The sequence below is a fragment of the Eublepharis macularius genome, chromosome 10 (assembly GCF_028583425.1).
Source record: "Eublepharis macularius isolate TG4126 chromosome 10, MPM_Emac_v1.0, whole genome shotgun sequence".
Lineage (NCBI taxonomy): Eukaryota > Metazoa > Chordata > Lepidosauria > Squamata > Eublepharidae > Eublepharis > Eublepharis macularius.
The window spans coordinates 57,903,315-57,975,403 of record NC_072799.1 but is presented as its reverse complement, the minus strand read 5'-3'; the positions used below and the strand labels follow the sequence as shown (position 1 = coordinate 57,975,403).

At 43.3% G+C, this 72,089-nt stretch overlaps 2 protein-coding genes across 5 annotated transcripts; one reads left to right on the top strand and one right to left on the bottom strand.

Moving 5' to 3' along the window:
- Positions 1–13,214: 13,214 nt before the first annotated feature.
- Positions 13,215–64,719, bottom strand: ARFIP1 (ADP ribosylation factor interacting protein 1). Of its 4 annotated transcripts, XM_054990006.1 has the most exons (11): positions 64,608–64,719; positions 59,841–59,890; positions 56,428–56,507; positions 51,435–51,536; positions 43,008–43,116; positions 39,544–39,639; positions 36,935–37,047; positions 29,914–30,135; positions 29,225–29,382; positions 28,015–28,189; positions 13,215–14,626 (listed from the first exon to the last, which is right to left on the bottom strand). In XM_054990006.1, exons 2-11 carry the CDS (start codon positions 59,875–59,877, stop codon positions 14,471–14,473), a joined length of 1,248 nt encoding a protein of 415 aa, XP_054845981.1. In that variant the 5' UTR covers positions 59,878–59,890; positions 64,608–64,719; the 3' UTR covers positions 13,215–14,470. The 4 variants fall into 4 exon arrangements, with proteins under 4 accessions (XP_054845981.1, XP_054845983.1, XP_054845982.1 ...); XM_054990008.1 differs by lacking the exon at positions 39,544–39,639; XM_054990007.1 differs by lacking the exon at positions 59,841–59,890.
- Positions 64,720–69,157: 4,438 nt separating this feature from the next.
- On the top strand, positions 69,158–70,696 carry TIGD4 (tigger transposable element derived 4). The gene is made up of 2 exons (XM_054989642.1): positions 69,158–69,617; positions 69,657–70,696. Exons 1-2 carry the CDS (start codon positions 69,158–69,160, stop codon positions 70,694–70,696), a joined length of 1,500 nt encoding a protein of 499 aa, XP_054845617.1.
- The last annotated feature ends 1,393 nt before the right edge of the window (positions 70,697–72,089 follow it).

Genomic DNA, 72,089 nt, shown 5'->3' with positions numbered 1-72,089 from the left:
ATCACAATACCACAAAATACATGTGTGTGTTATGTACCTACCTGTCATTTGTGTAAGTGAATTTTGTATTTGGCTGTGAATAACTGAATGGGGAGATTTGAATAAGGAGCAGCCTATAATGAATTATGATCTAAATTATCACTTTGTCACATCCATTTAGGTTCTTTTTAATACTGTGGCAGTGTAGCCTAATGCTAGCCCTTCTTGCATTTCATATATCAGTAATAGATTTTAGTCTCCGCTGTGTAACACTTTATATTTGTCTTTGCTGAGCCCTTTTCTGAATGAAATGCCCTCCCCTAAGAACATCATTTAATCTAGTCATGCAAGTTTAGGTCACCTTCATTCTACTCCTTCCTGGTACAATGTACAGGACAACTCTTATTTAAGCCCCCCACCCACCCTTGCAGCTGCTGCAAGTAACTGCCAACCTTGAAGCAATTATTTTGCTTGCTGTAGCTGGAAGGAAGCAAGTAACAACCAGGTGGCTTACCTTGTTGTGGGATAACTTCAGCATACAGCAAAGTAACAGCACAGTAAAAGGCTATTCGATGGAGGAGGAGAGAGAGGTCAAACTGCCACCCCTCCACAAGCCTACTGTGGTGAGAAACCACCATCTGCTGTTCCTTAGGAAAGGTCCCCCTCACAGTTTAAAAAAATTACTAGTTTAAAAATATTTAGAATATATAAAAGTTGAAACAAGCCCAAAGCAGCACTTAAAGAATCAATCCTGCGCTCTGCACAGACCAAAGTCCTCTGTGTGGGTAGACAAGGCGGGGATTTCAATTACTGCTTGAGATAGAAGTAAGACAAAAACACGCTATACCTGATTCAAACTGGGAAGGGAACAGCTGTTGTTGCAAACAAACTACACATCCCTAGAGTTTCAAAAATGTGTAGACAGCCAATCCCAGCTATCAGTTTATGGTGTTTTGGTGCACATTGGACACACCATAAGCTGTCCCCCACCCACATACATGTTTTCCCATTCATTTATATTCTTCGTCATATAAGTGATATAACTATTGCAAGTATAGAAGCCTTGTTCACATCAAAATGTGTATGGGATTTTGTACTTGGACAAGTATTTAATAATTACACTATCAGTTAAAATACTAAAAGTTACCAGGAAAGAAAGAAAAAAAAAGAAAACAAGACAGTGTTTGAATTATGGGGGGAGGGTAGACAAGGGCTCTTGATTAAATCCATAAATCTCACTCCTAGAATGGACTTAGAAGGGCATAATAATAATAGCACACTTTGTAAACTCTGAGTGGGCAATAAGTTGTTCAGAAGGGAGGTTTTCATATAAAGCAGTTTCATATGTTCACAAGTTTCATCAGTTGCTTCCTGGTCAAGAATCTGGGATGTGTGATGGCAATGTAAGTCAGTGGTGGCAGCATTGGCATCTATTACACCTAAAATATATTGGGTTGGATCCTGTGACTCCGTGTCAATAAGGGCAGACCATTGCATCCTGAGATGCTCAGAAGGATGGATATATAATATAAACGTTTAATCAAATAAAACATTTTCCTCCAGCAGAAGGTTGCTTGAACCACAGGAAGGCTTTACCATGAGTGGAATGAAATCGTCAGATCCAATTCATTGTCTTTAATAAGATGACCCATTTACATCACATTGTTTGCTCTCGGTATTCCAATATAGACCCTCCTTTTGTTAACCAGTGTTGTTGGACTCACAAAAATATTAAATAAGGTTTTTTTGTTAAACAATCAAAGTGCTTTTAAGTGGAAAAGAGTAGCCACTATAAATAAATTGGAATATTTTGTGCTGTTCATAAAAATGAACAATTTACTTGATGCTTCAAAATAATATTTCAAACTAATACCACGATGCACATATATTTTCTTTGTAGTGTCTTGGGTACCCACTGTTCAATGGCTTTACTCTCTTACAGGTTGGGTTACTGTAATGTGCTCTATGGGTATTTGAAGACAATCCAGAAACTTTACAAGGTACAACTGTGTGGTTTCCAGGCTCTATTCAAGCTGTTCTTACCTTTAAAACCATTTTTAACTCAGGATGGCTGCCTCTTCAAATAGGTCTGCTCAGCAGGCCCTGCTGAGTGTTCCCTTCAGCAGTCAGCTGTGGATTTCCTCTGCATTAATTCATGCTTTGCCAGCTGAAATATTGATTTCATAGAACACGTTGCCAGAAGAAATCCAGAATGCACCGATTTTGGAGGTCCTGCAAAAGTAATTTTCTACAGCGTTTTCTCTGATCTGGTGTAATTAACTTGTTACTAGTTTAATGTGGGACTCTGTTTAATATTTGGTGGTTGTGCTTTTAAATTTATCACTAACATATTGCACTCTGCCTTGAACTTTCAGATAAGGTAGTGTATGAAGTTTTAAACAAATATTTTACTGTATGCTTTTTTAAAAAATGTAAAACATGTTAACTTATACTAGTCATAAATGCCGATACATCATAAATGGCAATAGTCTCTCTAGTATTCCAGATGAATGGAAGATGATGAGTGGCTGGCATGAAATAAACGGGCACCAGTTAAGTCAAGTTTCTGTATTGTTGATGTTACCTCCAGGGGAAAGTGATACACATGCATCTTTATCCTCTAGGGTTTTATCATTGCTCCTCCATTACAGGGTTTTGAAAATACTTCATTCCTTTCTGCTGTGGTCAAGCACTTATGTATTAATTCCATTAACTGGAAATTTAAATACATGGTTTTGAGTATGGAGCTGAAGGATGAAATACATGGGTGTGGTTTTGTAGATATGGTGAGAGTAAGGGGTTAAAAAGAAGCCTTTTAAGAACTGCTGTTCATTTTTGCAGCCATGTTGTTTTTTACTCAACCCAATGCTTGTTCTTTGTATCTCATCAGAAAACATTTTGCGTGTTGTGTAATACATTTTACTGAATAAATTGTATGGCTTAAGAAGCACTAAACGCTGGACTAGTTACTGCATACCTTGGCTCAAGAAAGATGCTAAACCCTAGCAATTTCCAACAAATGTGGGAGAATTTGGGGATTAGCACATGCTTACTGCCACTGTAGAAACTAAGACTGGACTGGTAACAGCTCAGAACCAACTATTTGGAGACAGGCGGTCAATAGCTACAACAGGACCCCAACATTTCCTCTGCCCTTTCACACCACCCAACTGAAATATCATAGAACAACAAATCACAGGTAGTTATTTGTCCGCTAATTAAAAAACCATCCCTAACCAAAAATGATGTGGCCAGTTATCGCCCAGTCTTATATTTGCCCTTTCTGGGCAAAGTGATTGAGAGAGCAGTAGCAGACCAACTCCAGATCCTCTTGGATAACTCTAGTGCTCTGGACCCTTTCTAGTCTGGATTCAGACCAGGGCATGGGACAGAGACAGCACTAGTAGCGTTAGTGGATGATCTCCATCTGAATATAGACAAAAGCCATGCCTCCTTCTTGCCCCTACTGAATCTAGCTTTAGCCTTTGACACAGTAGACCATGCCATCCTGTTGAGGCATTTAGAAACAGAAGTGGGCATCAAAGGATGTGCCCTTGACTACTTTAAATCATTTCTCATAGAACAGACTCAAAGGGTTGCCATTGGAGATTAGCTATCTCCAGAATGGGAACTATCTTGTGGGGTTCCGTAGAGCGCAATCTTATTGCCCATATTATTCAATCTCTACATAAATTCTCTAGGAGAACTCAGTCACAGCTATGAAGTTGGATGTTATCAATATGCAGATGACACCCAACTCTATATCTCACTATCCAGGTCTCCACAGGGTGCAGTAGAAACCTTAGATCACTGCCTGACAGCTGTTGTCATGGCCCAGTCTGAGAGTGAGGTCTCCTCTGGAGGAGAGGAGCCTCGTGTAGCCAGCCAGGACTCCTCAGGAGAAGAGGAGCCCTGTGTAGCCAGCCCTAGCCCTGATTCAGCAGAAGCCAGCAATCAGGAGCAACAGCTGCTGGCTGATCAGAGCTTGCAGCCAGCAGCTGAGACACCAGCACCCTCTAGCCCCTACACCACAGGGGAAGCTCAGCCAGGGACTTCTACAGGTGCAGCGCAGCCAAGAGCCTCCACCCCCCCAGGTTCACCCACGCCCAAGGAACGCCGCAGGCAGCGCCAGAGACTGGAACTGCAGGAGAGACGGCGCAGTGCTCGCCTCTTGAGCCAACGCCAGCTGCTGGAGAGTGATGATGAGTAGTGTCAGGATGGAGCCCCAGCAGCTGGCTGAAAACCACGCCTGGCTATAAGAGCCAGTCTGGAGGAACTGCCAGGCGTGGAAGCAACGTGTCTATTGCCTGCAACCACTCCGTGTTCTGTGAACCTTGCCCGTGCCTGTGCCTGCTTTTGGACCTGACACTACCGGTAAATGACCTTGGATTGTACCTGACCTTGCTCTTGGACTCTGGACTCACTCCTGGCGTTATCTCGTGCTCTGACCACCGGTTTGACCTGGCTTTTGCTCTTGGAACTCCCCTCAGACTCTGCCATTAAGGTTTGGACTTGAACCACCCTGCTTGGGCTGGCCCAGCCCGTGACAGATTGCTTCCACCCAAACTTCCCGGCATGGATGAGGCAACGCCCACCCCGGGGAGCCTGGTACTGCTGCAGGCCCAGGTACTGCAACTAACTCAAGCACTGGTGACTCTGCAGCAGCAGATTGCTGCACCTGCTGCACCTCTGCCTGTAAAGTGCCCAGTGAAGCCTCCTGACAGCTTTGAGGGTGATGTGGAGGAATTCCCAGCATTTCTTGCCCAATGCCAGCTATATATTGAACTCCGGGCCAGAGACTTCCCCACGGATAAAGTCAAAGTCTGCTTCATCCTCAGTCTGTTAAAGGGGCAGGCAGCAAGATGGGCCACACCCTTGTTACTGGCCAAATCCCCTCTGCTAGGGGATTTTCCAAGCTTTGTGGCTCATATCACTGCTGCCTTTGCTAACCCCCTGAAAGCCATCAAAGCTAACCAGAGGATCCGTGCCCTCACCCAGGGGGATGGGACTGTAGCCCAATATACCACCGAATTTCAGTTACTGGCACAGGACTTGGACTGGAATGAAGCGGCCCTGGTCGACCAGTACCTGGAAGGGCTGTCTGATGAAGTGTTGGATGAAGTGGCCCGATCCGAACGACCAGGAGGACTGCAAGCGCTCATTCTTCTATGTCTCCGCATAGATGGACGGCTGGAGAGCCGGAGACAAGCGCGTGCGCTAAGGCATCCACCTCCACCCCGGTCCTTGCCTGAAAAGCCGGCTGAGCCCACGCCAGTGGGGGTACCTTGTAACCGCTTGCCCCCAGAGGAAAAGGAGAGGCGCCGAAACCACAACCTCTGCTGGTATTGTGGTGGGGTGGGCCATTATGCTGATGGCTGCCCTGCCAAAAGAAGGACCCTAGCCATAAGCCTGGAGTCGGCGCACCCTAAACCACTTGTGGGAACAGCCAGTGCCTCCAGTGACCCCCCAGAACCATTCCTTGTGCCAGTCAAGTTGTGCCTGCCTGATGGACGTTGGCTATTCGTGTATGCCATGATAGACTCGGGGGCCTCCCGCTGCTTCATGGACGCCAAGTTCGCTGCACAACACCAGATTCCCTTGCGGGCAAAGAAGAATCCCACTGTTGTTGAGGCCATCGATGGGCGGCCCCTGCGTTCTGGGCCAGTGGTTGAGGAAACCCAGGACCTCCTGTTGCAGATCCAGCGGCACCAGGAGCGGCTCTGTTTTGATGTGGTGGGCATTCCCCAGTTTCCGCTGGTCTTGGGACTTTCCTGGCTCTGCCGCCATGATCCGATTGTTCGGTGGGGCCAGTTAGACCTTCGTTTCCGGGAACCATGCCCACATGAAAATCCGTGCCCAAGGCCTATGGTGGCCGCTGCACCGGAGGTTTCGGCACTGCCAGAGGAATACGTGGATCTGAGAGATGTGTTCGAGGAAAAAGGAGCAGACCAACTCCCCCCTCATCGGCCGTATGACTGCACCATTGACTTGATTCCCGGCGCCCCTCTGCCGGTGGGACGCCTGTACTCGTTGTCTGAGCCAGAGTTGGCAGCACTCCGGGACTTTCTCACCACCAACCTGCGGCGAGGGTTCATCCGCCCCTCTACCTCACCTACCTCTGCCCCAGTCCTCTTTGTTAAAAAGAAAAACGGGGAACTCCGGCTGTGTAATGATTACCGGGCCCTGAACAAAATCTCCATCCGAGACCGGTATCCGCTGCCCCTGATCCCTGACCTCTTGGAGCAAGTCAAAGGAGCCCAGATCTACACCAAGCTGGATCTCAGGGGAGCCTACAACCTAGTGCGCATCCGGGTAGGTGATGAATGGAAAACCGCCTTCAGTACCAGATATGGGCAATACGAGTATCTGGTAATGCCCTTTGGCCTGACTAATGCACCAGCTGTGTTCCAGAGACTGATGAACGACATCTTTCGAGATATCCTGGACCAGTTCGTCATCGTTTATCTGGATGACATATTAATTTATTCACGTGACGCGTCGCAACATACTCGGCATGTGCGCACAGTGCTGCAAAGACTCCGGCAGCATGGCCTGTTCGCCAAATTGGAAAAGTGTGCATTCCACCGGCCTACTGTGGAATTCCTTGGCCATGTATTATCACCCCACGGAATCCGAATGGACCCAGCTAAAGTCGAGGCTGTACAGACTTGGCAAGCCCCCCGTTCTCGGAAGGATGTACAGCGGTTTCTGGGGTTTGCCAATTACTACCGGCAATTCATCCCCCAGTTTGCATCCATAGCCGTCCCTCTCACTCGACTTCTCCGGCCTCGAGAACCTTTCCGTTGGACACCGGAAGCCAGCGAGGCATTCCTGACCCTAAAGACTCGCTTCACCACGCAACCAGTCCTGCGATACCCGGATCCCCAGCTACCCTTTCTAGTCGAAGCAGATGCCTCCAGCACCGCCATCGGAGCAGTGCTCTCCCAACGGGCAACCCCCTCCAGCACTCCACAGCCTTGCGCTTACTACTCTCGCCAGCTGACCCCCGCCGAAAGGAACTACACCATCTGGGAGCGGGAGCTGCTGGCAATAAAGGCAGCCTTCGAGGTTTGGCGGCATCATCTGGAGGGGGCTCGGTACCCAGTCCAAGTGCTCACTGACCACCGGAACCTTGAACACCTCCAAACTGCCCGCCGTCTCAACCAGAGACAGATTCGCTGGTCGTTGTTCTTCTCCCATTTTGATTTCAGGATCACCTACGTTCCCAGCTCCCAGAATAAGAAGGCCGATAAGACAGGCCGGGAAGGCTCTGTCCCGGAAGCCGGAGTACAACACATCCCCCGACCTGGAACCACCTCCAATGACCATCCTGGCTCCAGAAACTTTCGCCGCCACACAACCCCCTCCGGGGCTGGTGGAGGAGATACAGACTCAACAGTTACTGGACCCAGTTGCCCAGAAATATCTCCAGAACGTCCGGGGGTCTCCCCAGCCCCAGGCAGATGAGTTTGCAGAGGAAGAGGGGCTACTGACCCACCGAGGCCGGATTTATGTACCCCCAGGCGCATTACGAACAAAGGTACTGCAGCTGGTCCACGATTCTAGACCTGCCGGGCACTTCGGCCGCCACAAGACAACTCACCTCTTGACCCGTGACTTCTGGTGGCCCCGGGTGCAATCGGATGTGGCCCGGTATGTGGCAGCCTGTGAAACATGTAGACGGGCCAAAGACGTCCCCGGCAAACCTTCTGGTCTCTTGCATCCACTCCCCACACCCACTGGCCCATGGAGGACTATTTCCATGGATTTCATTACAGACCTGCCCTGCTCCAAAGGCCACACCTGCATCCTAGTGGTGGTGGACTTGTTCACAAAGATGGCTCATTTCATTCCCTGTTCTGGACCCCCCACTGCTCAGGAAACAGCGCACCTGTACCTTCAGCACGTCTTTCGACTCCACGGACGTCCAGATCATATAATTTCTGATCGGGGAGTTCAATTCACCTCTCGGTTCTGGCGGGCCCTGCACTCCCTCCTTGGCACCCAAGTTCACCTATCCTCAGCACACCACCCCCAATCTGACGGGCAGACAGAGCGCACCAATGCGACCCTGGAGCAGTATCTGAGATGCTACACAAACCATCAACAGGATGACTGGCTAGCTCTACTGCCTTTGGCCAAGTTTGCATATAATAATGCAGTGCATTCCTCCACCCAGCAGACCCCCTTCATGGCAAACTATGGTCACCACCCTCGTTTCTTCCCTACCGCAGCAACCTTGTCGGGAATCCCAGCCACTGATGATCACCTCCAAGAACTCCAATCCATGCATGAGCTGTTACGGGAGCAACTCCAGCTTGCCAAGGAAAGCTACAAGGAGGCTGCGGATCGGAAACGGCAACCTGGTGTTCCCCTGTCCGTGGGCGATCAGGTCTGGTTATCCACCCGCCATATCCGCAGCCAACGGCCCTCCAAAAAGCTGGATGCCCGGTTCCTCGGACCCTTCGTAATCACAGACCAGGTGAATCCTGTGGCCTATCGCCTGCAACTACCACCAACCCTCCCAATCCATCCTGTGTTTCACCGGTCCCTTCTAGTCCCAGCTTCACCGCCAGACCCGCACCATCCCGGGCCACCACCCCCTCCGCCTCCAATTACCATCGAGGGGCACGAAGAATATGAGGTTGCCCAGATTCTAGACTCCCGTCGCCGGCGGGGGCAAGTACAGTACTTGGTGGACTGGAAGGGGTATGGGCCGGAGGACTGCTCTTGGGAGCCTGCTGTGAACATCCATGCCCCCCGCCTGGTCCGACAATTCCATCAGGCCTATCCGCAGAAACCGGGGCTGCCTGGACCACAGAGGAGGGGGGGCCTTGGGAGGGGGGATGGTGTCATGGCCCAGTCTGAGAGTGAGGTCTCCTCTGGAGGAGAGGAGCCTCGTGTAGCCAGCCAGGACTCCTCAGGAGAAGAGGAGCCCTGTGTAGCCAGCCCTAGCCCTGATTCAGCAGAAGCCAGCAATCAGGAGCAACAGCTGCTGGCTGATCAGAGCTTGCAGCCAGCAGCTGAGACACCAGCACCCTCTAGCCCCTACACCACAGGGGAAGCTCAGCCAGGGACTTCTACAGGTGCAGCGCAGCCAAGAGCCTCCACCCCCCCAGGTTCACCCACGCCCAAGGAACGCCGCAGGCAGCGCCAGAGACTGGAACTGCAGGAGAGACGGCGCAGTGCTCACCTCTTGAGCCAACGCCAGCTGCTGGAGAGTGATGATGAGTAGTGTCAGGATGGAGCCCCAGCAGCTGGCTGAAAACCACGCCTGGCTATAAGAGCCAGTCTGGAGGAACTGCCGGGCGTGGAAGCAACGTGTCTATTGCCTGCAACCACTCCGTGTTCTGTGAACCTTGCCCGTGCCTGTGCCTGCTTTTGGACCTGACACTACCGGTAAATGACCTTGGATTGTACCTGACCTTGCTCTTGGACTCTGGACTCACTCCTGGCGTTATCTCGTGCTCTGACCACCGGTTTGACCTGGCTTTTGCTCTTGGAACTCCCCTCAGACTCTGCCATTAAGGTTTGGACTTGAACCACCCTGCTTGGGCTGGCCCAGCCCGTGACAGCTGTGGTGAAATGACTGAAAAATAACAAATTCAATCCAGATAAGACTGAAGTGATGCTTGTTGGGAAAGCAGAGATCTTGAATCACATTGTACTCCCCACTTTTGATGGAGTTCATCTGACCCTTACAGATTTGGTTAAGAGACATGGGGTTATACTGGATCCAGTACTACTACTAGAAAAACAAGTCATGGCAGCAGCAAAAAAAGAGATGTTTTCTACAACCTCACTTTAGCCTGGAAGATGGCTTACCTCACCTCAGCACGACCGAGCTAGCCACCTGGATCCATGCTATGGTGACATCAAAACTTGAATATTGTAATGCTCTATACTTAGGTCTCTCATCTAAGTTAACTAGGAGGCTCCAATTGGTGCAAAATGCTGCAGCTTGACTGTTATCAGGAGCAAGCAGGAGCATGAACATCACCCCCATTCCGTGGCCCCTCCATTGGCTACCTATCAGTTACTGTGCTCAGTTCAAGGTATTGGTTATCACATACAAAGCTCTTCATGGCCTTGATCCAGCATACCTGTCAGGGCTTGCAGCGGCCACCACTGGGCAGGGCGCTGCACGGTCTGCTCCTGACGTCAAAGGGGGGGGCCAGGGATTCTGCAGGACCCTGCTCTGTGGAAGGAGGGAGCAGTATACGTCACCCAGACTCCCTCTCAATCCACTCGCTGGCCTGCTCAACCTGTGCCACTCACCCGCTTTCGTCTCTGCCGTCTCTGCCATCTCCATCTCCATCTCCTCCATCCACTCTCCTCCTTGCTTTTGCTCTCGCACTGCTCTGCTTCCACTCCACACCATCATTCCTTACTCACACCCAACCACCCCAGAACTCTTCCCAGCCAGCTTTTATAGGGCCTTCTCTCAGCACCCCGCCCTCCTTGCAGGTCCTGCCTGCCAGGCCGCACCCCTCCTTGGCCTCCCAGCATTGGCCTGGGCTGTCTCAAGCTGCTGCAGCTGGGGTAGCTGGCTGGGCTGCCTGGATCAGCAATAGCTGCGTTATGTTGGCTGGCTGCCAGGCCTCTCTGGCTGAGCTGATTTCTGAAGGTAGGCCCAGCTGTGGCCCCTTGGCTGGCTGCCCAGCTCTTCCCACAGAATGCCTTCAGCAGCTCCACCTGGAGGGGCTTGGTTGTGAGCATCTCCTGAGCCAGGCTGCTGTCTTCAAGCTGAGGTGGAGGCTGGGGTGTGGCTCTGAGCTGCTGTGGCTACTTCTCCTCCCTGCCAGGTAAGGGCTCTGTTTGGGCTGCTGCTGGGTCCCTATTCCCCCTGCCTTGGCCCTTTTCCTCTGGCCTGCTTAGTCCCCCCTCTTCCCCCTGGAGGGTGGGACTGGCTGGTCTCTCCCTGCTCCCGCCAGCCCTCTGAGGCTTTGGCCTTTCGCTCCTTCCCCCTGGATTAGGCAGGTTCTGGACCTGGTTGCTGGCTGGGGCAGCAGGGCCGCTGCCTCCCGGTTGCCTCCCACTGCTCCCTCCTGGCAAGTCTCGGGGGCTGGGACTCAGACCCTGGACAATACCTATGGGACCACCTCCTTTCCTATGTTCCTCCACAGCAGCTTCAGTCATCTGAACAGGGTCTTCTGCAGGTGCCAGCCTGCACATGGGCGAAACCAACAGCAGCCCGTAGATGGACTTTCTCTGTAGTGGCCCCTACCCTGTGGAATTGCCTGCCTGAGGAGGTCAGGAGAGCCCTCATTCTCCTGGATTTCTGCAAATGATGCAAAACCGAATTATTCAAAAAGGCTTTTTACTCAGATAGGAGGGCTGTCTTGTAGGGAGGGGGGTCTCAGATGCTTCTCTAATGAATTAGGGACTTCACCACTATGTTGCCTTACATACTATCTGTTGCTTTAAATATGTATTCCTATATACTACCTGTGCTTCATGCTGTCAGTTCTAGAATTATGTTCTGTTCCAGCATTCCTTCCATTCTGTATTGGATCCTTGCTAATGCTATGTCTTTGTAAATTTGTATTTATTTACCCTATGCATTGTTTATGGAAATGTCCTTGATAATGATTGTACTAATCTCACACTATGTAATCTGCCTTGAGTCTCAGTGAGAAAGACATAAATAATAAATAGGACCCAAAGTGGTTTCTATCACTCTCCTCTCTCTTCCATTGCATCCTCACAATCACCCAAGCGAGGTAAGGTTAGGCTGAGAATGTATGACTGGCTCAAGGTAACCAAGCAAGCTTCCATGGCAGAGTGGGATTTGTGTCCGGGTTTTCCAGATTCCAGTCTGATGCCCTATCCTCTACACCACACTGGCTCTGGCACGGGCTTCTTCAAACCAATTCAGGCTCACACATCAACATTACCAAACTATATAGAACAGAGACAATGATTTAATTCAAACCAACGTCACCATTCTAATTCCCCCCCCCCCCTGCTCCTTTAGGAAAATGTTACCAGTTTCTCATGCCTGGCACATTTGGACTTTGTGATTCCACTATAACTAAAAAAAATCCTTATACAAAAATTCTATCATATGGTTTGGATCCAGTTTTAATGTAAAGCCTCCTCTCCTCCCAGACAGCATGTGCATCAACAAGGGAGGAGAAAGGAGCAACAACCAAGCCCCCTTCCTTCTCATGTCTGGAGCAATGTCTCTCTTTCAAAAACAATTTGAATTCTTTTTAATTTCTGTAAACTGCTTTTAGGAGCCTTTATTGTGCTGAAAAACAGGATAAAAACACAAATAGCCAGAGGGAGCAACTGCACGGCTGTCAGAGGGTGCCCCAATGCAGCCCCCCCCCTCCAGCATGGGGGTCAGGGCAGCCACTTTGTTTGCCATATAGCAAAGACTGCTAGTGATTCCAAGAAACTGCAAGGTCACAGTTGAGGTCTTAAGAAGAAATCGATTTCTATTTATATCCTGGTTAAGTAGGGGGCAAATACAGCGTAATTGTCACTAATCAGTAATACAAAATACTCTCTGCTAGAACTTCAGTCTCTCCATTCTAATCGGTATTGCAGAAATGGGCATGCCAACTCAAAAATAAGAGGATGAATGCAAACCTAAAAGTTACGTTCTCTACTTGGTTGGTGGATTTGGCAAACATATTAAAAGGGGTGAATTTCTGGTGAATAACGTGCTTCCTTGGGGACACTAATGTCACCCTTTAGTGATTAGGGCCACTACAAAAAAAGGAAAACAAGTCTACACAACAAACTGTCTCCTTACACCTTTTTAATCTTGTTTCCCAGGATGTAGATACAGAGGAGTTAGCCGTGTTAGTCTGTAGTAGCAAAATCAAAAAGAGTCCAGTAGCACCTTTAAGACTAACCAATTTTATTGTAGCATAAGCTTTCGAGAATCAAGTTCTCTTCGTCAGATGCATGGTACAGAAACTGGTCAAATATAGAAGAGGAGGGGGGGAGGGAAGATGCAGTTAGGGGGGGAGAGGGAGGATGCATCCTCCCTCTCCCCCCTAACTGCATCTTCTCTCCCCCCCTCTTCTATATTTGACCAGTTTCTGTACCATGCATCTGACGAAGAGAACTTGATTCTCGAAAGCTTATGCTACAATAAAGGTGCTACTGGGCTCTTTTTGATTTTCCTAGGATGAAAACTGATATAAATCTAAAGGCTAGTGGGAAAGAAAAGAAAGTGGGTAGTTTTAATTCGTAAGTCCAATAAAGTCAAGAAAACAAACTGCAGCAAACACCTTTAGTATGAATACAAAGTTAACAAAGAAGATACATTCTAAGAAATGGTCACTGTAAGAGAAAAAACTCTGAACAGCAAAAAACCATGAACATCTTAAGACTGTAATATAATAAGGAATGATTTTAAATTTAACTGATACACACTTTACATTAAGACTGAAACACGATCAGTTTATGAAGCAACAGAATCTATTTCAACATATAATACATAATATTACAATCCATATAAACTGTGATAAGTTATTTTAAGTGGATCATCATATAAACACAAAAAGCAGTAGAACGTGTGCAAGTGGGGATGCTCCAAAGTATAATTTTAAAAGCCTAAAAGGGTAAACTGAATTGTACACTTAATAAGGGTTATAGTGCTGACTGAAAAAACAGAATCAATCACATTAACCTACGGCAACAGGGTATGCAGTTCACACAAGCACATATGTCCCAGACTGGCCTTAGTCTGCATTTCTTATTTGTTTTTAAAAGAAAACTAAAGAGGACATCCTATGTATTGTTCACACCTGTTAAAGGAAAGCTGGAAAAGGCACTTCTGAATTTAAGGCAACTATGGTATTTTTAAATAGAAAGTTAAAAAATCAAGTTATTATGGAAAAGGTATACTTCCCCAGCAGGTCATCATTACAATGCTAAACGGTGTTCAACATTTCAGACCAAGAAGGTAAAAAAGGAATATACATTTAGTGTTTTTTAACATATAATGGAAAAAATCTAACTTCTAAAAAAGGTATTTGCTGCAATTCCACGTATCAGCCAGGCAGTTGATATTTTGTGGATGCTGCATGAAGGCCTTATATTATTACTCTGCAAAATATTTATTCTTTTCAAAACACCGTTACATGAAAAAGAATCTTTAGAGAAATTTAATACATTTATATAAAATATCAGATGTTGATACAAATTGGGAGCATCTGCCTTTACATATTTCTCAGCTCGCCGCCATAATTACCAGAGACCACAAATATTTGTCAGTGCAAATTTCTATTATTTCCCTACTACAGAAATAACCATCACCCTCACATAAAAAGATTTGTTTTTGAAATGACAAATTGCATTTGGTTACATTAAATTCACCCATTCCAGATTACTACTACAATATTCATTATCCGGGGGAGGGGGGGCAGATTAAAGCCGCTTGCACATGTATTACTCCAAAAGGTCCTCTTTATCCAAGTTCCTTGATCCCCAAGATTCTAAGATGCCCAACAGATCTTCATGCCAGGGTTTATTACTGCTCTTCCAGCCAGGATGGTGCATCTATTCCTGGAGTTTTCAATTTGATATGGAATAGCTTAAGTGTCTGTTCGAGCTGCTTCTGATTCCCTGCAAAATATGCTGAAATGGCATTGTGGAACAGAACGAGCTGATTGTGCAATACTTTGACCTGTAGACAAAGACAAACAAGGTTAAAGATGGAAGCAAGTTAACAGAGTATTAAAAAAGTCATCCCATAAACGTTCCACTGATATTTTCCCATTTATATAAAACCAACTCTTCAGAGTGCCCATACTCAATATAAGCCTTAGCGAAGTACATCAAGAATCAGTGACCTCAACTGTGAGAGGGTAAATGTGTTTCTGTATTCAGTAAGGAGGACAGAGTCTGAAATAGTCTTGAAGGTATATGGGATATAGCAATTTAAGGCTTTAGAAGTGAAACCTACAACTAGAATTGCTCTTAGGCCCCCATTACAAGCAGCATACTACTGACCTAGTTTCTATTCAATTATCTCCCAACAACCCAGGAGATTCTGCATTCTAGAGCTACAGTCTTTAAATAAACAGCACAGCACACTTCCTTCATACAGACATTACATGTACATGAGTGATTGTTATGAGGTATAAAATTAGAGGAGGTTAGAAAAAAGGGGAGCTACACCTTTCTCAGCGGAGAAAATTGTTGAAAAACATTCTGATCAATCATGCCTAACTTTAACTTTTGTTGAGTAAAAACAACTTTGAAGATTGTTCAAAATGGCCTTGTATCATACAGAAAAAAAACTACCTCATAACAGAAGATTCAAAGACAACATTATCTGTCTGGCATAACAAGATCTGGGATTATTTCATTACAGAAAAATTGAGTGACAAAATTTATCAAGCCGAGCACTTTCCCAAAAGCACTAATTTTCAGGAGAAATGGTCTCCATTCTATGAATATCTGGAAAACAATAATATCTGGGCGGTATCAAAGTTTCACAAATCTGTTTTTGAATTGCTATAATGTAGTTATTAGAATCTAAGCCTTATCACTGTTACTTTACATTGTATATAGTATTGTTATTTGGTTATTGGTTGTGTTTTAGTTACCAATTGTTACTTGTTAATCTGTGCTATCTTGTAATTTATTGTATGCATTTTATTAATAAAATTTTGTTTAAATTAAAAAAAAAAAGACAGCAGGGCTCAGTTAAGTTTTGTAGCTGGAAGACGATAGTGAGAGGACAGTGCAGTGAAAGGGTCAGCATCCCATGAGAGTAGGCTAAGGACAGAGGCTTGGATCCCCCAGAGATCCCCCAGGTGCAGTACTTCACAGGGCATTTTGGAGGGGAGGCAGGGAAGTCTTGCTCCATGCATGAAAAATCTATTCCGTCTGCAGAAACCTTCTGGTAGATCCAAGCCAGAGTCCTTGAACTGAGAGTTACTGTTTCATAGAGGGTGCTGTGGATTAAGTGTAACATTTTAACCCGAGCATAACAGTAAACAACTTACTTGAAAAACAGCCCCTAACATGCCCCCGCATACTGTTTAAAATCTGCCATCCTACTTTTTTGTGTTCACTGTTCATATTTATCTGAGTTTGTGGTATTTGAAATAAAACTTTACTTCTGTTCATTTTAAAAAGAATACATCTTACCTGTCAGTTTACCCCATTCCTCAGTTATCAGCATATGTTCCCAGGTACAACCACCTAACCACTCATTTGTGCAGCTGTGGGGCATTGATTCTGGAGCTATTTCCTTTTCCTTTGGATTATTTATTGTTGGATGAGAGCCAATTTGGTGTAGTGATTAAGAGCGGCAGGACTAATCTGGAGAACTGGGTTTGATTGCCCTCTCCTCCTCTTGAAGCCAGCTGGGTGACCTTGAGTCAGTCACGGCTTCTAGGAGCTCTCTCAGCCCCACCCACCTCATAGGGTGATTGTTGTTGTGGGGATAACAACAACATACTTTCTGAACAGCTCTGAGTGAGTGTTACCTTGTCCTGAAGGGCAGTATATAAATCAAATGTTGTTGTTATTATTATTATGCTCAACATGCTTCCATACAAGATTTCCCTGTGTAGACATCTGGATGCAAGCAGCATACTACTGACCTAGTATATGCTACTTGCATATGGTGTTTTATGCCTAGTGTATGCTGCTTGCTTATGGCGTTTTATGAAATCTCCCATAAAGTATCGTGGAAGGTAACACATTAAACCAAGCTAACGAATAAGCTCTGTGATAATGTGGGGCCATTACCCAGGTAAGATACTCTACCCTGTACCCATGGGGTAAAAACTCCAAACCCAGGGGTTAGCATCTGGCTAAAAAGAAGACGACGATAATGTTATTAGCAGCAATAAAAGTAGAAGAGAGAAAAATAATAGAATACGGTGTAACTTTAAAAAAATCAATAAAATATTTGGGAATATATGTTACAGGAAAAATTATAATCTTTATAAAGAGAATTATCAAAAAGTTTGGGCAAGCATTATTGAAGATTTACAAAGATGGGAAAGACTGAAAATTTCGTGGTTAGGAAGAATTCGTGCAGTCAAAATGAATATATTACCAAAGTTGACTTCTTTTGTTTCAAATGTTACCAATTAATATAGATGAAAAGATTTTTTAAAAACAGCAAAAAATGATAAACAAGTTTGTATGTGGAGGAAATAAGCCAAGAATGAGATTTAAAGTATTACAGGATGGAAAAAAGAGGGGGCTTAGCTGTATCAAATTGTATCGCCAAGCAACCGCACTAGTCTAGGTGTCAGGCTGGATTACAAATTCAAATCAAAGGAATATTAAATTGGAGACAATTGATATTAAAGAAGGAATACATAACTACCTAGGCATTAAGAAATCACTAAAAACAATTCAATACTGCATGGTAATCATATCTTGAGAGATGGTCTATTAAGAATATGGCTTCAATGCAAATAAAAAAAGTTCACCAACCTTGCTATTGACAACCCCAGTTGACGTTTATTGTGACAATAGTACAAGAAAGAAATCTGACAATATGTCTAACTGTTATGGTTGCCTAGCAACAGCCACTGAGGGCATCTGGATAAAGCTACAGGCATTCCTTTTCTGATGTTGAGTTTTTAAAAAATCCTCATTTTATTTTTTTAGATTTTTTCTGCAAACCTGGGGCATTTTTCAAGTATGTAGGAAGATCTACCTTGTCCATTTATGGCACCAATCTCTGGGTTTAAGTATTCTCAGATTAGGGATACTTGGCTATTAGTATATAAAATAATACTCTACTAGATAGAGCATGAGCTAATGGTGCTTTTCAAGTCAAGCATTATATGTTGATATGAGCTGTGCTGTTTGAGGACTGAACTGGAGACATTAGACATCAGTTAGCATACTTCATTTGTGATCAGATGCTTGACAATGTATTGCTGAGATAAAAGAGAGTCCTGGAAATACCTTTCTATGATACTACTTTGCTCTTCACCATTTTCTATGGCTCAATATAATGCTAACAAAGATTATAGAATGATCTATCTCATATGTGGAACACTTTCAGAGAGCTAGCTCTCTCCTGCCACTGATCAACAAGTATCATGGCATTCTTCCCCATTAAAGGAGTCATTCAAAAAACATTCCTGGAAGCAAGTAAGGCACAGGAAATGGCATGCTGAAGCTTATAACGGGCATTCCAAACCAAAATACTGGCAAGGCAATACCTTGTGACTGTGAGGCAGTGAGCAGTTTGTTAAGCTCTACAATAATATACAAGCCCTGGAAAAGACCATCTTGAGTATTTACATGACAAGCAGGTGGGATACATTGGAGTATAGAGGCCTATATTTTTGGTATGTATTACATTCTTGAGGGTGAACAGTTGTATTTTAAGGCACAAATCTTTAAGGTGAAACTTTGCATATTTTATTTAATATTATCTACAGTCTTGAAATCTCATCCACAAGAGGTCCCAAATCATTTTACTATTAGAAAAAATACCTGGAACTCTCTCTGTACTTATTCCAAGACTAGAGTGAAGACCTTTCCAGGTACTGCAGCTGTCATGGCCCAGTCTGAGAGTGAGGTCTCCTCTGGAGGAGAGGAGCCTCGTGTAGCCAGCCAGGACTCCTCAGGAGAAGAGGAGCCCTGTGTAGCCAGCCCTAGCCCTGATTCAGCAGAAGCCAGCAATCAGGAGCAACAGCTGCTGGCTGATCAGAGCTTGCAGCCAGCAGCTGAGACACCAGCACCCTCTAGCCCCTACACCACAGGGGAAGCTCAGCCAGGGACTTCCACAGGTGCAGCACAGCCAAGAGCCTCCACCCCCCCAGGCTCACCCACGCCCAAGGAACGCCGCAGGCAGCGCCAGAGACTGGAACTGCAGGAGAGACGGCGCAGTGCTCGCCTCTTGAGCCAACGCCAGCTGCTGGAGAGTGATGATGAGTAGTGTCAGGATGGAGCCCCAGCAGCTGGCTGAAAACCACGCCTGGCTATAAGAGCCAGTCTGGAGGAACTGCCGGGCGTGGAAGCAACGTGTCTATTGCCTGCAACCACTCCGTGTTCTGTGAACCTTGCCCGTGCCTGTGCCTGCTTTTGGACCTGACACTACCGGTAAATGACCTTGGATTGCACCTGACCTTGCTCTTGGACTCTGGACTCACTCCTGGCGTTATCTTGTGCTCTGACCACCGGTTTGACCTGGCTTTTGCTCTTGGAACTCCCCTCAGACTCTGCCATTAAGGTTTGGACTTGAACCACCCTGCTGGGGCTGGCCCAGCCCGTGACAGATTGCTTCCACCCAAACTTCCCGACATGGATGCGGCAACGCCCACCCCGGGGAGCCTGGCACTGCTGCAGGACCAGGTACTGCAACTAACTCAAGCACTGGTGACTCTGCAGCAGCAGATTGCTGCACCTGCTGCACCTCTGCCTGTAAAGTGCCCAGTGAAGCCTCCTGACAGCTTTGAGGGTGATGTGGAGGAATTCCCAGCATTTCTCGCCCAATGCCAGCTATATATTGAACTCCGGGCCAGAGACTTCCCCACAGATAAAGTCAAAGTCTGCTTCATCCTCAGTCTGTTAAAGGGGCAGGCAGCAAGATGGGCCACACCCTTGTTACTGGCCAAATCCCCTCTGCTAGGGGATTTTCCAAGCTTTGTGGCTCACATCACTGCTGCCTTTGCTAACCCCCTGAAAGCCATCAAAGCTAACCCAGAGGATCCGTGCCCTCACCCAGGGGGATGGGACTGTAGCCCAATATACCACCGAATTTCAGTTACTGGCACAGGACTTGGACTGGAATGAAGCGGCCCTGGTTGACCAGTACCTGGAAGGGCTGTCTGATGAAGTGTTGGATGAAGTGGCCCGATCCGAACGGCCAGGAGGACTGCAAGCGCTCATTCTTCTATGTCTCCGCATAGATGGACGGCTGGAGAGCCGGAGACAAGCGCGTGCGCTAAGGCATCCACCCCCACCCTGGTCCTTGCCTGAAAAGCCGGCTGAGCCCACGCCAGTGGGGGTACCTTGTAACCACTTGCCCCCAGAGGAAAAGGAGAGGCGCCGAAACCACAACCTCTGCTGGTATTGTGGTGGGGTGGGCCATTATGCTGATGGCTGCCCTGCCAAAAGAAGGACCCTAGCCATAAGCCTGGAGTCGGCGCACCCTAAACCACTTGTGGGAACAGCCAGTGCCTCCGGTGACCCCCCAGAACCATTCCTCGTGCCAGTCAAGTTGTGCCTGCCTGATGGACGTTGGCTATTCGTGTATGCCATGATAGACTCGGGGGCCTCCCGCTGCTTCATGGACGCCAAGTTCGCTGCGCAACACCAGATTCCCTTGCGGGCAAAGAAGAATCCCACTGTTGTTGAGGCCATCGATGGGCGGCCCCTGCGTTCTGGGCCAGTGGTTGAGGAAACCCAGGACCTCCTGTTGCAGATCCAGCGGCACCAGGAGCGGCTCTGTTTTGATGTGGTGGGCATTCCCCAGTTTCCGCTGGTCTTGGGACTTTCCTGGCTCTGCCGCCATGATCCGATTGTTCGGTGGGGCCAGTTAGACCTTCGTTTCCGGGAACCATGCCCACATGAAAATCCGTGCCCAAGGCCTATGGTGGCCGCTGCACCGGAGGTTTCGGCACTGCCAGAGGAATACGTGGATCTGAGAGATGTGTTCGAGGAAAAAGGAGCAGACCAACTCCCCCCTCATCGGCCATATGACTGCACCATTGACTTGATTCCCGGCGCCCCTCTGCCGGTGGGACGCCTGTACTCGTTGTCTGAGCCAGAGTTGGCAGCACTCCGGGACTTTCTCACCACCAACCTGCGGCGAGGGTTCATCCGCCCCTCTACCTCACCTACCTCTGCCCCAGTCCTCTTTGTTAAAAAGAAAAACGGGGAACTCCGGCTGTGTAATGATTACCGGGCCCTGAACAAAATCTCCATCCGAGACCGGTATCCGCTGCCTCTGATCCCTGACCTCTTGGAGCAAGTCAAAGGAGCCCAGATCTACACCAAGCTGGATCTCAGGGGAGCCTACAACCTAGTGCGCATCCGGGAAGGTGATGAATGGAAAACCGCCTTCAGTACCAGATATGGGCAATACGAGTATCTGGTAATGCCCTTTGGCCTGACTAATGCACCAGCTGTGTTCCAGAGACTGATGAACGACATCTTTCGAGATATCCTGGATCAGTTCGTCATCGTTTATCTGGATGACATATTAATTTATTCACGTGACGCGTCGCAACATACTCGGCATGTGCGCACGGTGCTGCAAAGACTCCGGCAGCATGGCCTGTTCGCCAAATTGGAAAAGTGTGCATTCCACCGGCCTACTGTGGAATTCCTTGGCCATGTATTATCACCCCACGGAATCCGAATGGACCCAGCTAAAGTCGAGGCTGTACAGACTTGGCAAGCCCCCCGTTCTCGGAAGGATGTACAGCGGTTTCTGGGGTTTGCCAATTACTACCGGCAATTCATCCCCCAGTTTGCATCCATAGCCGTCCCTCTCACTCGACTTCTCCGGCCTCGAGAACCTTTCCGTTGGACACCGGAAGCCAGCGAGGCATTCCTGACCCTAAAGACTCGCTTCACCACACAACCAGTCCTGCGATACCCGGATCCCCAGCTACCCTTTCTAGTCGAAGCAGATGCCTCCAGCACCGCCATCGGAGCAGTGCTCTCCCAACGGGCAACCCCCTCCAGCACTCCACAGCCTTGCGCTTACTACTCTCGCCAGCTGACCCCCGCCGAAAGGAACTACACCATCTGGGAGCGGGAGCTGCTGGCAATAAAGGCAGCCTTCGAGGTTTGGCGGCATCATCTGGAGGGGGCTCGGTACCCAGTCCAAGTGCTCACTGACCACCGGAACCTTGAACACCTCCAAACTGCCCGCCGCCTCAACCAGAGACAGATTCGCTGGTCGTTGTTCTTCTCCCGTTTTGATTTCAGGATCACCTACGTTCCCAGCTCCCAGAAAAAGAAGGCCGATGCTCTGTCCCGGAAGCCGGAGTACAACACATCCCCTGACCTGGAACCACCTCCGATGACCATCCTGGCTCCAGAAACTTTCGCCGCCACGCAACCCCCTCCGGGGCTGGTGGAGGAGATACAGACTCAACAGTTACTGGACCCAGTTGCCCAGAAATATCTCCAGAACGTCCGGGGGTCTCCCCAGCCCCAGGCAGATGAATTTGCAGAGGAAGAGGGGCTACTGACCCACCGAGGCCGGATTTATGTACCCCCAGGCTCATTACGAACAAAGGTACTGCAGCTGGTCCACGATTCTAGACCTGCCGGGCACTTCGGCCGCCACAAGACAACCGACCTCTTGACCCGTGACTTCTGGTGGCCCCGGGTGCAATCGGATGTGGCCCGGTATGTGGCAGCCTGTGAAACATGTAGACGGGCCAAAGACGTCCCCGGCAAACCTTCTGGTCTCTTGCATCCACTCCCCACACCCACTGGCCCATGGAGGACTATTTCCATGGATTTCATTACAGACCTGCCCTGCTCCAAAGGCCACACCTGCATCCTAGTGGTGGTGGACTTGTTCACAAAGATGGCTCATTTCATTCCCTGTTCTGGACACCCCACTGCTCAGGAAACAGCACACCTGTACCTTCAGCATGTCTTTCGACTCCACGGACGTCCAGATCATATAATTTCTGATCGGGGAGTTCAATTCACCTCTCGGTTCTGACGGGCCCTGCACTCCCTCCTTGGCACCCAAGTTCACCTATCCTCAGCACACCACCCCCAATCTGACGGGCAGACAGAGCGCACCAATGCGACCCTGGAGCAGTATCTGAGATGCTACACAAACCATCAACAGGATGACTGGCTAGCTCTACTGCCTTTGGCCGAGTTTGCATATAATAATGCAGTGCATTCCTCCACCCAGCAGACCCCCTTCATGGCAAACTATGGTCACCACCCTCGTTTCTTCCCTACCGCAGCAACCTTGTCGGGAATCCCAGCCGCTGATGATCACCTCCAAGAACTCCAATCCATGCATGAGCTGTTACGGGAGCAACTCCAGCTTGCCAAGGAAAGCTACAAGGAGGCTGCGGATCGGAAACGGCAACCTGGTGTTCCCCTGTCCGTGGGCGATCAGGTCTGGTTATCCACCCGCCATATCAGCAGCCAACGGCCCTCCAAAAAGCTGGATGCCCGGTTCCTCGGACCCTTCGTAATCATAGACCAGGTGAATCCTGTGGCCTATCGCCTGCAACTACCACCAACCCTCCCAATCCATCCTGTGTTTCACCGGTCCCTTCTAGTCCCAGCTTCACCGCCAGACCCGCACCATCCCGGGCCACCGCCCCCTCCGCCTCCAATTACCATCGAGGAGCACGAAGAATATGAGGTTGCCCAGATTCTAGACTCCCGTCGCCGGCGGGGGCAAGTAGAATACTTGGTGGACTGGAAGGGGTATGGGCCGGAGGACCGCTCTTGGGAGCCTGCTGTGAACATCCATGCCCCCCGCCTAGTCCGACAATTCCATCAGGCCTATCCGCAGAAACCGGGGCTGCCTGGACCACAGAGGAGGGGGGGCCTTGGGAGGGGGGATGGTGTCATGGCCCAGTCTGAGAGTGAGGTCTCCTCTGGAGGAGAGGAGCCTCGTGTAGCCAGCCAGGACTCCTCAGGAGAAGAGGAGCCCTGTGTAGCCAGCCCTAGCCCTGATTCAGCAGAAGCCAGCAATCAGGAGCAACAGCTGCTGGCTGATCAGAGCTTGCAGCCAGCAGCTGAGACACCAGCACCCTCTAGCCCCTACACCACAGGGGAAGCTCAGCCAGGGACTTCCACAGGTGCAGCACAGCCAAGAGCCTCCACCCCCCCAGGCTCACCCACGCCCAAGGAACGCCGCAGGCAGCGCCAGAGACTGGAACTGCAGGAGAGACGGCGCAGTGCTCGCCTCTTGAGCCAACGCCAGCTGCTGGAGAGTGATGATGAGTAGTGTCAGGATGGAGCCCCAGCAGCTGGCTGAAAACCACGCCTGGCTATAAGAGCCAGTCTGGAGGAACTGCCGGGCGTGGAAGCAACGTGTCTATTGCCTGCAACCACTCCGTGTTCTGTGAACCTTGCCCGTGCCTGTGCCTGCTTTTGGACCTGACACTACCGGTAAATGACCTTGGATTGCACCTGACCTTGCTCTTGGACTCTGGACTCACTCCTGGCGTTATCTTGTGCTCTGACCACCGGTTTGACCTGGCTTTTGCTCTTGGAACTCCCCTCAGACTCTGCCATTAAGGTTTGGACTTGAACCACCCTGCTGGGGCTGGCCCAGCCCGTGACAGCAGCACTAGGAGAAAGTCTGCTGCCCCTGTCTCTCTTTGTGAGTACCAATTCTGCATGCCATGATCCTAGATTTTTTGGACTAGGGAAAGAGCTTTTTTACACCCATGGGCCTCCATACCCTATTGTCATCAGCACCTCAAACCAGTTTTTCTCTCAACATCCTAGGAAGCAAAGGACTGTTAGCCACCTTCCTAGAACTGTCAGTCCATTTTAAGTAGGAAATCAACATCTTTCCTCCCCTCTTCTGTTTTTTTTCCTACTGACACATATAGAGGATCCATTACCATATTTTGAATAACCAAGTAGTATACAAGCTGGCACAAGAACATGACTTGGAACTACATTTCATATTATAATTTGTTAGTTGCATTTCACTCCTATGACTAAATTCCACTTGAGTGACTTGTTAGGAACATACCTATGAACAGAAATCTCAACATGCAAAGTGGGTCTAGTGCACGGCAGTCTGGGAATGAACATAATTTGTCTCAGCCATCTACACGCTAAGATAATCATTTCTTCTCTTTCAGATGTTCATGCTCGTTTGTCATATTTACAACTGGAAAATCAGTAATCAAGATATTGTCCCAATAAAGCCCATTTGTTATGGTTTATGGTTTATAGTTCATTTTCCAAATGGGGTTTAGGACAAAAGTTTTCCCATCCCATGATAATAATGAACACAAACACATTAAGGAACAATCAAAGGAATTAGTCATGATAAATTAGACCATCTCGGTACAACACAGAACCACACATTTAGAACATCCAATTCTCTTAGCATTTTATTAGGGGTGTGAACTCAAAAAAGATTTGGGTTTCCTGCTTCGGATTTACCTGAAGCAGGAAAAAAATCCAGAATAACCCTAAACCAGAAGCGGCAAGCCACTTGGGGTTTGGGTATTTAAGCTGCTTCAGTATGATCTGTAAATACTCAGAGCACACCTAAGATCAAAGCAGCATTTCCCGCAGACTTTTTCATCCAAAGGGAGGGGAGGGGAGAGGGAGTTCCCTCTTCCCCCCTCCCATTGGGTGAAAAAGCCGGTGTGAAGTTTTGAAAGCTCAGAGCAGCCCTGAAAAGTGCTGGTTTGAGCTTTCAAAGCTTCCAGGCTGGCTTTTTCATCCAAGGGGAGGAGAAGGAACGCCCTCTTTCCCCCTCCCATGGGGTGAAAAAGAGGGTGGGGAGCTTTGAAAGCAGCAGCAGCAGCAGCAGCAGCACTTTTCTTGCCTTTTGCAAACGGCAAGATAAGTGCTGCTGTTCTACAAAAAGCTTCCCAAAGTATTCCGAAATGCTTCAGAAAGCTTTGCTTCGGGATTCCCTAATTGGCTCAGCAATGCTGGGACTGATTCGGGAACGCTGAATCTATAGAAATCGAGCCCAATTCGGATTAAAAACCTGAATTGGAAACCCGAAGCGCACACCCCTACATTCTATACTCTACAGTCAGGGAAGGACATGATACACCTGAGTTTGGCTATTCACATGTAAAGGAGGAAGGCATTTGTCTGTAAACAAAGTGGAGTACATGAGGAGCCCACCCTACATCTTATCTCATTACACTTGTCTATTTGAAACATAGTTCTCCTTGGGCTAGCACTGACACAGAAAGTGAACTGGCCTGGGGAAAAAATATTGAAAGCAACTCCAAGTTGCTTAGAGAGAGATTAGAGATTAGAGATAGAGAAAATCAAGAAGGTTTTGCAGAGAAATCCAAATACATAAAATTGAACATGAAGGGAGCTGCAGAATTCCTGGATTTCCACTGTGATGTGCCTCAAAACCAAAGGGAGCGTATCAAATTCTAGGATACTCTATGGGCTGAATAGATGCTTCCAGGCAACACTAGGCCAACAATATAACCAGCATGCACTGGCACTCCAAAGCCATTTTAAAAGTTTAGCAGGCCTTAGTAAGGTAGAGGATCTTTCAGATCTGTCCCAAGTCACTGCTGAAAATCCACTAGGGTAAAACCTCAAAATTTGGTCTCAATACCAGCTTGGGTGGTATTCTCATTTATAACCAATTGTTCATGGCACCGATATTTGACATGAGGTCAGCTAGAAGTTTGTTGTCTATACTGTTTAATTTCCCATGCTGTATACATTTTAAAGATGTCATGTCAGCTATGATTTATTGGAAAGCTGTATATTTACAAATATAGAGACATTTATCCCAGAAACTTCCAATCACTTATATTTGCCACTTAAAGTTGCAGCCATCTGCAAGAGTGTGGATATGATTGGCTGAATTTCATGGAGTACAATCTGTACAAACACAGACTGGGCTGGTGTAACAGGCAGTGCTACCAACTGTCAAGGACCCTAGATGTCTTTTAGACTATTAGTGCATAGTCAGTACAGCTTTTATTCATTGTGAAGACAGAGAAGAAGACAGATCACAATTTATCTTAACATCTGAAGTTGCAAAACCACTTTTCTCTCAGGGCATCTATAGTGAATAAGGTAAAAGCAACAGTATTAAAAGAAAAGTAATTATATCAACAAAAAACCTAAAACGACTATCATAATTTCTGTAAAAGTACTGAAGTTCTGTTAAAGTACTGTGAAATGAGAAGATTTCTTGTTATCAGAGAAGAAGCCAGAAATTAAAAACCCAATAAATGAACAGGTGTGTGTGTGTGTTATGTGCCGTCAAGTCGCCTCCAACCTATGGCAACCCTATGAATGAAAGGCCTCCCAAAACATGTAAATGTGATGAACAGGTAAATATATTTACTACACGGGTAACAACTCTGAACATCCTTCTTCCCCCGCAAAGCCATAAAACTAAGGGCTTTCAAACACCAACAGAACCAGTGTCATTCAAGGCAGCCAGACACTGGGTTCAGCCAGTGGGAAAACACCACAGAACAGAACCAAATGGTGCCCAGCCACAAGCACAAGGCATTCCTTTGCTTCAGTTGCTTCTGTTGGGCTAAGTTGCAACACTATCCCTTGCTTCAGTTTGGTTTGGGTGGAAAAGATGTGATTCTCTGATGTGATGTTGGTCCCTTTGCTTCACTTTGGTTCTGAGGGGATTCCATTCCCATACTTCAATTTGCTTTTTTTTCTGGGATGAGTGCAGCTTGTATTTGGGAGCATTCTTTGGCCATAGCAGCCTTGTCCCAGTGTGTTTCTGCAACAGGAGTATGCTTTGACTTTCCCACCATAGGAATCAATAGAGTGGCTGGGGGTACCTTGTTCAGGGGCCCATAGAATTGGCCCCCTGAGTTCAATCTTCCTGAAACTTGGATGTTCTTTAGAGGACAATTAGCAGTAGATTCCCTGAAATTTTGGTGAAATTTGCTTGAAAAATTCCATCCCCAGATAGTCCCCACCCCGATATTTTTTCCCATAGGGAATAACAGAAAGTAGGTGAGGGCATCTTCTTTGGGGGCCCATAAATTTGCCCCCAGGGTCCAATCTTTATTTGGCTCTTTTTATTGTATTTTAAAAACTGTTTTCAATTATTTAATTTCTGATTTTTCATAAGCCCCTTCAAACTACTGGGAGAAGCAGGGTACAAATATAGGGCATATTACCAGTGACAGCCAATATTATTCTAAATGTGGTGATGTAATTATTTGATGATGTTCATATATGGCAAGTCAAGGAAATAAAATGAGGAAGTAGAAATAAAAAATTAAGTTTAATATATACATTCAAACCCACTTTGGCTGTTATCTATCTGAATTTTTTTAAAAAAACCAAATAGATCATTGCACTATGATTTAAAGATCAGATGATATTTTGGTAGGTAATTTACAAGTTAATTATCAAGAAGCAAATAAAAATTACCTTGTTTTCCTCCAAAAACTTCAATTTAACGGACACATCATTACGCATTTTGTCATACTTTTCTTTATGTATCTGAAAAAGCTGTTGCGACTGCTCAATCTTTGGCAAAGTATTGGCATCACGTGGGCCAAGATTCAGTTCTTCTAGATCTGTGCGATAAGCATCGTATTCGATCCTGAGAAAAAAGGAAGTTAACATGAGCTGCACAATTTATAGAGCCATCCAGTCACATTTCTTAAAAAATAGTTTATATATATGACATGCACATTTTATTTTCCCCTTAATTCTTGCAGTTTTACACTTTGAAAGCAACTACAGTTTAGGCATGCATGTTGCAGACCCACAGCTACAATGTTGATGCACTTTGCATGTGGGAGGTAAGTAGCCCACTGCCCATGCCACCCTGCACCCCCACTTGGTCCCCTGGGGCCCCTGGAAGACCTAGTCTGTACCCATTCTACCTTCAAAATATAAATCCTCAGAATTTAATTACTGAAAAGTGGAGCAGAGAATGTTAATGACCATGATCTGTAGAAATCATTTACATGTAAGTAAGAGTATTTACTGTACATCCAGAATTTCTTTGTAAGTGTTCCCCACTATCAACACAGCAAGTTATTTTTAACTGAACTTCAGGATTGGAACTGCAACAGGGGAACAATGAAGCAAAACATGGCTGCATGTATGGTTTCATTAAAAAGGTAAAGATAGTCTCCTGTGCAAGCACCAACTCGTTACTGACCCATGGGGGGACGTTGCATCACAACGTTTTCTTGGCAGACTTTTTGTTATGGGGTGGTTTGCCATTCGCCTTCCCCAGTGTGGTTCTATTACAGGCTTCCAAATACATTGTTGAGATTGCAGCCTCAATATTTAGCATTAAAATTTGTTTTGTGCATCTTCATGTGGTACATGCTCAAGGACGTGTATCCTACCAGCTTTACCACTGGCCCAAGAGGGAGGAACTTACCCAAGTACCTTTTTCAGTTCCACATGGCTTTTTTTACTAAAGCCATGTCCCAAAAATCTTTAGCACAGCTGTTTCAGAGGTCAAAGTGGGCCCTCTCTTATACCAGTGGAAAAGTTGGTAGAATCCAATCCAGCATTTCAAACTTAGTTCATATTAGAGCATACTAACTGTTCAACAGAAGGATAACTTGAGTCTCAAAACCTTAATTTTAACAATAAATAACATTGGATAAACCATTACCTGGCACTTTCATACTGTTTTACAGTCATTAACGTATCCTCAATGGTTTTATTCACCAAAGTGTTCACACTGGCAATAAAAAAGCTAATTGCTCCAAGAAGAGTTTCACCATTTTTAGCAAGAAGTTTCTGAGTATCAGCGTTATATCCGAACTCTTCCTGTTAAAGAAAGACATGGTGGTGGTGTTTTTTAAATTATTCTCAACTGTTCATTACATACTAAACCACACTTGTACTATCAAATCAGTCAAAAGATTTCCATCTCCAGTCATAAAAAACACAGGCAATGCTTGCTAAACTTCATTAAACTTCTTTCCTCATTCAAGGTTGTTAAGGCTCTTTCAAACAATTTGTGTATAAAGATGCATATATACCATTTTAAAAGTGGAATGACTGTTTTAGATACATATACTAGAAGTGAAGCCACTGTATGCTGCTGCATATATCAGGCAGCCAAGACACTTTCCATAGACCCCAATACTTTTTACTAGCTTATTATAAAAAACAAATGGTAGAGATTAGCTACAAAGTTGTTTAACAGACAAGGCAATAAATCATTCTTTGTACATTTTCTTCATTTCAAAGAAGCCATCAGTTAGTAGCCAATCTTACTTAACACTGAATGAAGCAGATTTAGGAATAGCAACACAGCCTGCATTTGTGTAAATTTCTAATGCAATTAAATCTTACGTGGAGTTCTAATGATTTCAAACTCAAGTCTGCAAATGCATCTCCAAGTTGTCTTTGGGTATGGACCATCTGGAAAAGCTGTGTGGACAAGATCTGTGCCAGTTTCAGGACATTTTCGTATTTCTTTTTGTTATCCCTCAGGACTTCTATTTGAGCTTCCAACTCTAGATCTACTGTTCGTGAACCTCGACCCAGTTTCTCAGAGATTATCTGACGAGTACACTGCAATTTTTGAAAAACAAGAGTTTAAAATTAAGTAAAAGATACTGGTTGATGCTCAGTAGTTTGGAGGATGCATGAAATAGCTTATACATCCAATTAATTTCAACTTCCTTTCTTTCCAGGCTTCTTGTTTCTCTTTAGTCAATTCATTCCCATAGTCAACTAAGGGTTTCCTTGACGAAATGTATGGCCCTTAGACCTCCAGTGGAAGGAAAAGAGTTCATTTCCAGCCCTGATATTTTTCTGCACAGATAAAGGATACTCTACATCTATCCCCTTTCATTTAAGGCTGAGAAGTGTCCAAATATGGATATCCCACTTAATGCCTCATTATTTAGGTTCTCATTTATCTATTTAATTAGATAACCATTTAGATGACTAATAAAGCAGAAAACGCTATGGTACAAAACCCCAATAAGCAATGATAAAAACCCAAAAACAGTGTTTAAAACATGTACAAGAATGTAACTTTTGATGACTAACAGATATTCTCCAGAAAGGGAATGAAGAAGGTAGGGATATATGTTCAAAGAATGTCAAGATAAAAATATACTTAGTTTGAGAGTATTCAAACACAGAACCTATAACTGGCATTATACTTCTGGTACATTGCAGTAAAAGACCTATTAACGTAGAACTTAATTAGATTAAGTGTGATTTCACAAGATTCATGCTATAGGTAAATGTTGGCTGTTTCCCCAAAAGATAGAGATAAGGTAAAAAGGAAAGACAAGAAAGCATGTATTCTCCCACACTCAGGATATGCTGCCAAAACCCAAACTATTATTGAACCTTCATATCCTGTTTGGTATAAAACAGCTGTAAACAAAAAAGTTAACTGAACACCAAGAAGGGTATTCCACTACAAGACTACAGAAAGCACTCAAGTTGGCATACACTTTAAGTGTTTTGATTGCTAAAGAGAAAAGTGTCATTAGCAGTTCAAGTCAAGACGTTTTGTGAAAAAGTAAACATGTAGCCTGTGCTGAAAGATCAGGCAGTGCAATCTACACACATCAGTATGTATGGCTTAGTAAATTGAAACGATGGGTGGAAAAAACTATGATTATCTTCATTGGAAGCTTGCAAGACAGATGAAGATGACAGAAGACTGGATCAGCCCCTGTATCTCTAGTTAGAAACCAACCTAAGATCCAAGCCACCAGACACATTCACTTACAGGGGGAGAGTACAGAGTTGCTGCTGCTCTTATTCTTGTTATTGCCTTAAACTAAGTTTATCTTACCACTCCACTACCATCCGCAACCCATCACTGTAACTGCCACTTGAGGCAGAAACATTTGGTCAGGGGCCAGCTGGTAGCCTCTCATAGGCCACATTTTGCCCACAGGCTATAAGCTGCAAATCCCCTATACAAAATGTTGTGCCCTTAAAGTAACTTATAAGTTACTTTAAGACGCACTGCACCAGAGATTCAAAATCTAGAATTTTAAATGGAGACTTTACAACACTGCACTGATTTGTGCAAATGATCTTTTGTGAAAGGCCAATTAGAGCAAGTTAGTAAAATTGAAACTGGTTGTGTCTGCAAAGAATAACATGCATTATTTCTAGCTAAAGGGTAAAAATGTCATTTTGGGTTACTGCTGCTATGTAGAGGCTCAAGAAGGAAAGAACTCATTAAAAAGATTTCAACTCATCCTGAAAACAAGAGACCAGATGACTTCAGCATTACTTATTCTTTTGAGTACCTCTAAATTGAAAGCCTGTAGAACTTAGTTAAGTTTACGAGTATCTGAGCCAAGCAGTGGGACACAAAGAATGTGAAAGCACTTGCCATTTGTTTTTGGGTTTTTTTTAACAGATGGAACATCTAAAAGGAAAGGTTAATTTAATCCTTATTTTAAACAGACCTGAGCTCTGGAGAAGGGGGTTAGGATAAATGAACAATTAAGACATAACTGTCTTCATTCCCATTTCTCTTCAACCAAGTACTGTTCAACGGTACAGTATACAATTTCAAGTATTATTCCAGTCTAATTCATGGCTATCACCATATGACTTTGTTCATAGTCAGCATTACTCTAACAAGAACCTGCTTGTGTTCCAAGGCAATTCAGATGATCTGCCCCTTCAATCTTCTGAGATGTGTGCATGTGTCTGAAAGTATAGGCAATGCGGATCTATTTCATAAGAGCTGCAGGATAGATAACACAACAGGGCTGCACTTACCTGTAACTGTCGTTCATTGTGTGGTCTTCTGTGCAGGCACACATTGGACTGCGCAGGGGCAGGCCACCCATGGAGACAAAAGTTCTAAAGCTTTCCAGCAATTTCTACAGCGCAAGGGGCACTCCCCTACCCTCAATACGAGCTGGTTCCTTCCTGCCAAACTAGCATATAACTAATGCTCCGTGGCAGCCCTCCCTTGGCTGCCACAGAGCATCAAAGGATATATGGAGCCAAAAGCCTTCAGCAGGGAAAGGCGGGAGGGATGTGTACCTGCACAGAAGACCACTTGATGATCAACAGTTACAAGTAAGTGAATCCTATTTTCATCTTTGAGGCTTCTGGGGAGTCCCACACTGGGAGACTCACAAGCTCAGTTACCTTGAAGGTAGGTATGAGCTCATTACTTGACGTGACTCTGCAAGATAGCTTTGCTAACAGCTGCATCACTTCTTGAATCTATTACCATGTTTGATAAACACATGAAGCTCAAACAAATGCTGTATACTGTGGAAAGATTTACCAACTGGACTCCAGGTACCAACTGTATTATTTAAAACAGCTAGTGTTATTTTGTTGTTGTTTGATGATCTGCTGAGACTGTACTGGATTTTAATTGCTTTTGTGTAACTGTTAACTAATTGTCAGGTTCAGGTGTCCCCCCACCCCGCATGCACCCGTCCGCCATGGTGCCACCTGCAGAAACACCGCCTTGTCCCTGACTGCTGTTTTCTGGGCCGCCTAGTCAGCTCCTGCATGAGAGGCTGCCCTGGCCAGCAGGCTTCCCTCTTTTTAAGGCCTCAGAACTGGGGTACCCCATGCTGGGGCGATGCCCTTTATTCAACTCTGAGACCCCTAAGGAGGCTACCCTTCACTTCAGGAACAGACCTCCTCCCTCCCCCCTCCCCCGGGTAAGGAGACTTCTTTTATACCCTCCCCCTGTCTATCAGCCCTGCCCTGGCATCCAGCCCCCAGCTCTCAGGGTGAGGCCCAACACCTGGGCCAGCGGCGGCCCTTAGCCACTCCTGGATCCGGCTGGCCATTCCCCTCTAGCCCCGCCCCCTGACTGGGGCTGTTCCCTGCAGGCTGGCTACTGGTTGACCCGTTGCCCGAGGCTGGCTGCCGCCCCGAGAGGCTCCAGGAGGCATGGCTGTGTCAGTCCACAGCCCCAGCTGGTGTGTGCATCTTTGGACTGCTGCCATGCCCACGCTGTGGCTCGCTCCTGCTTCCGGCCATGTCGGGCTGGCCACCAGGTGCCTGCTGGGGCTGCGGCATGGCTCCACTGGCCAGCAGAATCCTTGGCGACTCACCCCCTCATCACAGTGTCACACTTCTTCCTGCAGCCAGGGCCTTTTGCATCCATGCATCCTTCTCCGGCTCCTCCAGGTGGTTTCCGTGGGGGAGGCGTGGTGGGAGCTTGACCAGAGTGTCGGCAGCAGCACCTGACTCCGGACACTAATAAAGATCTTTATATTTCTAAACAGCAGTTTTTATTTCTGAGTAACACTCCCTTGGGACCGAGCAAGGGTTTTCAGGTGGCTTTGCCAGGTTAAAGAAAGGGCTTGTCTGGGTTCCAGCTTTTGGAATCAAACACAAGACAACCACCTTACTCCTCTGAAGAGTTTAGGTTCAGTAAGGGGGACAGGGGAGCATCACAGACACGAGAGGGCATGACAGCCCAGGGCTCCATCCCTCGAGAGTCAGAGCCCGACAAATGCCTTCTCATGGGTTACAGCAGCCTGCTGGGGAAAGAGGGAAGGAAGATCCACATTCACCAGCAGAACGGTAGATACAATCTACAGCTTGCATCCTCCTTTCCTGCCCTGGCAATAGTGCTTCAGCAGGTCACTTGTGGAAACCTGATATAATCTTGAAAGTCCCTACTCAAATCTTGTGCCAGTTCTTCGGACTCCACAAAGATGACTCCTTGTACACAGAAATGGCCAAATTTTTATGAACTTTCTTATTATCAACTTTATCAGGCTTAATAGCTGATGAAGGAAGCAGTGACTTACAGGAAACAAGAAACTCAAGAAAAATAATATCAGCAAAATGACAGAGGTCTGAACACAGATTCTGTTTTAAAAGGCAACTAAGGCACAAAATACACATTATGTTTTCTTTGGTTATTTTAAAATATTATTATTCTTTTCTGACTGCAGCCGCTGGGGGAAATATGGGGAGAGACAGTGGCAGAGGAGCTCTTTAACCCATTCCTCCCACATCCCCTTACCACAAAAATAGTCAGCTGAGCTACTTTTACCTCTGCTGGAAGAAATGTAAAGGGATCGGCATTTTTTCACCCCGCAGGAATTAAAATGGTTTTGAAGACACCATTGAAAAGGCAAGGAAGGAAAAGATTAAAATAGCTCCTACCCTCACAATATTTTCCCTCTCAAAAAAGCAGTACCAGGTATTGCATTTAGAAAAGTCCTTTAGAATGATTACAAAAGAAAATGTAATGCTGGTATAAGTCAGAGTTAAAAGTTAGATAGGGCTAAATAAATGAAGAAAATAAAATAGAAGCCAATTATTTGACTCAATTCAAAGCCAGTTCATTCAAATAAATTGTCTCGCTCTCAAGTAGTTCTAATGTAGTTGGACGGAAAATCAATTTTACAAACCAATGTATTTTTGATATAGTCAACAGCCCATCAAATGACTGCACAGTAGTTTATGGGGCTTTGCTTCTGACAGTAACAATGTTCAGCTGTACATGTGCTGAAAATACAATTAAAACAGCAGGATTGGTCCCACTCACTCCACAGAAGCATATCTAACTTCTGTAACATCCATGCATACTTTCTAGAAAAACATTACTCTTTCACCTCTAAAATGGGGAGAAAGATGACTGCATTATCTGGCAGAGATATACTGAGTCATATCCATTGGTTGTTTCTACTGGAAAAAGGACATTTTGCAAATGCAGTGAACAAACTGTGTGTGTACAGGGAGAGAAGCACGAGTTCTGTTCTGCTAACGGAGCTCTGGTTTCAGTTGGTAGGATACAACTGAGTGGAATGAAACATGCATGTTGTTTTTACATAGGATGACAGCATGTAAAGTAAGGTAATCTAAGGATGGTGGCACGGCAGGTACACTGTTCTCCATGACATTTTGTATTCACGCAGTTCTGGATGTGCAAAAAAGCCCACTGCATTTCTGCAGACACAAGGAATATTTGGAGTCCTTGCAGAAAATGGATATATTACATGAATGAACTACTTAAAGAAATTATACTATAAAGCTAATTATATTAAGTTTTCATAAACTGAAGAGGTTTGGTATCCTTCCTTCCCAGGTTACTCTATTAGATCTGGAAATCTGCTACATTATATCCTAGGGAATTAGAACTGTGGTATGCATGCCTCATGGCAGTAATCCTTCAACCCCAATCTCTTCCCAGGTGAAAGTATGGACCAGTGGTTTTCAAAGAGTGAGTCAGCACCCAAAAGTGGGTTGTAACTTACCCACAGGTGGGCTGTGAGGCCAGGAGGGAGGAGAAACAGTGTGAGCACTGGGAGAGAAAGCACTGGGAGGCTCATGGCAAATTTGGGCTTGCTTCTATATAAAGTACAAAATGGCTATGAAATACAGTCTGATGCTCAGTAAAACTCTATGTTTATAAACAAACATTAAACATATAAACTGGCTCAGTGTTAACTGGCCTGAGATTCCTGTATTTTATATTGGGAGAGGGTCCAGAAAAAGTACAATATATTTAGAAGTGGGCCCTACTTTAAAAAGATTGGAAGTTTTGCTATAAGCTGCTAGTGTCTCAAGCAGGCCTATTCTTGCCCCCCACCTCTACCGACTGCTCACAGTATTTTATGATTTCTGAAAGGTACTCACACCTCATTGGGCAATATTTGGAGGCTTTTAAAAATTTACAAATTAATGTATTTCCTACAGAGTTTGGAAGTCTTCACGGAGTATGTACAGTAGTTTTTTTGCTGACAGCTCAACTTTGCTGCCTTACCAGTAGGCACTGGAACATCAAGTTCTTCAATATCAGTATGAGTGACGTAGCTGTGACAATATGAGCAGCACTGATGGGTGGGAGAGTTTTGACATAACTCATTATTTTATATATCTAAGGAGTGGCAATTAACTTCACTGAAAAATCTGCTCAAAGGTAACATAAGGAAGTCTCTACCCTGATCATAGAACAGCACCATGGAAACACAAATTGTCTCTTGCTTTACATTTGAAATCCACAAACTCAAAAACCATGAGATGTAACAATGGAATTTAAGATCTTATTGTGAACATCTCACAGATGGAAGTGTTATTAGTGATACAATCCACTCCAAATTCAGCATTTATGCTACATAATCATTTCGAATGACTATTGCCTCATTTTAACTCAAGACAAGTTGACACACTCAAAATCTTTGACAAACTTTTGAAAACAAATTATGTTCCTTATTACATACATGACACTTTTCCAAAACCCTTCTCCATCCCCCAAAAGGACACTGTAGCAGGAGATTTTTTTTAAAAAGTCAGTCTTACTTGGACTTCTCTTTCTGATAAACTGCCATAACCTTTTATACATAAAGCAAAAAAAATCAGGACACTAAATTACAATAATTAAATCAATACAAACCTTGTAAGTATTTAGGCTCCATCTCCTCACAAGCTCCAGTTTTTCCATTGCTGGATTCTTCACCTCGTCTGCTAAAACAACTGGTCCACTTCTTTGCTGCATTTGTTGACTGCCTGTTGAAGAAGGCACAAATGAAAATTCACTCGAGTTGATGCAACTGCAATAGTGAAATATTTAAAATACAAGGCTACAAAATAAAATATTTTCCATATCATTCTGAAGAGAACAGCTCACTAAACTTAGCACTGCTATTATAATAAGTGAACCTTTCAAAATAAGATCACTTGGGCATTTGTACTGTTTTTTTAGTAATCTAGACCTCTGCTGGTAAGAGAACCATGTTCAAATCCTCAGTCTTTTATGGAAGCTTGCTGGATGACCAGGCGCCAGTCACACACTTTCAGCCTAACCTATCTCACAGGATTGTTGTGAGGAATCAATGGAGGAGAATTATGTAAGCCATCTTGTGTCCCCATTGGGGAGAAAGGGGGAATATAAATGAAGTAAATAATTAGTAGTCTCTCATAACCGTGCATTTTTAATAATAAAGTAAACCCAAAACATTACTGAGTTAGTCAAATGCTTCATTTTTCACAATATGAAACAGAGATATTTGTCTCAGCATACTGGGGAATTAGGAATATTCCCAGGCGCATGGACAATATACAGCATTCACCACAGACCATTTCACCAGTTTCTTAAACTGTGGCTGCGAGTCTACTGAAGCTCAGCAGGAAGCAAGCCACAGTGGATTCTAAGTGACTTTAGAGCAAACAAGCACAGGGCCAGGCCGCAGGAAAAACAGAGAATATCACTCTATCTACTCATCTATAAAGGAATCCCATTAGAAAGCTAAAATGAATTCCTCAAAGCTAATATACAGTTAAAGAGAGTAAAAGACCCATATAAAAGTTGAACACCCACAGAGTGTACGGGACTGCTGTTTAAATACTCCCAAGAAGTATTTGTACTCCCTCCAGCCCCTCCCCTACTTCTGTAACACCCTCATTTACAATCACAAGAGTTTTCTAAGGGCAGCTTCACATTTCATGCAGCAGATGGTGCGGGCATTGTGATGGATGCTTAATGCATGATGCAGAGATACCAAACACACAGGGACACTTGCTGGGGACCTGCAATTGACCCCAGAGCCCTTGCATGTGTCTACTATGTGATGCATTGCCCATTCAGATTTTGATGTTCTGGAAGACATGTGTGAAGTAGTCTTGACGAAATATATATATAGTGACTCTGGAGAATGTTGCAAAAACACTAAAATGCAGAGGGAGGGAAGAGCCACAAGAAGATTTCTTCAAGTAGCAAGAGCTACATCAGTGCACAAAGTTTCAGATCAGAATAATTCTTTCCAGTGCACAGTTATACAAATTCACACGGTGCATCATTTTAGTGCTTCCCAAGTATAGAAATTAATCTCTGCCATGATGCTTAAGCCAAGAAACGGCAGTAGAACCTAGCTCTAGACCAAAGTTCATAAAATAATCTAAAGCAAAATGCTAATGGATTTAGAAAGGTCATGATAAGGTTATTGAATCCAAAAATACAAAATTCAAATTGTTTTTTAAAAAGTTTCTTCCTGTAGTAAATCACAACCCATCTCTCACTTCTGCAAACTGTGCAGTGTTCTTTCACAGTAATTCTTATACAAACTTTTTAAAAAGTGTCAAGCAACAGCTTGCCAGCACAAAGATGAGCTGCCAGGGCTGAAGGGACTCCAGTGATGATGTTATTTTAGTAAACAGGACAGAGCATGCTGAGACACATATCAACCCGCAGCTCTAAAAACTACAACCTGAACTGTTTGCCAAGTACAATAACATAACCTAGCAGGAACATGTTTGGGGCACAATCAAATGGCAATTGACAGCACTCTTGTAGAAGAAAGGGGTAGTGGGAGAGGGGAAGCAACCAATCTGATTTGCACTGAGACCCATATACAAGTCAACTCTGAGTTGTTGTAAAATAGGATGTATTTACATGGAGCAGTTAACACAATTACTTGATTGCAATGCTCTTCATAAGCAACAACAGTACGTTCAGCGTTCTAGTCACATCTGGCTTTAAAAACTGTAAAATCTAGAGACTTCAGAGATTCCTTCATACTGTTGACCATCAGCATAATATACTTGCAACTTTATGAAGTCTGTACAACACTCCTATTTGTAGCCAAGTAAATACTCCACTTTTACAAAGTCAAGTCATGAAGAAGAAAACAATTTATTCAAAGCCAAATAATCCATGAATAGCTTAAATTGGGCAGAGAATGATTAATTTACAACAGAGCACAGAACATTACTATTTACTGATAGCAAAAAGGAAGACATAGCAGCAAGGTTAATTGCATAGCTTAAACATATGGTTCATCAATCCTTAAAGTGCAGGTTTCTGAATCAGTAACGCTGGTTATTGCTTTTAAAAGGAGGAAAAGAGTGAGGAGAGAGATGAATACTTTTGGTTCATTTGTCAAGTGATAGAATCAAAAAGCAGGCATTATACTTAGTAAAAGCAGCATAAGAAATCATAAATCATCATTGTGGTTGGGAGTTAGTATGGTATCAGCAAGGGTGTTATCTGCTCAGACCCCAAAATACCTTTGGGAATAATTAAGTCACTCCCTTGTCCAGCCAGTCTGCTAGCTGCTGCATTGCTAGGAGATATAACAGGTGACATGGGTGGTGCTGAGGAACCTGGAAATGGGACATACACCATGAAAATTCATCTGTATTGGACATTTCTCATGCAAAAAGACTAAATACTGCAGAAAATACCTCTGAAATAAGGAAGAGGGATCTCATCTGCTGTAGAAACACTCGACGACAGTAAATATCCTTAGCAATTAAAAATATTTTTGTTGAAATTGTTTATACATATCCATCAAGTAGAGAGCGTGAAAGATAGAGAACTTATGAGGAAGTCTTCCAACATTCACAATGAAATAGTAAGGATCATTTGAATAATATGAACTACTTCCATTCAAAGCATTTATATTACTTTAATTTAAAGCTGACAGGCATCAAGTGTATTATAAAGGGACAATGTCTTTCCAAGATGACTTTGGGGGAATGGGAGGCTCTGGCACTTGCAAACAGTCTGGCTGAAACCCAAAGTTGTTTTTTCCACTGAGAGAGGTGCCTACTACCCCTACTGTTCATGTGGGTCCTTTAGGAATAGCATTTAGAAGAGCTAGATTGGCTAATGGAGAGGAGAGGCTAGAACGAACATTTCCCCACGCAGAAGCACCTTCCACTGTATTCCACCAAAGTTCAGATTCAGCCCCAAAGAAAAAGGAGTATCAGTTAACTACTCCGGTTTAACTACACCTTGGCAATGATGGGCAAGGACAGGTCAGTACTTTATGGATGAGCTGATCTCATCACAATCTTTTTGATACCGCTGATGGGGGATACCAGTTTCCAGTGTTGCACATTTCCATTTGTAGCAGATATGGGAGAGAATAAATAATGTTCTGGTGCAACACATTTTGATTGTTATTGTAGATACTTTGGAGAGCAGTACATGGCTTTGGTTTGTTGTTTTCTTCATTTCCAAGTATATCCAAGTCCAGAAATTAGTTATTGTCTTGCACTCCCTATTAATATAGTAAAAAGAACTTTCCATTTTTTACACAATGTCTATTTTCTCAAAATGATCATTTTATGTATTCAATGTACTTAATTAAATGAACACAATCAACCTTATTACAGTTAGCTGCATACTATATACTTGGCTTTAGTACTTTTTAATTAGCAAAAATAAACCTGGGGATGTGAAAAAGAGCAACAGTAGCACCTATAAGACTAACAAAATTAGTGGTAGGATATGAACTTTCATGAGCCACAGCTCATTTCTTCAGAAGTGAGGATATTACTGTGAAGAACATCAAACAGATCAGTAGTTTCAAGTGGAAACTCAGAGATAACTTGACAAAAAGAGAAAGCATCACAAGTCTAGTCCTAAACATGTTCTCCCCACCTCACCCACCCAGGTGGAGATCAAAAAGTCTGTAAGTTGGAGTTACCAAATATTAGGGAATTTTTTCTACAAATCTGGAAGGGGAAGAAAATTAGACATTAAAAATGGAGTTTTTAAAAACGCAAACTGTGGAAGCAATATCTGTTCATGTACAAACTGTGTAACTTAAAAGAAATTCTCAGACACCATTTTGAGGTTGCTTGGCAACTATAATAGACATTTCTGAAAAGGCAGTAACAGGAAGGACAAAGGAAGAAGGTGGCAGGAGGGGGGGGGTGTCAATGGAAGGATGAGACTTCCTCTTCCCGGTGAGTTCCTCATAGGTATCCTGTTTGTACAACACAGCACAGTACACATGCACATATACGTGCTAATTATTATTTAAAGGTAGTGTTTTAGGTTATTAATAACTACATTTCTCATCACACTAGGTTTTCTACTTCTCACTCAATTCATAGTCTTTTAAATATTTTCTTTGTTGGATTCCAAAAGTTGTGGCAAACTGTGGATGGTCAGTGCCTAGCGCTCTGAGTTTTAGTTCTGAATCATATCAGCCTTATATAACTTGCTTATCCCTTGTCTTTGGTTACCTATTCTACCCACTGTCAGTCTTGTGCCTGCATACTAACCCTTCATATAGACACTTAATAACTCATCATCTCAAAACCTACTGATTACATGAACCCTCTCATAATTAAACAAGAGGCACATCCTGGCACAATCTTCATAGCAGAACGCAGCACAGTAGAACATATTCTTATCACACACACTGACGTATTTGTTTTATTAAAACAGCTTTTTCACATATAGTAGACAGGAGAATTTCCATATGTTACTGATTCTGCTAAAGCTCAACATTATTTTTGGTGCTTTTATTTCATACTATCATACCCGCATTTTACAGAGCATATCATTCTTATCATTTTACAGAGTTATAATTCTTCTTAAGAACTGGTAACATATCCCACAAATTAAATGAATTTCTAGCATTTCAAGCACTCGTTGCTCAGAATCTAGTCGTACTTATATAGTGAATTATTTGTTAGCCACAGAAGATTTTCATGGTATTCTAACCTCAAGAAGTATGATCAAAAGAGGTGAATGTAATTTCATCTGAATGTATATTATATATTTAAAAAGTCTAAGATGCAATATTTCAGAACAGCAGGTGCCTCATTCTAATTACCTAGGTAATCTCCCAGGTAAGACATCTGGAATTATAGTACTCTGCTAATTTTTTACTTAAATTAGTACAAATGCAGCTCTTAACTTTTCCCATGATTAATAGTTTTAACCTATGTATTAATTATGTTTATGTATTAATTCATTCAAGTGAATAAGATATGAGGGTTGCAATTTTTAATTTACTCCCTTGCATTCATTCCCACTTAATATAGTTGGACTTGATAGCAAATATGCTTATGACTGGGCTGTAAGACTGTCTTTGGAGCTTAAGCCCTATCACTTACACCCTGTTTGGCATCTAGTACAGATTTGACAGTACATATTATTTCTAAAACAGAGATGAACCTTCACAACTCAATACACAAAGCAAGAGTAACAATCACTATGTGAATTACATCCCAATGCTAAAATACAATCCTCACATACTTCAGTGAGAATGGAAGAAAAAGAAGTGAGTTTTTTTTTAAACACAGCACACACATATTTAAAGACCATTTTGGATGTGTTGAGACATTTGCTTGAAAAATCTCTCTGTCTTAAAGCAACATAATTATTCAAGTTAGTTAGGATTTGTTTGGGTGGGGGGGGAGAGTTTGTATGCCAAGTTTCAACTTGGGGTCACTTCAAATGGTGCAGTTTGTTATTGCCTCTACATGGGTGGTGAACCATTTCATGTATACCAACTAAATCCCAACCACATTATTTTTTTTGAACCATCTCCATGAAATAATCTTTAAAATTCAGCACTAGAGTACTTTACAGGTTTAATAAAAGACTTGCTAACACATACACTCTTCCAATGTAGAAATACTTTTCATATCTCCAAATACTAAACAATTTCTTTTGAGGCATTAGTGGCATGTTTATACCACCACCCAACATAATGTGTTACTTTTACCTTGAAAAGGTCCAGCTTCAATGACCCCTTCCTTGGTACTGTCAAAGCCATGAGATGTAATTTGGGTTTCAGACAGACCAAGTCCAGCTGGTATAGAGCGCTTCAGGTCCTTGGAAATATTGGAATAAAAAGGAAAATCCATGTCAAAATCTCAGATAACATTTAGGCCTTACAGAGCCCTTTCAAGCTCATTTTAAACAATGCAGTCTACAGCTTGCTATTCAGCTTATGGTGTCACAACATTCTATTATGATGACTTCACACAATACATTTTTAAAGCTGCTATCACAGATTTCACTGATGTTTGTGAGCCACTTTATATGCCAGTATTTTGTCAGGTGTGAGTTAGGACCTGCTTGGGAAGCTTGCCAATTTGATGGGAGAGGCACTTATTCTTCTATAAATTTGCTCCCAGAATGTTAGTTGCAGCTGGTCTCTAAGGTGCCACTGGACACAAATTCTTCCAGAATGTGTTTTGATTGGGTCAAGAATCCACATCAACTCTTATATCGATTGACAATACTCTATTCTAGCTATTTTTCCTGCTGATAGTTTTTAATTAATACCTTCAAATTTACTGTAAGCCCATAACAATCCTCTTTTCTCTGTCTGATCTGATAACACCAAAGCTAAGAAATAGGCACTTTGTCAAATCCTACTGTCTTTATTGTATTTGGGGAGGCTTTAAGGTGCAGCTCTAAATTCACTGTTTCCATCTCAGTCAATGCAACTTAATTCCAGCTAAACTCATTTAAGATAGAATCATATTTCCTGACCAGCAAGGAGCGCTGCTTAAGATGCTCAATGTTTCATATGGATGGAATAAACTATTTTCTTACTATGGCTTGGATCCTGCAATTAATCTCTCCTAAGGGAAGGCATTTCATCAGCAGAATGGGCTTTCCCCACTTTTGCTGCCTCTGGCCATGCTCTCTGTAACGCTGCTCCTGGGAGACAAAGGCAAATTGGGGGTCTGCAGTGGGAAGGGAATAATTAACCATTACCACCATCATGGCAACCAGGCTCTCTCTACAAACACAAAGGTGAACTTCGTTAAAAGTGGTTAAGAGTAAAATATGGGTAACTTTTATTCAATAAGGACTTTTGAAACATGTTTGAACAGTTCAGGTTCAAAATAAACAAAGTCTTACATTGTCCTTGATATCGTTAGTAAATGTCTCCAAGGCTGTACATTCTCCTTTATTTCACAGAGTTATACAAAATCACATGCTAAGAGCCCTCATACTACAGCTCCTGATTAGTATTTATTGCAAGGCCTCAAGAAACTGGAGGAGTTTTATAAAGATAAACATGTTATGAAACAACCAGCAATTGGCAAACTCTGCAGGGACTTATTCGGAAAGGGCCAAAATTAACTTGTTTGGTCCTATTTGGATTGGACCTCATCACCTCACCCAACCTGAGTAAGAGATGGTACCATGTGCTGAATAAGGCTACAGGTGTGCAGAGCCAACAGAATACACAAGAAGAAAGACTGGGCATCATTTTCTGTTCATGGTAGGAGGGAGTTTACACAGGCTGTCCTGTACAAACATTTAGCCGTTTGACTTGCTATTTATAGTCTGAAAACATCTCTTCAGCTTTTTGGTTCCTGTCCTTAGTATACATCTACTTCTTCCTAGATGGACTGAAGTCAGAATTTCCCCTTATTTGAAGCTGCCTTATAATGAGTCAGACCACTAATCTATCAAGGTTCTGACAGCAGAACTCCAGGGTTTGGGGGTAGAGATCCTTTATATGACCTTTCTGCCTATTCCTTTGAACTGGAGATAGTGGACATTGAACTTGGGACCTTGTGCATGCAGAGCAGATGTTCTACCACTTAGCCATGTTGGCCCATCCCCTAAAGATATTCCTGTATTTACATGGGCCTCCCAGTGGTCTACCATCCAAGGAGCTTATGTTCACATCAGCTTAGTTCAGTAACTCTGCAACAAGCGGCTCCCAGACTATTGACTGGTCCATTTCTCTTCGCTATTAAATACTGTGAATGTTTTCTAAGAGGAAAATATTGGTATAGCTCCGTTTGATCTCTAATCTAGTAGAAATAACTTGGGATCTAAAATATCATTAGCACTAACCAAACTTTAGAATGGTGCCTAAACTGAGTCATAGTTTTCATTTGTGCTTTTCTCATGGGACCATAGGTTAGGAAGCCAGAGTAGAGGTTAGGAAGACATCAGAGGCAGCATGGTTTGGCCTCTATGCTTCCTGAGAAAGAAGAACAAATCTTTTTTTCCCTCAGCTATCGATGCCCAGGAGGGATACACTGTTCTTTGTGGGACCTCTGCACACCCTTTCTCCCTAGATTCATTCTCTCATCCCCTTACCACTCCCAAGTTCTGGAAGACATTTTCTTGGGGTTTTTTTGCTAAGTGTCAAAGTCTTATAGCAATGAACAATCAACAGAGATTACAGCTTTAATCTCTAATCAACAGATTCAGACTTTATTGAGAAAGATTTTCAGCTTTGGTTCCAAAACCACAATGTTAATGACCATAACAGGCACAAATGCATGCCAAAAGTCTACCTATATCTTCATTTTCCACTTGACAGTTTCAAAGACTTAAAAAAAAAAAATGAACAATTTCTTTCCTCAAGGGCTATTTGGAATGTAGGTATTAAAAGGGAGGACCCAATACAAAGTCAAAGCAGAGAAGAACAATGAAGCTGCAGAGGGAAAAAATATTTTACTGTATTCCACACAAAGATACCCATGCATTTCACACTGTTACGTCAGGGGATCTTTCCAACTTTCTCTCAAGATGTTCTTATCATAGGAACTTCCTGAGAAAAGGTTGCTTTACAGATCCCCTGATGAAGCAGCATGCAAAACGTATAGGGATCTTTGTGTGAAATAAAATATTTTACCCATTGTTTCTCTTACCTATTTTGTTTGGAATGCAGAACACTATTTTTAACTTTTTATTCCTTGCTTGGTATTGTGTAATAGGTTAAACGGAGGGATAAGACACAACTGCCACAAAGCTTCAAGGAAATCCCTTCCCTCAGCAGCCAAAAATCATTTATGCCCTATGCAGATGCTTAGAGAGCTAGGCACACACTGTGGTTCATGACTGAACCCATAGTCTAGTTATAGCCAAAGTTGCATTAGCAGCATAGACACATGAAGCAAAAGATTGACTGAACTTGCATGCACATATGGAAAAGCAGGTACATACATCTGTCACATAATGCAAAGACTTTTTTCCCAAACAGTCCTGGATGAACTAGCCCTTATGGACTCACAATAAAGTTTCTAACTGGCCTTTCTCATACAGTGACAAAAGGAGACTGCCCACTAAGATGCAGAAAAAAAAAGGTTATCTTTCAGGGTTTTCAGAGATAAAGTTTAGGACAATGAAGTATGCAGAGTTTTCTCAGGCAGCCAGGGTGAAGAAAGGAGGACAATATGTATCTACAACCAGGGCTTTTTTTCCGGGAAAAGAGGTAGTGGAACTCAGTGGGTTGCCCTTGGAGAAAATGGTCACATGGCTGGTGGCCCCGCCCCCTGATCTCCAGACAGAGGGGAGTTTAGATTGCCCTCCGCACCGCTTGGCGGAGGGCACTCTAAACTCCCCTGTCTGGAGATCAGGAGGCGGGGCCACCAGCCATGTGACCATTTTCAAGAGGTTCCAGAACTCCGTTCCACCACGTTCCTGCTGAAAAAAAGCCCTGTCTACAACTATTTAGGACAATATGTATCTACAAGTACAACTGCTTGGATTGTAGGATGTTATTATTCAATTGTGATGTCATCTGCAGGAAATCTTTAGTCAAAACACACACACTGTTTCTACATATGAAGATTAATACTTTTGATGTATTGTCGAAGGCTTTCACGGCCGGAGAACGATGGTTGTTGTGGGTTTTCCAGGCTGTATTGCCGTGGTCTTGGCATTGTAGTTCCTGACGTTTCGCCAGCAGCTGGGGCTGGCATCTTCAGAGGTGTAGCACCAAAAGACAGAGATCTCTCAGTGTCACAGTGACTGTGTCACAGACTGTGACACTGAGAGATCTCTGTCTTTTGGTGCTACACCTCTGAAGATGCCAGCCCCAGCTGCTGGCGAAACGTCAGGAACTACAATGCCAAGACCACGGCAATACAGCCCGGAAAACCCACAACAACCATTAATACTTTCATCCAAGTATGAGGAGAGGTTCGATTTTTTAAACTATGTTGAGTACTCTCAAATGAACAAAAACAAATGAAACCAAGTACTGAAATGATAATGTAACTTCCTGATACTATTCATTCTGAATGAGGCAGTGAACTTTAGCTGCTTGTCCTATGTAGCAATTCAGTTTGCATGGTTTCCTGTTCCAAAGAGGAGGAAAGAGGGTTCTGCCCATCAGCAATCCTATTTAGTGCTTTTTCCAAACAATTCATCTAACTATATAAGCTAATAATTAAACCAGTAACCCATACAGTATGCACATACATTTTACATTGGAACAACTGCAATTAACATGTTAACTATTTATACCCAGTCAGCATTACATACAAAAGCATCCCAAAGCCTTACCTACTTTGGCCATATAATCAAGAGTATAAAATACCAGAAATAACATTGGAAAAACAAAGCCAATTTATGTTTACAAATGCTGTTTGTATAGTTAAGTAGCTTCACAGTGGAAAATACATACTTGAGTTTTCAAAACTAATTTTCAGCAATTAAAAATGGAGATCAATTCTTATAGTTTTTGCTGTTCATAAGACTGAGGGCAAAACCAGAAGTGATGGTATCCATTTGTCTGATGGTATCCATGTGTCTGACACAGGGACCCTGCCACCATTTGAGAACCTAACTTGGGTGATTCAAAGATGCCACAAGGGCCTGCAGTGTGGAGGAACAATGTCCTCTTGTTCTCCCCCCAAAACAAAGATATATTTGAGTATTAAGTGGGGGGCCTGTTAAGGACTTACAAGGGGAATCTCATTTCCCCCTCCCCACTATTTCCTCTTTTCCTTCCTCAAAGGCCCTACAGTCTCTCCCATTCCTGCTTCCTTCTCTGCACAAGCCAACTTACTTTTATCTTTCCTCCTCCCTCTGTCAGTCTTCAGCTTATCCTCCTTCCTTCACCCTGGCAGCCTGAGAAAACTCTGCATCGTGCCAGTCACTGCATGGTGCCTGTTGCCAGACCCAGTAGGACTTGTGCCCACAAGGATTTGTGAAGGGCACTCTGTACCCCCTCCCCACACTATCTGCTCTTCTCCCAGCAATCCCGCTACACTCAACTTTCCATTCTTCCTTTTATCCTTCTCAACTACCAACCGTTTATCTGAGCTTCCCATCTTCAGCTATATTTATTGTTTATTTACTTGATTTATACCCAGCCTCTCCCCACAAAGGGGACCCAAAGCAGCTTTCATTATTCTCCTCTTCTCCATTTTATCCTCACAAAAATGTTTGAAGTAAGTTATGCTGAGAGTGTGTAACTGGCCCGTGCTTCAACAGGCCTATGGTCACCAACTGTGCTTCCATAGCAGAGTGCTGATGTGAACCCAAGTCTTCCAAATTCGAGACAGTAACTCTAACTGCTACAAACACTGGCTTTCATGGTAGGCCATGCAAGTCATGTGGTACTAAGTAGCTTGGTGGTTACTTCCAGGCCTGGCCCTGATGAGTCCTTTCTCAAAGATCACATTACTGGAAAGAACCCTCCCCTCCCTCTGCCTTTCACGGACAGAAACTAAGACTGGGAGGCTGGCAAAACTGTTGTGGTTGCCTAGCAACAGCCACTGAGGACATTCATTTCTTAAAGCTACAGGTGCAGCTTTAATTTGGGTTTTTTTTTAACCTTGCAATTTATTTATTAGATTACTGATTTTTTTCTGAAAACCTTGGGTTTTTCTCAATGTGTAGGAAGATCTGTCTTGTTTGTCTATGGCTCCAGTCTCTGGATTTAAGTCTCCATGTATGGGGCCATGCTGAAAATCAGATATATATATGGGAACCCTGGAAAAGGGCCCGTCCACCAGGCCCTACTACCCCAAAGGAGGAGCGAGATATAAAGCAGCAATCTTCCAAACCCTGCCCCACCCCGACAAAGAAGAAAATAAGAGGCAGCATGCCAAATCAGATACCACTCATGCCTTATATGGGTCTTGGGCAGGTCAGAGGGCATATCCCCCACCTCACTTTGCATGGGGTTTAAAGGAGGTTGGTGCTGATTCCCTGCTTCACTCAGGCAGGCTATGTACCAGTCCACCCACCTTGGATGGGACTTGGTCAGGCCATGCTAAAGCCTTTTATCACAGAACTGGTTTGGCCAGGGGAAAGAGGCCACCGGCCAACTATGAGGCCTCCTAGTGCTCTTAATGGATGATCCAACCCTGCCTGTGTCATAAATTAGGCTAAAATGTATAACTGGCCTAGGTCACCCAATTATTTTCCATGGTAGATTGGGGATTCAAGGTCCTAGTCTGAAACTCTAACTACTACACACACTGGCTTTTGGGGGGTGGCTCCTTTTGAACAGTAGCAAGTAGCTGGACTTTGGCGAGTCTTGGAAGTTGCATGGTAGCAGTTTGTAAGTGGCTGCCACCAGGCCTGGACCCAATCAGTCTTCGCTCAAAGGCCCTGCCCCCACTCCACATTTTGTTGACAGAAAGCAAACCTGGAATGCTGTCAAAACTATTGCGGCTGCCTAGCAAGGGCCACTGAGGGCATCTTTAAAAATAATTTTAAAAAAACTACAGATACTTTATCATGTTGGGGTTTCTTAACCCCTCCAATCTTTTTGCTTAGATTTCAGATCTGGGGAGTTTCAGGTATCTGGAAACATGTTTCATCCATTCACATCTCCAGTCTCCAGATTTAAGTATCCTCAGAATTAGCCAGACTGAGAATTATATATATTGATTGATACATTTAATTGAAGTGGCTGAGATGTACATTTGTATATTTTATCTTCTGTTGTGACCCGCCCTGAGCCCACTTGTGGGGAGGGCGGGATATAAATAATAATAATAATAATAATAGGTACAAAGTTGTATGTTGATTGCTAAATCAATCCTCTTTCTCAAGCTGCTAAAACAAAATTTAACAGTAATGTTTGAATATTCTGTATTTTTCCACAGTAAGTTCTTTTTAGGGAAACTGTCTCAAAGTACCTTGTTAACTTCTTACGCCTATTACCTATGTACCAGGTAACTTGCAGAAAATAATTTGTCCCTAAAACTGGGACTTCACAATAAACTTAAGTGGATACTACATGCACAGGGAGACAGAGCTTTGGGTCACCACAAAGGCAAAGTATAAATGAAGTATATAAATGAAGTAAATAAAATTAAAATAAAAAAAATCATTTTCAGAAAAGCTCAGAGTGGTGGAAATAGAAAGGGCAGCAGAGGAAGGTGGTAGAAAATTGGTTACTGAAGTATTGCATTGGCAACCATTACCTAAACACAACAAGCAGTAGTAGAGTAAGTGGCTGCAGGCTACAGATCCCATTCCCTCCGTGGGGGATCCTCTGCTTCCAGCCTCTGCCCACCCCCACCCCATGCTTATCTGGCCAGCTGGGGGGGAAAGGCAGGGGAAGGGACCTGGGAGGCCAGAAACCTCCTGGGCAAGTGTGCAGCAGGCACTCCTAGCAGGCACGACATCTCTCCCTGAAGTGATGTCACTGAGCCCTGCAGTGGGCATGCTTCCATGTTTTTCAGGGGCCAATTAAGTCCCCACTGGGCTGAACTGGCCCTGCACAAAGTATGGGACTGGGCCAGCTGCCTGGGCAATGATGTCACTTCTTGGAAGTGATGTCATCCTATGCACAGCATACGGGAAGGGTATAGGGACCTGGCAACCCTACTGCAGGCCCATTTTGCCATTCCACATTCTGCATAGTGCTGTTCCTGGGGCTTCAGTTAACCCCTCAGGGAAATGTTTTGAAGAGAACAGTGGGTTTCCAGGGTGTAGAGGCAGGAAAGTTCCATTCCAATATGGATACAATTCATTATTTTGTACTCCTTCAAAAACAAATGCTTTAAAACAGGAGTTAAGCTCTGACAGAATGACTGAGGGAAGAATATTAGTCATTCAGTAGTCAAGCAAGTTCTCAGATTTCAGCAAGTACTCATTTCTTCATATTTGTCTCTGCAATATATTCACCTGAATTTTTAGCCTGCCTTAACACCGACAAACTTAACACTCAAATTGAGGAGGAAAGCCAAGCAAAATTGCATTGATGTGAGTAAGAGTTTCAGTGGCAAAACATTAAAATTTAACAGTCATTTTCTCTTAATGTGTTATATACCACTTGACATAGGATAAAATGTGTATTAGTCTCCAGAGTAACTACACTTTCTCTAAATGGCAGATGGTTAAGTAATCTATACAATGTACTTTTCAGCATTAATCTAATTATATTACTGGCAAGTAGATCAGTAGAAAGACATATTCATACCCTATTAAAATTGTGCTCGTGCGAATCCTCAAGTTCTCCATTACTAGTTACAGCAATCTCTGCAGCTGAATTTTTTGGAGATTCTTGAGCCATTGAACAGTCCTGCAACACAAAGAGAAATATATTTTTAAAAAACACTAAACTCTACTAATGTAATATTTTGGGAAATTTGAACCCTGAAGAGATCTCAGTGCACTGATACTATGAGACATTGATTATGCAATCATTACATCTTCTAGAAACCCAAGTATGTATTCTTTTTCATAGACTACAGTTAAGCTCCCTGCAGTGTTACACAAGTCAAAAGTAATTGCCAAGTTGCACAGCAATTTCTTCCAATCATGAAACACAAGATGCTCCTGACAATACTAATTTGGCGAAACACCAACGCAGTTCTATTTATTTTGGTGTATAAGAGGCCATTTCTAGGACCAATAGTGCTCAAAGAAATAGCACCAAGTACATAAACATCTGCCACTTGTTTTATAGACTTGAGTATCAACTTCAGTTTTACTTTTTGTTGTACATCAGTGGTACTCACCGAGGCTCACATTTACAATTACCGCCAACTAAAAAAGCCACATGACTACTGCATGCCGTGTAACACCCTACCAAGCTCAAAAATATAATAAAAGATTATTAACATTATATAATCATAACATTTTAAATTATCATAGTACCCCTCAGCATGTAGGGATGTCTCTCCCTACCGTTGATGAACCTTAGCCAAAACTTCATATCTTGAATAAGGGGAAGGGTTTGCAAGTCAGACTTATGAAAAAAGTGTGCAAGCTTTCTAGAACTCTATACGAGACTGCATATTTAAAAGATAAAGGCTTCTCTATGTTAAAAGTTCCTTTCAAATTGAACTTTAGCACTGCAGGCAGCTGGGTGGTTAGAACTTCTCTGTGCTACTTTTATCTGATGAAGAGAGTTCTGACTCTTGAAACTCCTGAAATCCTGTTGGTCTTTAAGGTACTATTGGACTTGGAGTCTTGCACTTTGTGCTAAGTTGTTTTATGGGTAGCATTCAACAGTGGTATGTCCCATTCTACCACCTCATTCAACCGCGTATGTTGATCTAGCCTCATACACAGAACCCTTGCATCTCCACAGTCTTGATAGAATCATCACGGACAATGTGATGTGTTTTAAAAATATTGTTAATTTTATTTTTGGCATATATTAATGATGACAATATCCCAACTTCAAAAGAACTTCTTTTAATTATTTATTCCCTCATCATCACCCCCAAGATGGCAGGCTGGATGGTTTGAGATAGCTCCCTGTCTACACTTGGTTATTTATTATTTGTACCAAAATTGAAGTGTTATTCTTCTTTGCTTTAAATAAAGATTAACACACTAAATGCAGACACTACCTATTTAAGAGACCAGCATGTCACTACATCCTGGAACCAATAAGGGCATTCACTTTTCCATTAAAATGGGAGAAGGAAGTTCAGGTTCAGGACACTAAAAGCAGAAAGGAACTGATTGCAATTAGAAATAATTGATTATACTATCCTAGACAGATGTAGTTCTCTTGTTTTACTTGTAGTAACTGCACAAAGTGCTCTAAAATTAGCTTTGTGCCTAACAGAGTAAGTTCACAGGAAAGACAGGCTGGAGTTGATGAAAGCCACGTGAAAAGCTAGAGGTTCGCCCAGTCTTGCAGACAAGGACCAAAAACAGTTTACTAGTTACAGGGTGCCTCAAAACAGCAAGTCTGGAAAAATGTTCACCCAGAAGGAATTATATGACAAGTAGCTAACTGCAAGGCTGCACTTGTTTAATGCTTGTACCCATAAATTTGTCAGTTATTTAATTGAGAGGAATAACTCCGCAAGTATTTATGAAAGCATTTAATCTACACACCATGAAATGTTCAAGAGGTCTTAAATTATTACCAGTAGACAATCTGAAAGAGCACATCTGCAGAGATTAAATGCAACAAGTTTTGTGAAGTTCAAATTACATTCTGAGATTATACAAATTAGTGTTCGAGTGCCCTCATGTGGCAGTCATTATTTAATCATTTGCATGAACTGATTTTTAAGCACCAATTCACGGTTGCTGAATTTGAACAAAATACTGCCACATGATTGTAGCAAGACAATTTTCTATGGATGTAGATGCAAGGCATTCTTTGATGGTGGTGAAGTGTGCAATTCTAAGTAGAAAAAAGCATTTTACTACTTTTTTTAACCTTTAAGAACATGAAGCTTATAAACCTAATCTATCTTTTATTAAAAATGCAGTTTCATGAGTAGAAGTCAATGTTTTATATATATATATATATATATATATATATATATATATATAAAATTATTTATTAACTTCATTTACAATATACCTTTCTCACTGATACTCAAGGTGTCTCCTCTTTTAAAGTATTCTCTTAAACCCTTAAAAAGCTGGTCAACCTATCAAATTGTGAGCTGGTCAACCTATCAAATTAGTTCAGTACTACTGAATACTTACTATTTTCCAAAACTGTTACCACGCTGAAACCTGTTATTCCATGAGGTCAGTACTGGACAATAGTTTGCTTCAATCTTTCACACTTTGTTCAAGAGAGCTGATGCAATCAGAGGTGGCAGCCAGGCTGCAAATTAGCTTGAATAACCTCCCACAACAGTTCCTTAGTCAATAAGGGATTACACTGTGTGCATCAGACAGGACCTCAAACTACTAATCCTCATTAAAATTTATCTCTCTGTTTTTAATCCTCCTCCCAGGAGTTCAGAGCACCATACTTGTCTCTCCCCCTTCCTCGTTCTATCCCCCCAACAAAGGTCAAGCCGAGAAAGATTGACTGGCCCAAGGTCACCCAGTAAGCTTCAGGGCTGAGTGGGGATTTGAACCGGGCTACTCTAAACATAGTCCAATGATCTAACCATGCTACACTGGCTCATAGGGTCCTTGTTGTACTTGCTTAGGATTTTCATACCGTCATTGTAGAGCACAGCAATTATTCATAATGCCTGCAACTATTTTGCACTTCCCATCTCTAGATACAGATTAGCTATATATTTTCACCTCTCAAGAGAGCAGCAAGGCAGATGAACGCCAGATTGGCTGATGCAATCTCAGCGGAGTTAAGTGAGGTGGGAAAGGATAGTTAATTCATCTTTCATTATGGAGGGAGCAATTAAGTATTAAGCATCAGTTTCCTAACTTTACTTATATTTGCACAAACTGGGAGAAGATATGATTTAATCCTGAGCTCATAAACAGAAAAAACACAACAATTTTGATCCACATAGACAGCGTTCATAGAACAGGCAAAAGAGCTGCATGCATTTGTTTGTGGAATTTATTGTTTTATTTGATCTTCAATTGATTTTATACCATAAGAATTCTGGACCAATTATCTTAAGACCGTAAGAAGAGTCCTGCTAGATCAGACCAACGGTCCGTATAATTCAGCATCCTGTTTCTTACCGTGGTCAACAGTGACCTGGAAGATGCAGGCCCTCCCTTCCCTGCAAGCATGACTTGCCTGAGAATTTAATCTAGGACTTCTTTTATTCAAAAGGAGAACCACGCTCCCAAACCAACAAGCTAGATCCCAATGTATCAATTGGAGCTACTTCACAAGTTCTTCTTCTTTCTGGACACTGAAGATTTTGTAACACTGACCCTTACAAGCCACTACAAAATGGGGAGTCACCGCTCTTAGAAACTACATCTCATTGTATCCTTCAAATCAGGACCTACTTTGTAAGCACTGATATTAGAAGACAAGATGCGAAGGCTAGAAAAATTAAGGGGATTTATATATTCATTTGCTGAGGACTTTTTTCAATTTTTCTCATGGCAAAATTGAGAAATGCTAGGGAGCACTAAAAAAACTCCAATAAATATTTTTTACTTTTTTTGAACCAGGGAAATGCTTTTTAAGACAAGGTTCTACTTACTAAAAATGTATAACATAAAAAAGGAACATCATCTTCAGAATTAGTTAATGATAATTCCTATATATACTGTAGAAAGAGACAATGTGTTTTTCAAGGATATGCTTTATGTTTAAATGCCACTACATAGTATATTAGAGTTCTGGGTTTTCTGTGCTACAAATTTTAACTTGCTATGCTGGCAGCCTCACCTACTGTGACTTTATCAGACTGTTTCTATCCAAACACTTTATTTCTTACTAATTTCAACTGCTTACTAATTTCAACTGTTATTCTTTCTTCCTGCTCATCCTGCAAAATTAAAATACATGTACTAACCCTGCACAGGGTGCATCAGTTTGTAGCTTTCTCTCAACTATTAGGTATATTTACAGTTTTTTTGTAGAAAACTAAGACATTTATATTTTAAAATTCCATAAATATGCCAGTTAGTACAATTTTATATGCTAAGTTATAAATGGTGTTTTATGTGTTTAAAAGCAAAATATGTTTAGGCTTGATAAGAAAGTAAGCACTGCATGTATGTCAGTTTCCCCTGTCAAAAATAGAACAACTCCCCCCACAACCTCAAAGCTTCTGGAAATTTTGTAAATCCAGCAAGAAGTTAAAACTAGTTTCCAAATGAAAAGGCTCTGAGCTGCCTCATACTTCTCTTAAGTCATATTTTTCAGCTCATGCTTGGTTTGGTTGGCTAACAATTTTGCACAGTAATTTTTCATGGATTCTGCGAACAGTAGAGGTTCACATATGCACCTAACCTGAATCATGTCAGGTGCCCCTTTAAAAAAAAATCTATGGGGAGAATCTACATACTTGCTATGGCATCTACAAAATCCTCACTGCCTCCATGTTCCAGGTTGCTTAATGGCATAATATAAACTCAAACTACAGAACTACAGTGAATGAGACAAGTTAACTTAAAATCTGCTTGCCATTAATCTAAGATTTTTAAATTATATTTTTCCTGTTACACAAAGAAGTTAAAGAGAGACTACTTAAAGGTCATTTTCCAGTCTGAGTCTGTTACTGGATTGGCTGATTTTTGGAAAACCCCAATTACATGTCACCAATCACCTCAGAGTCAGACTGGATTTCTTCTGGAGCCAGGTGAAGTTCATCAATAGTTGTGGGATCCTTGACGTGTTCTGACATACCTGAAAATAAAATAAGTTAAGCATGAATTAAATGGTCTAAATGGCCGATTAGTTAAGGAAGCTCTCATTAGGGACCTTTAGGAGTCTTCACAAATGCACCTACATTTAGTACACTTATCAGTTAGCAAATATTATCCTCACAAGTGAGCTTGAGAGACTGTACAATAACAGGGATAGTTACAGGCTCTGTGAAATTAATTAGAATCTAGATATGATCAATAATAATTAAAAGAAATATTCCCAAAGGATTATATAGAATTAATATCTAGAAATATGTATTGTATAAGCTCTAGTAATTAATTTTATCTGCACATCAAATTGCAAGCCAACTAACCATGTGATTGAGCATTTGAGCCTGCTGGAAATGTGGTGAGGGCAGAATAAAGATCGAAAATAAATAAATAAAAAATAAAATAAATAAGTGATCCAGAATAGGTATATACTATTTTGAACTGGTGATGAACTGGCAAACCAAGATGAATAGGGTAAATATGTTTGTAAAGAGAAGAGGAAGAATTGGCCCTGGAAAGGAGTAGGAATTAATCTCTTTAATAACAGACATAATAGTATTAGGATTGTTAAATCGATCTATATTAATTGACACTGTATGACTACTACGATCATCTATTTTGTCTTGCCAACTTTCAACTCTAATTGAGAATATATTCAAAATTCTCCACAAAACAAGGCATTTGCACCAAAATGCCTGAGTCAGATGGCACAGGCTAGTCTAATCTTGTCAGATCTCAAAAAGCAGGGTTGTCTCTGGTTAGTATTTGTATAGGAGACCACCAGAGAAGTCCAGGGTCACTATGCAGGAAGAAGACAAAATACAGATGGTATGGGGATGCTGTGCATTTTTTAAAAGTCCTGTGTTGAAGTAGACTTTGCTAGAGCAAGTGACCCAAAGAGACTATTTGGAGTTTCTCTTTGTTCTGGAACAGACACTAAGATATTCAAAATTCTCCACAAAACAAGGCATTTGCACCAAAATGCCTGAGTCAGATGGCACAGGCTAGTCTAATCTTGTCAGATCTCAAAAAGCAGGGTTGTCTCTGGTTAGTATTTGTATAGGAGACCACCAGAGAAGTCCAGGGTCACTATGCAGGAAGAAGACAAAATACAGATGGTATGGGGATGCTGTGCATTTTTTAAAAGTCCTGTGTTGAAGTAGACTTTGCTAGAGCAAGTGACCCAAAGAGACTATTTGGAGTTTCTCTTTGTTCTGGAACAGACACTAAGATGGAGGCACACCCAGTGAGAGTGGACGGCCAAAAATGTTATAGCTTCTTTGACTGCCTTGGGCCTCTCTCAAATCACGGTAAGTCCAACACATAACAGAGTTTGCACCTTGGACTTAATCTTTTGCACTGAGCCTTTGAGGGAAGGTCTGGTTTCAGGGTTAGAGATGCGGCCCAAACCACAGTCTGGCATCTATGTACTCAAGGAAAGGGTGAATATGGCTCTGACAACCCATAGGAGCCTGGTTAAAATGGTCTAACCAATGAGGGTCATGGATCCTAGTAAATTCCAGAATGTTCTGCAGGATTTTTGGATTCAAAACACACGGTCTGTTGATGCTGCAGTGGGAGCATGGAACATGAAGCTATGAACAAGACTGCCCCTTGATGACCTCTGCCACCCTTGAGATAGAATCCCAGCCACATGGTTTACTGCTCAGTCTGGTGACTTGGAGAGCTAGGAGACATCTAGAATGATGTGGACAGAAAACTTGTACTCAATCTTCCAGGTTATGTTGCGGAGCCCATTAGAAGACCTATGAAGCTGTCCTAGCAGCTGCAAAGAAATGTTACTTCTCTATCACAATTGCATCAGCTAGTTCACAACCATCCCAATTTTTAAAGTAGCTCAGCATTTGCTTATTACTAAATATGAATTTTTATTGCCCCAGAAGCAGACAGTTGTTGATACATTTGCCAAGTTTTTTGCTAATATCATGGGTACGCTCTTATCTAGATGTCAGTTGTAATGTAGGTCAGTCAGAAGAAATGCCTAATATATCATCTTGTTTATTTATGGACCATTCTGACCAAGTTTCTGAAATGGATGTTGACAAGATTCTAGTATCTGTGAAGGCCACTACTTGTGGCCAGGATTGTTGTCCAGCCTAGCTGCTAAAATCATGTAAGAACCCTATCAAGGAGCCCTTAGTGTCCATCATAAATCAATCACTAATTCAGGGTACCTTCCCTCAAACACTCAAAGAGGCTGTTACCTGCCCATTACTTTAAAAACTGTCCCTATAGAAAAATGATGTGACAAATTATCACCCAGGCTCTAATCTTCCCTTTCTAGACAAACTGATTGAAAGAGCAGTAGCACAGCAACTTCAGGCCTTCTTGGACTCTTCATCTGCTCAGGACCTTTTCAGTCTAGCTCAGGCTGGGCCATGAGATAGAGACAACCCTAATTGCTTCAGCTAATAACTTCTGTCAGAATGTAGGCAAAGGCCATGCCTCTTCATTGCTGCTACTGGATCTATCCGTATCCCTTGACACAAATGACCATGCCATTTTGCTGAAACATTTGGAGACAGAAGTAGACATTAGGAGATGTGCAGTGGACTGGTTCAAGCCATTCCTCACGATCTGGACTCAAAGGGTTGCTGGTAGAGATCAGTTATCATCAGTATAGAACCTATCCTGTGGGATTCCACAGGGTGCAATCCTATCCCCCATGCTTTTCAAACACTACATAAAGCCCTTATGACAAAACATTAATAGCTGGAGGTTGGCTGTCATCAATATGCTGATGACATCCAGCTCTGTATCTCCCAGAACTGTTGCCTGTCTGCTGTGGTTAATGGCTAAGAGTGAACAAAAAAACTAAATCCTGACAAGAGAGTTGTAATGCTGGTTGGGAAGCTGTAGATCTTGAAAGGCACTGAGCTTGCAACCACTGATAGGATTCAGCTGACTCTTGCTGACTTGAGGTTATACTGGATCCAGCATTACTACTAGAGAAGCAGTTTAATGCAGCTACAAAAAACACTTTCTTCCAACTCAGTCTAGAACAGAATATGGACACTGATCTGGTTACCTGGATCCATGCCATGGTAAAACTGAGACTAGACTACTGAATATACATAGGAATCCCCTTGAAGTTAACTTGGAGACTTTAATGAATGCAGAATGTTGCCTCTTGGTGGAGCATTGGAGGAGAACCACCTCTCCCCCCACCCCCGTGATCCACCACATACAGCTTTGTGTGTCAATCTGGTAAACAGTACAAAGAACATGGTGAAACAGCCACAAGGATTACATTACATTGAGCTAAATATTGCTATCTTGCATTCACAAAGAGAATGAGTACCTCTTCCAAATGTTGTTATACCTTGAGAGGTCACCATTACTTCTAATGTCCTGAATAAGTGGGAAAAGTGGAGCAAAAATACAGTAAATAAAAAGAAATTATATAAAAAGTATTATCTAGCAATGAAGCATCTTCTATTCTAAAAGCAGAGAGTAAGAACAGGTATTCAGAAAACAGGAAGTCAAAGAATAATTCTGTACTGTTTCTCCCTGTGTACACATATACAATTATACCACACCAATTCACCCCTTACAATAAAGATACCCATATAATCACTTTTGCTCCAGTTCTATCGGTTACATGCATTTTGCTCAGTGATCTTCTGAATATGGCTTGCAATCAAAGATGCTCCTACATATTTTTGACACTATCTGAAATATAAGCCCCCATCTTTAAATCTGAAGGCTACTGAAAACCCTTGGGGTTTAGTGGACCTGCTCTATTATTAGAGGCGCCTATTTCTCTAGTAACTATAAATGTGTTTTCCCAACCACTTTTAGTCCAAAGACTCTCCTTTTACTCAAGAGACTGGTACTGAACACAGTGACCCATGCTGCAGCAACTTTTGATGCTTGACCACTGTAACATCATTTATACAAGACTTCCCTTGAAGATAACTTGAAAACTGAAAAAGGTGAAGAACGAGGTTACTATATTACTCTCATTTTACAACGTTTTCATTGATCATCAATATGCTCCTGGATCCAATTCAGGATGCTGGTACTTACCTTAACACCATTCACAAACTAGAGACCCACATCCTTGAAGGACAGTCTCTCTTGTAATAGGTCACGTAATGTGTCAATGTGGCAACTTAGTACAGAAACACTGCTGGTTGTTCCACCCTATTTGTTTAGCCATCTAAGGTGTAGGCGTATATTTGTGGCCCTCTGGAACAACCTTTAAGAGCTCAGGAAGATCTTGATTCAGTTGGAATTGCACAAGAGATGTAAGATAGATTTTCTTTAAAAGATGACTGAAGCCCCCTGATATTGCAGAAGATTTGACACTTGCAATCTGTTGGTACTTTGTTAAATGGCTTGTTATTTATTGCCCTTTCTATATAATTCTGACATTTTATTCACTTGAGAGCCAGTTTGGTGTAGTGGTTTAGAGCGCAGGACTCTAATCTGGAGAACCGGGTTTGAGTCCTCACTCCTCCACTTGAAGCCAGCTGGGTGACCTTGGGTCATTCACAGCTTCTAGCTCTCTCAGCCCCACCCACCTCACCTTTGTTGTGGGGATAATAACATACTTTGTACACCACTCTGAGTACGTGTTAAGTCATCCTAAAGGGCGGTATATAAATAGAATGTTTTTATTGTTGTGGTTTTATTTGTCACTTGTTTTGGGTCCCAACTGCCTGGGAGAAAACATAATTAAATGAATAAATATACTTCAAAGCCTAGAAGAGCAAACATCGTAAGTTCTGGTAGCCCCTTTCATGGGGATGAAGGTGAAGAGAATAGGGAGGTTTTGAGCCTATGGAGTGTATGCATATACTGTTCTTTCCCACTCTCCTTCCTTCACCAATACCCCCGAAATTTGCAAAACACTATTGCTCTGGGTAATGAAACTTGAATAGAAAAAAATTACATGGCCTAGGCTGCAGTGAGAAGGGGAAACTTGGTGAAATTATGCTCCTCTTTCTTTTCTGTCTGAAGACATTGTAATGGTGCAGGAGATAGTCCATCTTGGTTCCTCCTCCTCAGTGCAGTCCTGTTAGCTGCATAGCTGTTTGTCCCATGGTCTCCAGTATCAGCATTTTAGAAGTCTCTGGAGACTACTACAGAAAGGATGGAAAGAAATGCATTTGCATGTGACCTTACACATACGCACTCCACAGTTTCCAACTGAAATATTTATCCCATGCTGCTGCACCACAACAGACCATCATCAACCAGCGTAGTTAGTGGCAGGGCAACTATGAAGAATGGAGAGATTATACTGAAAGAATATCTACCACCTAGTATCTCTTTGCTGATACTGAGGAAGCAGCAACTGGGTTTCAAAGTAGAATGATAAAAGCATAGCAAAAAAAGTCTAGACTGAATGAGAGGCTAACATTGTCAATATAAGATCGCCAACCCATTTCTGGGTGAGGAGATCTTACTTTTTGCGCATTGCAAGTCACTCCCAAGAGGAAAACACCAAAAGGGAATCAGGAGCATTAGGTGTTTTGATTTTGGGGGGGGGGGGGGGAATGGCATTTATAATTTTGCAAGTTACTATGAATGTCCTAGATGGAAGAGAATTTTAAGAGATATAAAAAGAGATATTTTAAGTATTTGAAATCAAATAAAATCTCACTTCCATAAAGTAATGGGAAGGAAGAGAGAGATGTAACATCCCAAGATTAACTTTATTCTCCCTTATTAACTATTTCTCATCATAACTACTGCTACGAAGACTAGAGAGTGAGAGCCAGTTTGGTGTAGTGGTTAAGAGCGGCAGGACTCTAATCTGGAGAGCCAGGTTTGATTCCCCCTCCTCCACCTGAAGCCAACTGGGTGACCTTGGGCTAGTCACAGCTCTCTGGAGCTCTCTCAGCTCCACTCACCTCACAGGGTGTTTGTTGTGGGGATAATAATGGCATACTTAGTAAACTGCTCTGAGTGGGCATTAAGTTGTCCTGAAGGGTGATATATAAATTGAATGTTGTTGTTATTATTATAGAGGCACAGATCTTTCTGGGGGGATCATCCAACATATGAAATCTACAAGCCTCATATGCCCTTCTGGAGGCCATCAGGAATGGGCCATACATACAAAAGTGACACAGCTTTATGCTTTGGTGGACTCATGCTTAGTCGCAACAGAAAAAGTGGCAGGGATTTTCAAACATGCAGGAACCAGCAATACCAGTGCTTCCTACAACTCAGCAAGTTAAGCAAAGTTGCAGCACAAACAACTTACAGTAATTGTAGTTTCATGCAGTTCTATCCATTCTGAGCTGCCAAGCTCGAGGATCCATAAACACGGTTACCAGAAATTTAATTCCAAAGAACTGCAGGGAAAGCCTCCAGTATATCAAAAGAATACAGTGACATAAAATGCCTATAAAATCACAAATCTCATTTTTAACCAGAAATATGATGACTATGGACTGTACCCTACCACTGTTCTGATGGCAGAAGCAGATTCTGCCCCCCTCCAGTAACCTCTCGAGATCTCCCCCCTAAAGGGCAATATTATGGGAACTACCACCCTCTCAGATATACAGTTCCCTCATACATGTCAGGGAAATGGGAGGAGAAATTGAACAAGATCACTCCTCCTCCTATGTCCATTAGCACAACAGCAATAGAACACTACCTTAAGTGTCAACACTGAAATTTAATGGCTCAATTAGATATAAAGTCAGAAAATTCCAAAGAAAGCAGTTTCCTTCAAAAGTCTTTTTAGACTTTCACTCAGATGAGAAGAATCACACGGCCTCAAGCAAAGAATGGTACTATTCATATACAATCAAACACCTTTCTCCTGCAAAATACCATAAAAGACCACAGTGTATTTTTAAACCATGCAGCAACCACTCTGTTTTGAGAAGGGCTTCAGCAGAAGTCTTGATAACCCCATGACACACAAAAAACAACCAGCAATTCGTTTTGTTTGGTTGTAATAGTTTTTAAGAGGTATGTTTTAATTTGTTAGCATCCTTGATGGGACTGATGACAGCATAATGGTGGGGTATATTTTGTAAATAAGCAAAAATGACCAGTCTATAGTCAAAATTGACTACTAGACTGAATGTGCATGTAAAAGCTATGGAATTCTAAACACCATATGAAGATTTTAAAATAAACTCAACGTTACCTTCTTCTTCTACAGCTACTTACTTACACAAGGTTTAAATACCATGCAGAGGTAAAACACCAGTTTCATTTAACAGTGAATGAAGGAAACTGCTTGCAGAAAAGGTTATCAGTGAAACAGTCACACTGAGATACAGGCAAATGGTTAGAAGTCGAGTTTGGGAAGCAGGAAAGCTAGAACAAGGAGGTCTGGTCAGGAAACCAGCATTGAGCAAAGCAAAATGTCACCTCCTCTTTCAAAATCTGACTCACAAGTTCACAGCATCAAGACGACTAAAGGAGGGGGCTAAAAGAAAATGGAAAGGGGAAGCAACAGGGTGTTTCTTCGGGGTTGATTCAAATTGCTTTGCACGGAAGCGGACTTCCTCCTTCCTTTCTCCTATCAACGCAACACCTGTCCCTGCCCCACCCGCCTGTCTCAAGATAGACTATGAACCGGGCGTGCACTTAGAGTGGCCTCCTTTCGCCCTGGCAGGGTTCCCAGCCTTTCTACACCTGCCCGACAGGCAGGAACTGACGAGGCGAGGTTTTCTCCACCGCTGCACCTCTAAGCCAGTAAAAGCTGCACCAGGTGAACTGATGCCTGCCACGGTGTGGAAAGGCAGAAATCCTGCCGGAAAAGACAGGTGTCAGCTCTTGCATGCAATTACATGCGGAGGCTTGCCGTTGGCCGTAGCTTCCACACTGCAGCGAAGACCCTGCCAAAATACTGGTCAAAGACTGCGGGGGAGGGGGTGTCCACGTATTAAGAAGGCGGAGGCAGGCGTCCCAGGGCGCGGGGCGGCGAACAGAGAGCGAAACGACAGGCCGCCTCAAAGACAGATGCGCACACCCAGACTGAGGAGACTCGGAACCGGTCTCGCTCCCGTCTTCCCGCCGCCCTCCGTTAATGCTCAGTTAGGCTAGCGGCAGCAACTGCCTCCCACATGCAGTCCCTGCGCCCCTCACTTGCCTCCTGCGCCTCCAGAAGCCGGAAAACCGCAGCAGAAACAGGCCCTCGAAAAAGCAGCCGCCGCTGACGCCTTACCACGTCCCCCCCTTTTCTATCCCCCACCTCCAGCAGAAACCGGAACTGCCTGGCCGGAAATAGAACTCCCGGCTGTCTCGACAATCTTACCCCTCAAAAGGCCGATCTAGGCAGCAAAGGGGATGTGCGCCGCAGTGTCTCTGGCGTAGCCCTGGTAACGACATCCGGGTTTCCCGCAATATTTCCGTGTCGCTTCTCTATAGCTGTAACCATGGTAATACTACCCCCGCCAAGACCCACCATAATATTTAGTGTTAATTTCCTATAGTGGTAACCGTGGAAATAACAGCCAAGGTCGATGCCCGTGGTTGCCTTTTGTCCCATCTCTGTGCCAAAAGGGATGAAGTTACAGAATCACGTTCCGGTAGAGCGTTGCGTGTCAGCAAAAGGAAAGAACAAGAGCAGTGCAAAAGAGAGAAATTAGCGTAAAAGGATGTCCCCATTTTACACAACGATTCTGACCCGCATGGTATTTGCTTTGCATAAAAACGTTTCTTTTTCTAGCCCTGTGGTGCGTGCCAACACAAACCGACAGGCCTCCATGGCCCTAAGAAAGTCGTTCTAGTTTGAGTCTCCTCGTTTGCAATATAGGTGGTGAGCGGCCCGGCGTGTTGTAGCTGGGGAGGAGAAGGAGCACGGCACGGAGGCACCTGACTTCAACCTGTGTGAAACCAGGGCGCCTGGAGAGAAAAAGCAGGGACGCGGCGGCGGCACTCGACCTTGTCCCGCCAGCCTGAGCCCAGGAGGTCGCTGAGGAAGAGCACCTCAGCTTCCAGCTTACCGTTGCTGGCCAGGGCACAGAATGGCTGGCAATTGGGAGGAAGAAAGTAGAATATGGATTCACTCGGATCATCATGCATCCTATAGTTTTTTATATAGAACATCCACAAATGTAACATCAAATCACATATCGCAACCAGGTCCACAGACAGAACCATAGAAAACAGGGATCCAGAAATTCGTGGTATAGCCACAGCACAAAAATATGACTCTCAATCATGGCTCCTCATGAATTCATATGATTTTTACTTGGAAACAAAATAAAAACACCATATTGTTGGTAGGGTTCCCAAGTGCCCGCCAGTGGTGGGCAAACTCCTGCAGGTTTGCTTCCTTGCCCACTGATCTGCCAGTGATCAGTGGCAGGTGGCAAGCCCCCAGAGGTTGCCTGCCATTGGCAGGCACCCCCACAGGCTGAGGGGGAGGTGGTGATGTCATTTCTGGGAGTGACAGTGCACTTTGTTTGGGGCTGATTTTGGGTCCTGTTAATAATAATCGGGTGACCAAAGTTGTACAACATTGAATGATTAGTGGGACCTGGCACATATGTTAAATACTGACATAGAATCTATGTCTGTGCTTCTAGAATAATACAGAATGGCTAGTCATTTGCAATGCACAAAGTTTTGATGGTGGAATTTTGTACTTTGAGTTACTGGTGAAATGTCATGTTTAATGCTCTTCCCCTATTAAACTTTCTCTCTGTTAAAAAAGGCACAGAAAGGATACCATATGAAGTATCCAATTGGAAAATTGGTCTTTTTAGCTCATTATTGTCTGTTCTGACTGGTATCAGTTCTTAAAAGATCAGCTCCTAAAAACATCAGCTCCTAAGAGAATATGTCAAAGATTGAGCCTCAGACTTCCTTCATGCAAAGCGTTTCCTATAAATTTATTTAAAACCCTTTTATGCCACCTTTTCACTCAATTCAGGATCCCCAAGGTGACAAACATTAAAACACTAAAACATTTCAAATATCAAAAAACACATAAAACACATGCAAATGGAGAATGGCTAATAAGAGTTTGTGAGAGAACGCCAAAGAAAAAACATTTTCTTCAATTGGTGGAAAACAATGATAGAGGGAGACAGACAAATCTCGCTGGAAAGGAAGTTCTAATGTTTTTGGCACCATGACCAAGAATGCCCTTGGGTTGCCATCCATTTAGCTTCAGATAGCAGGGGCACCCAATGCAGGGCCTCTGAAGATGACGAGAGCGGGCAGGTTCAACAACATCAAGTGGTTGTTGTTGAAAAGCTGTAACACAGGCTTCTCTGTCTGATACTACTCTCTTCGTGCAAGGAAGGTTTTTTCTTTTTCAACAGAGGGAAGTGTTGAAAATGTGATCCCATCCTACGTGCTAAAGTGGTGTAATCCGCTATCTAAGAGCAGAACCACAAGTGACAAAAGGTACAGATTGGACACTTGTCAGCTTCCCTCAAGTTTTGATGGGAAATGTAGGCAGCTTGGCGGAATGTTGGACAAGTGACAGTTGAAAAGTCCATTGGACAGCAGTCAGAGAGCCAAGCTTCAAGACTAAGATGCCTACATTTCCCATCAAAACTTGAGGGAAGCTGACAAGTGTCCAATCTGTGCCTTTTGTCACTTGTGGTTCTGCTTTCAGAACTCCACCTCTTCATTCTATAACACTGGAAATGGAAAGCTTTTGTTGTTCCTGTTTAGAGGTGGGCACAAATCATGAAACTACCGAACTGTGTGGTTTGTTGCATTTCACGAACCATGAATTTTCATGAACTTGTCCCGGTTCATGAACTGGTTAATTTGATTCATGAAAATGTCACGTCCAGGGCAGCAGAAAGCCCATTCCCCCCATTGCCTAGGAAACTGATTGACTGGTGCCAGGCTGTCTGCAGTGATGAACCAAAAAACGAACCAAACGAATCAGCCTAAAGATTATGGTGGTTCGTCAGAAATGGGCTCTGATGAACTGCTGGTTGGCGAACCATGAACTGGCCTGGTTCATGATGAATTTTGGGTCATATTTGTTTGTGCCCACCTCTATTCTTGTTTGTTGTGTTCTGTATATGCTTGCTTTTATTTTGCAAGGAAGAATACATCATGAATGAAGAGCCAAGTGCAGAAATAAGTAGAACACACGCAGTGCTGTCCATTGCTTTTGCTGGCATATGGCAGGAGCTCAGCAGCATTTGAAGGTTCATGGCGAACAGGGGCTGCATAGAATATATTTACTGTTTTTTTTCTGTGTAAGCAGTACTACTACCACTTGTCAATTATCAAAGGGCTGTTAAGCCAATGTAAAACTGGTCTGAAATATTTGGTGGAGGGACAGGGGGAATATGGAGAATTGCTGTGGTTCTACATTTAGACTGCTGAGAGGGGTTAAGGATAGGAATTCCTGGGGGCCAAATCACCTAGCATTATAATAGCATTATAAATGTTCTAATCAAACAGGAACAAGAATGTAGGGACGGAGGGCCCAGAGTGAGTCTTTGAGTGGAGTGGTTCTCAGTAGCCCTGCTCTGCACACCCATTTCTTTATATAGAAAGGATTTGCAGGAATCCTGTTTAGTTGTATGGTTTTCCCTCGTTGCTTGCTTGCCTGAGTGGGGAGCATTAGTTTTATAGGCAAAGTTGTAACTACTGTACAGTTGGACTTCCCAGTGGATGGCTCTGTCAGTTATAGACCAAATAAAACCCCAGCTATTAACAACATGCCCTTCCTATGTTTGTTAGATGAAGCTGTTTGTTGTTTACACGTAATGCTCACTAGATGACCATAAGCCATTCTTCCTCTTGATCTGGATCATGGGCAGGGCTTTTTTCTGGGAAAAGAGGTGGTAGAACTCAGTGGGTTGCCCTTGGAGAAAATGGTCACATGGCCGGTGGCCCCGCCCCCTGATCTCCAGACAGAGGGGAGTTTAGATTGCCCTCCACGCCAGCGTGGAGGGCAATCTAAACTCCCCTCTGTCTGGAGATCAGGGGGCGGGGCCACCAGCCATGTGACCATTTTCAAGAGGTTTCGGAACTCCGTTCCACTGCGTTCCTGCTGAAAAAAAGCCCTGATCATGGGGATAAAATGGAAGAGAAAAGATCCATGATTGCTACTCTTATCTTCTTGAAGAAAGGGTGGGATAAAAATATCGTAAGACCAGATCATCCGTGCCCAGCAGGCAGAACCCAAGAATAGGATCATTCAGTTAGACTGTGGGCACAGGGATGAGTGCTGGAGGTACATTTTAAAACAAGAAGAGAGTCAGGGTAACAAATAGAAGCATCAGTCAGTAAGAGTCCAAAAATAAAGCAGCTGTACTGATGATATGTACATATAACACAGAGGAAATTAAGCTTCTCATTTTATTTTCCATTTTGACACAGAAGAGAATTGCTAAAGGAATCAGAAATGGTTGATTAATTATATCTCACATGAGAATAATCTAGGTGAGGAGCTGGGGGGTTTTTAATATGCAAAGATGCCAGAAGAGTTTGTTTCTGCTAATTCTATATCCCGGTGCACATGATGTGCACAAATATACAAATGACATTGCTGGTCTTGACTTTGACAACGTGATGACTGAGAAGTTGTATTATTTTAGCTTGACATCGGAATACTGATTTGAAGGCCAATCTAATTAAAGCAGTTCATGATAGCCAAAGGGACAGAATAAATGTGTCTGTGTACACTTGAGCTTGTAAGGGAGTCCTTGGTGTGTCATGGCTTCAAATGTTCCCTCACTTTCACCTGCAACAAGAAAGAAGAAAAGTTTATCGATCAAGGACAAAATTGACATAATGACAGCAGTGGAATGTGGCATACAGAAGTCAGATATTGCTGCAAAATATGGCATAAAGAAAAATTCTCTGTCTTCCATTTTGAAGAGCAAAGATAGAATTTTAGAAGCCTTCGAATCTCTGCAATTTGATCCGAAAAGAAAAAGGTTAAGAACTGCATTTTATACTGATCTTGAAGAGGAGCTCGTGAAGTGGTGCAGAATGGCGCAGGGCTTGAATGTAACAATCAGTGGACCAATGTTACGTCTCAGAGCTAACAATATTGCTCAGAAACTTGGACACAGCGATTTCAAATGCAGCAATGGCTGGCTGGATCGTTTTAAATCAAGGTATGGATTATCATTCAGATTGCAGCGTATATTATCTGTTCCTGCTGCTCCTTGTACGACTACCATTGCTACTGTTACGACCTCTGATGCAGCAAATGTTTGGTATCAAAACATTCTTCCTTACTACTTAAAGGTTTATCAACCCAATGATATATTTAATATGAATGAAACAGGATTGTTTTATCAGCAGTTACCTATTAATTCCTTTGCATTTAAAGGAGAAGATTGCTCAGTAGGAAAATTAAACAAGGACAGAATAACTGTTGTGGTTGGCACTAATATGGATGCTTCAGAAAAACTTCCTTTGCTTGTCATTGGGAAAAACAAAACTCCCCCTTGCTTTCAAGGTGTAAAGTCACTGCCTGTGGAATACCAGGCAAATGCTATGGCGTGGATAACTTTGGAGGTGTTTGAGCAATGGGTATGCAAGCTTGACAGGAGATTTCAAGCACAGGAGCGGCGAGTTGTCATTTTTGTAGACCCTTTTCCAGTTCACCCAGAAGTAAAACATTTGAAGTCCATCAGGCTTGTTTTCTTTCCATCTTTCTCATGCTCCAGATTCTCAGCAATGAAACACGGGATTATCAAGAGTCTGAAAATCAAATACTGGTACCTTCTTCTGAAAAGATTTATAGAAGGTGGTAAGGAATTCAAATTGTCTTTGCTTGATGCAGTGGATATGTTGCATCTCTGTTGGAGAGCAGTGCCTCCAGAGACTATTGTAAAAAGCTATAGAGAAGTAGGGTTTAGATCACAAGCAGACATTTTAGATGTTAATCCAAAAACTGAAAGTAATCTAGATTTGGCTGAGTATGCATTGGCTGCTGGAGTAGAGCTTCCAAAAAGCTTGTCTTTGGAAAAATATGCAGCTTTAAATGAAGACCTGCATACCTGTGAAATGACCCCAAATAGTGAAAGTTTCTGGACAAAAACATGCACTACAAATGAAATTTATGAAGAGTCTGAAAGTGATGAGTTTCCAGGAGCTGAACACCCATTACCATCCAAGAATGAGGCCCTTACTGCTTTAAGCACACTTCGCAGATTTCTTAGAAGTCAAGACTTGAATGAGTCTCTTCATAACTCTCTGGCAGATTTAGAGAACTATATACAGTTTGCAGCATCTACATAAGTACTCAAATGGATAGTACTAATGACTTTGTTATATATAATATAGGCCTGTACAACTTGGGATCTATCAGACTGAACACAGTCCATCAGTTATGCCTGGGGACATGCAAGGGGCAGAGGCTCCATAAACTTCACAGTGTTGCTGCCTTCATGAGACTGCAAAAAAAAAAGGGGGGGGGGCTTATCAAGCACCTGCCAGGCCACAATACCTGACTCTACTCTTCAATGTTTCACAGATAAAATTAGAGATCTGCTTGTAACCCTTCTATTTTCATAGAATGGATTACAGCCAGAGCCCCAGCCTTATTCTGCCATTACACATTGTGGAAGGTGTTCTGCCTGCTATATATTCTAATTGGTTTTTTTCTAGTGGACCATCTCTGATATTCATGAAGAACAAAAATTCATTGGGGGGAGGCATATGAATCAGGGGACAGGGTAAAAGCCGGAACGAGACGGGACAGGCCGGAATGGGCACTAAAGAAATGCCAGTGCCACAAAAAAGAGGGGGATGTGTTAGAGACACTCCAGAACAATATTTTAGAAATGAAAACTCTGGACTGGCACCCTTCAATTAACCCTTTCTATGCCAATATGCTCACAGAAACAGCACAAAACAGACTGCAGTTTTCTGCAGACTCGGGACTGAAAGCACACCCAGACCATGTTTTTCGCTTCCTCCGTCCTGATTCAAGAAGGTGGGGGAAGCTGCTTCATAACTGGCACAGGGGTCAGCCAATCAATGCTGTGTAATTCCAGTTGCCCTTGCAAAGATTTCCCTGAGCCCAGTCTGAGAAAGAAGATGGTTGTGTCTGTGTCAAAAATGCAGTCATAGTTCTATAGCAGGCTTACCACTGAAACTATGGTCATTTGTGCATACTCACAACTTCTTATTTAGCCTGCTAGCTGATTTTTTCTTTAGCCCATCCAGCTAGCATTTAATTCAAAGCCCACTATGAAGGTACATTTGTCTGCAGAGTAGGGGCCAGTGCCAGTTCTTAGCCCAATGCCCCAAGCACTCACTGGGATGTCACAATAACATGAAGGTCCCAGTGTGCCTCAGGGGCTCAGCTTCTTCTCAGCTAGCAGCGGCAGAGGGTGAGGTTATGGAAATGGCTTGCACCCTGCATTTTTTTTTCTTGGCCTTGCACTGCCTTTGACTGGGTCCATGGTGAGCCCCTGAGGCGCTAGATTGCTGCTGGGCCTCATCTTGCTCCTGATGGTTGCAGCACACGGAAGAGATGTGTGTCCTCCTGGATTTGCACTGCCACCAGCCAGGTTCAAGGTAAGTCCCTAAGGCACTTGCAGTGCTGTTGGTCTTGCTGGCTCCCAGCCACCAGTGATACATGGGGAGAGGTGACAGGCCTAGGTCACATCTGTTGATGATGCCCATA

Excerpts from the sequence above, each read along its gene's own strand:
- ARFIP1 (XM_054990006.1), bottom strand. The coding sequence starts at position 59,877 with ATGGTGACCTCTCAAGGTATAACAACATTTGGAAGAG. Across the intron at positions 43,117-51,434 it reads ACGAGCACAATTTTAATAGG|GACCTGAAGCGCTCTATACC; the intron begins GTATGAATATGT and ends AATATTTCCAAG. Across the intron at positions 39,640-43,007 it reads TGAAGCTGGACCTTTTCAAG|GTTCCTCAGCACCACCCATG; the intron begins GTAAAAGTAACA and ends TCCCATTTCCAG.
- TIGD4 (XM_054989642.1), top strand. The coding sequence starts at position 69,158 with ATGGCTTCAAATGTTCCCTCACTTTCACCTGCAACAAGAAAGAAGAAA. Across the intron at positions 69,618-69,656 it reads ATCTGTTCCTGCTGCTCCTT|CAAATGTTTGGTATCAAAAC; the intron begins GTACGACTACCA and ends CCTCTGATGCAG.